Genomic DNA, 72,089 nt, shown 5'->3' on the forward strand with positions numbered 1-72,089 from the left:
GTTAGTTTATAATTGTTTGTGGTATTATTTTATTTAGATTAGATTAAGATAAGATTAGATATTGTTTTATTAGTTTATTGTTAGTTTATAGTTTATTGTGGTATTATTTTATTTAGATTAAGATAAGATTTAGATAATTAATGTTATAGTTAATCAATTAATTAATAGTTAATAGTTACAGTTTAAGTTTATTTATTAGTCATTATGATTATGATTATTTTATTATTATTATTGTTTATTATTATTATTGTTTTTTTAAATTTTGATATTATTAGTTTATTATTGTTTAGATAGATATTATTAGTTTATATGTATGTAAATAATAATATCTAATTAGTTTATATGATGATGATGATGATGATGATTGTTGTTGTATTGTTTATTAGTTTATTGTTAGTTTATAATTTATTGTGCTATTATTTTATTTAGATTAGATAGATTGAGATAGGATTTAGATATTGTTTATTAGTTTATTGTTAGTTTATAGTTTATTGTGGTATTATTTTATTTAGATTAAGATAATAGTTATAGTTAATTAATTAATTAATAGTTAATAGTTATAGTTTAAGTTTATTTATTAGTAATTATGATTATGATTATATTATTATTATTGTTATTTTTTATTTAGATATTATTAGTTTTCTTTCTTATTTTGGCTGGAGGTTCGGTAATCTCCCGACGAACCTCCATTTTTCTCCCAAGCCTATTCTTGTTCACAGACCTCCATTTGAATTCAAATTGTATGCATGCATGGTTGAGGGGTTGAGGTGGCTTTAATGCTCCACGTTTTCACCTCCTTCCTCTCTCATGATGATTAATCTTCATACATATTGATCGAGATAATCTAGATGATCGAGATGTAGGTGGAGAAAGAGCTTCGTGCATCGCTTGGAGGAGGTTTCGGCACGCTATAGCTTGAGAAGATGTATTTGTCTCTCTCTCTCTGTGGCGTGTCGAGGAGGGGCATGGCTCTCTCTCTCTCTCTCTCTCTCTCAGCACCTCTGCGGGCCGTGGCGTGTCGAGGGGGGCACCTCTCTCTCTCTCTCTCTCTGTCTCTCTCTCTCTCTCTCTCTCTCTCTCTCTCTCTCTCTCTCTCTCTCTCTCTCTCTCTCTCTCTCTCTCTCTCTCTCTCTCTCTCACTCACCCGACACCTCTACGACATGGCCTGGCATCTCTCTCTCCTTGCATAGCGCGGCGCAGTGTGGCACCTCTCCGGTATGGCGTGGCACCTTCGCTCTCTCCTCGATGCCTTCGAAATCCCCCTGGGCCAAGTTTATTGTTAGTTTATAGTTTATTGTGGTATTATTTTATTTAGATTAAGATAATAGTTATAGTTAATTAATTAATTAATAGTTAATAGTTATAGTTTAAGTTTATTTATTATTAATTATGATTATGATTATTATTATTATTTAGATATTATTAGTTTTCTTTCTTATTTTGGCTAGAGGTTCGGTTATCTCCCGAACCTATATTTTTCTCCCAAGCCTATTCTTTTTCCCAGACCTCCATTTGAATTCAAATTGCATGCATGCATGGTTGAGGGGTTGAGATGGCTTTAATGCCCCACATCTTCACATCCTCCCTCTCTCATGATGATTAATCTTCATACATATTGATTGAGATAATCCAGATGATTGAGATGCAAGTGGAGAAAGAGCTTCGTGCATTGCTTAGAGGAGGTTGTGGCTTCGTGCATCGCTTGGAGGAGGTTTCGGCACGCTACAGCTTGAGAAGGTGTTACTCTCTCTCTCTCTCTCTCTCTCTCTCTCTCTCTCTCTCTCTCTCTCTGTGGCGTGTCGAGGAGGGGCGTGGCTCTCTCTCTCTCAGCACCTCTGCGGGCCGTGGCGTGTCGAGGGGGGCACCTCTCTCTCTCTCTCTCTCTCTCTCACCCGGCACCTCTGCGACATGGCGTGGCGTCTCTCTCTCATGGCATAGTGTGGCGCGGTGTGGCACCTCTCCGATATGGCGTGGCACCTTTGCTCTCTCCTCGATGCCTTCGAAATCACCCCCGGCCAAGTTGCAAGAGCATAGGCGTGGTTGTTGCCCCACCCCCCGCCAAGTTGCAATAGCCCAGACGTGGTTGCTACCCTCCCCGCCAAGTTGCAAGAGCCCAGGCGTGGTCGCTGCCCCCCCATCAAGCTGCTCTCTCTCTCTCTCTCTCTCTCTCTCTCTCTCTCTCTCTCTCTCGGACAAGCGGGCATATGGGCAGGCATGGGCCATGCGTGTGTGCAGGCGTGTGGGCAGGCACATGGGCAAGGCATCTGGGAAGTCATTTGGGCGCGCGGGCTCCCTCTCTCTCTCTCTCGCGGGCAAGCCAACGGGCAGCCACCAGTGGGCACTCTCTCTCCCTCTCTCTCTCTCTCTCACGGCGGTAGATGCTCTCTCTCTCTCTCAGTTATTAATTAGTTAATTAGTTAATAAATAGTTAATAGTTAATTAATGTTATAGTTAATTAATTAATAGTTAATAGTTATAGTTTAAGTTTATTTTATTATAATGATTATGATTATTTTATTATTATCATTGTTATTATTTTTATTTAGATATTTTAATTATTAGTATATTATTGTTTAGATAGATAATATTAGTTTATAACTATCTAAATAATAATATCTAATTAGTTTATATAATGATGATGATGATGATGATTGCTATTGATTTATTTATTATTTTATTGTTAGTTTATAATTGATTGTGGTATTATTTTATTTAGATTAGATTAAGATAAGATTAGATATTGTTTTATTAATTTATTGTTAGTTTATAGTTTATTGTGGTATTATTTTATTTAGATTAAGATAATATTTAGATAATTAATGTTATAGTTAATTAATTAATTAATAGTTAATAGTTATAATTTAAGTTTATTTATTAGTAATTATGATTATGATTATTTTATTATTATTATTTTTTGTTATTATTGTTGTTTTTTATTTAGATATTTTCAGTTTATTATTGTTTAGATAGATATTATTAGTATATATCTTTCTAAATAATAGTATCTAATTAGTTTATATAATGATGATGATGATGATGATGATGATTGCTGGTGTATGGTTTATTAGTTTATTGTTAGTTTATAATTTATTGTGGTATTATCTTATTTAGAATAGATAGATTAAGATAAGATTTAGATATTGTTTTATTAGTTTATTAGTTTATTGTTAGTTTATAGTTTATTGTGGTATTATTTTATTTAGATTAAGATAATAGTTATAGTTAATTAATTAATTAATAGGTAGTAGTTATAGTTTAAGTTAATTATTAGTAATTATGATTATGATTATATTATTATTATTATTATTTATTGTTATTATTGTTGTTTTTTATTTAAATATTATTAGTTTTCTTTCTTATTTTGGCTAGAGGTTCGGTTATCTCCTAAACCTCCATTTTTCTCCCAAGCCTATTCTTTTTCCCAAACCTCCATTTGAATTCAAATTGCATGCATGGATGGTTGAGCAGTTGAGGTGGCTTTAATGCCCCACATCTTGACATCCTCCCTCTCTCATGATGATTAATCTTCATACATATTGATCGAGATAATCCAGATGATCGAGATGCAGGTGGAGAAAGAGCTTCATGCATTGGTCGGAGGAGGTTTCGGCATGCTATAGCTTGAGAAGGTGCAACTCTCTCTCTCTCTCTCTCTCTCTCTCTCTCTCTCTCTCTCTCTCTCTCTCTCTCTCTCTCTCAGCACCTCTATGGGCCGTGGCGTGTCGAAGAGGGGGGCATCTCTCTCTCTTTCTCTCTCTCCCGGCACCTTTGCGGCATGGCGTGGCGTCTCTCTCTCCTGGCATGGCGCGGCGCGGCGTGGCACCTCTGCGGTGTGGTGTGGCACCTCTGCTCTCTTCTCTCGACGTCCCTCTCTCTCCTTGATGCCTTCGAAATCCCCCCTGCTAAGTTGCAAGAGCCCATGTGTGGTTGCTAACCCCCCTGCTAGGCTGCTCTCTCTCTCTCTCTCTCGCAGGCAGGCCAGCGGGCAGCCACCAGTAGGCACTCTCTCTCCCTCTCTCTCTCTCTCACAGAATTATTTATTAGTTCATGTTTGCAAGTGTTAAGCCAGGTATTGTTATTCCAATGTTAAGTGATCTTTGTCAATTGTTGGATCTGTTCATGTTTACATTGTGAGCTATTAAAATTTTAGGTGCAAGAAAGAGAGGAAAGACTATCATGGCCCTTGTACTATCATCGGGACGAAGAGTGGCAATGGGAACTTGCTTCATCTGAGCATGTTGTGTTGGAGAATGGAAATTTTCCCGGTGATTCCTCAAAGAAAAGAAAGCTTCATTTTGGTTAGGCCCCATGGAAAGTTTCAACATTTTTGTAGCATTTGGATGTAGATGTAAATGTGTAATCAAGAAGTGGTACTTTGTGGTTTGTTGATACTTGGACTTATGGTACAAAGTTTTCGGCTTTGGAGAAAGATTTGGTTTTGGGCTTTGCTTCACCTATCTGTATTTGATGCTTGGATATGCTTACACTTTGTGGTTCATTTCAGCGTAGCAATGTTATTTCTGATTGTAACATCGAATGATCATGTAGAGCTACTTCTAGCTATTGCGCATAGCAAGTATGGATGCAACTGCAATATTGGTACATGGTCATTACATGTATATATATAAGTCTATGTACTCCTAGATGCGTGTTTGGCCTTTTGTACATGCGTGTAAGAGAGAGAGAGAGAGAGAGAGAGAGAGAGAGAGAGAGAGAGAGGGGGAGGGAGGGAGGGAGAGCGTGAGTGAATGAGTGTGAATAGAGGAGGGGAGAGGTGTAAAAGGGGTGAGAGAGAGAGTAGAGGAGAGGGGTAAAATAGGGGAGGGAGTGAGAGGTGACAAGGGGGGAGGGAGGAAGAGATAGAGGTTGTGGAGGGAGAATAAAGATAACAAGGGAGGAGGGAGGGAATGAGGATGATAGATGTGAGAAAGAGAGATGGGTAACAAATGGAGGGGGGGTGAAGATAGGTAGGGAGCGGGATAGAGAGAATATGGTAAGGAAGCATATAGTTTCTTGCACTCAAGGATACAAAATATGCATTTTGTATGGTTTGGTGCAATGTTATTTCCAATTGCAACATCCAAGGATCATATAGAGCTACTTCTAGGTATCATGCAAAGTACGTATGGGTAAAGTTTACGAGTTTGGTGTGTAAAAGGTGTTGTATACATATGTGAGTCTCTATACACCTAGATGCAAATGCATATCTATCCTTTTATGCATGTGTACATGAGAGAGAGAGAGAGAGAGAGAGAGAGAGAGAGAGAGAGAGAGAGAGAGAGAGAGAGAGAGAGAGAGAGAGAGAGAGAGAGAGAGAGAGAGAGTGTGTGTGTGTGTGTGTGAAAATATAGGGAGAGACGTAAAAATTGTGTGGAAGAGGGGTCACAAACAAAGGAGAGGCATAGACTAGGGGAGGGAGGAGTACATTGTGGATATACTTAGCGTTTCCAAGTGCATATGGGTGAAGATGAACATGATAAGAGGTTTTGACGATCTCACACTAATAGAGTACCAAGAGAGTGGGAGATGTATGAATCTAAGGATCTTGATTGTTTTGTGACCCTGTATCAAGCTATGACAAAGCCTACCGAGTGGTTTGCGGATGTTAGGCCAGGTATTGTTGTTTCAATGTTAAGTAGTCTTTGTTGGTTGTTAGATGTGCTTACATTAACGTTGTGGGCTTCTAAAATTTTAGGTGCAAGAAAGAGAGGAAATACTATTATGTCCCCTGTACCATCAACAAGACGAAGAGTGGCGATCGGACTTGCTTCACCTAGCCATGCTATATTGAAGAGTGAAAAATTTCCCAGTTATTTCTCAAAGAAAAGAAAGCTTCGTTTTGGTTAGACCCTATGGGAACTGTAAATTTTTTTGTAACATTTGGATGTAGATGCATAGGCACAATCAAAGAGTGACACTTTGTGGTTTGTTGATACTTGAAATTGTGGTGCAAGGTTATTGGTGCAGTCTCTAGAAGAAACTTTGGTTTTGGGCTTTGCATCACCTATGTGGGTTATTAATACTGAGAGTTTGGTGCATGGTCATTGCATGTATATATGAGTCTATGTACTCCTTGATGCAAATGCATATTTGGCCTTTTATACATGAGAGAGAGAGAGAGAGAGAGAGAGAGAGAGAGAGAGAGAGAGAGAGAGAGAGAGAGAGAGAGAGAGAGAGAGAGAGAGAGAGAGAGAGAGAGAGAGAGAGAGAGAGAGAGAGAGAGAGAGAGAGATTGAGTGAGTGAGTTTGGATACAGAGGGGGGAGGTGTAAATTGCATGAGAGATAGAGGGGTTGTGAGTAGAGGAGAGTAAAGCATGTGATGTTTTTGTGATAGCATTACCCATTTTATTCTTCTTTAAATTCTCATTAGGGACATGCATGATGACCTTCAGGCCCTTCTTGATCATTCTATCCACAGGTAGATGATAATGCACATCATGAGGAAAAGGTAGGTATATCATGATACTTGGGCAAAGAATAGTTGTGCAATAATGCGACTCGTGACTCCTAAGAGACCTGCTTGGGTGGAACCATATGCCTTTCGCTCACCCCACCTGTGAACTTTCACATTTTTCCACTTCTCAAAGATCTTATGAATAGCACCTAAAGCAATGGCTATGTATGTTGATCTAGGATATATCTATAATCTCGCTAGTAGGACTATAGGACTCTATAGGTCAAGCAGATTGCCATGGCTCATTGGATGTTCTCCTCATAGTGGATACCCTTGTCGGGGAGGATAGGGGGCTTGCAAATGTGCTTTGTAGCGATGCGATAACAAGATAAAAGGGATCATTCTCCCATTCTACACTCATTCCAACAAAAGTAGTAAGGGTACACCTTTACCTAACCTGTTTGGAGGAGGATTTATATTGGATATGCTAATCGAGTGGTAGAAGCAAAAGGCTTCCTCCTCTCACTGCCATTTCTCCTGCTCTACTTCTCTTTCAATTAGCAAGTAGGCCAAATGGTCGATGGTTTTTTTAATTGTTGATCTAGAACTCTCTTGTATATTATTTACTATACACTTTTCTCTCAGAGATAGCACTTCCTCAAGTACAAAAGACTCCTCCCTAGGAAGTGAATGTATCTTTTTTAATGTATGATATTAATCTTATTGAATTGAATATGTTTTTAACCATGCCTAAGCAAATTGAAACATATATCTTAAATTATGAATTAGATGAGTAACACTCACAAGTTTTTTAAGCTAATCAAATTTGGCTATTAGCTTGACATAGATGTCACATTGATGAAAAGTACCTTGCAAAATATAAAACCAACAAAAATCTAAGATGTAGTGCCCTTCACATTTCATTAATATTTTTGGTCAAGTGTGAATTATTACTTTGTAAAAGCACTATCGTAATACAAATGAATACATAAACATGCTATACAAGCAACATGTCAATTTGTTGGTAGTAGTCTCTTCATTGTTTTATAATTGTGGGGAAAGCTAACATTCCCCCATCTTTTAGGAAGATACATACCTTTCTTTGCTTTTCTTTACTTGTATTTGCCATTGATTATGACAAAAAGAAAGAAAGTAGATTCTAACTTTATATGAAAATTTGTATTGATCAAGATTGCAGTTGCATATGCTAAAGTAGCCTTCTAATGATGAGATACAATTGAATGAGCAAAGCACATTAATTCCAAGTATAAATATAGTAGCAAAGTAGTTATACTAATACACTAAGTAATTGCAACACAATACACTAAACTGATTAACTAAGTACACTAACTATTAAAACACAATACGCTAACAAATTAGTTGCACTAATGCGCTAAGTAACTATCAATGCAACACTAACACACCAAACTACTAACTAATTTATTTAATTGATTAATTACTTACACCAAACTAACTAATTACTAATTACTTAATTTAATTCATTTATTAAATGTGATATTAACACACTAGAGTACTTACTAATTAGTTTAACTAATTAATTAGTTACACCAAACTAGCTATTTGCTTTTACCAAACATATCACACTTCTATGAGTTTCAAGGACTTTTCGCAACATATCCATTAAAAAAAAAATCCATGATGTAGTCCCCAATCCTACAAAATTTATTGATGCATGATCCTACAAAATTTATTGATGTATGCATGAATCAATTGTATCTTCTTCTTTTGAAGATCACCTCCCATAATATTATAAATGTTAAGATCTAGCTTGTCATAATTGGGAACACTCAAATATATATCAAAGCCCTCATAATCATATTTCTTTCCAATAAAGACAAAAAGTGAGATAATCTTAGGGACATACTTAAAGGGTGTATCATCTCTTGTGCTTGCTATCCTAAAGAAGATTTGATGCTTCCAAGTTTCATGTTTCAAGGCCCATTACATAACAATACACCAAATTAACTAATTACTTGCTGCACCAAACTAGCCAATTACTTACATTGAACTAACTAATCACTAATTACTTAGTTAAAGCAGTTTGTTTAATTATTTTAATTAAATGCCACACCTAGCAAGTTGCCTTCAAAGACAATGCACACACTAATGCTAATAACACCACAATGCCACAACATGCTCAACACCTAGACACCAAAAATTGTTGCCACACGAACACTAGTAATGCCAAAACTACCAAGACACTAACAAAGCCAATGCCATTAGCACCACCAAATGCTGCTTACGGGACAATGCCACAACATGCTTAATGCGAAGACACCAAAGCCTAAGGTGCTAGATCTATCAACATTGCTAGCACGTGGGAGTGAAGAGAAGGAGTCCATGATGCTTTGAGATGAAAGTAGGTGATTGAGATGATGAGTTAGCTAAGAGTCTCACTGAGTCACAAGCCTTTGTCATCACGTGACTAGCCATTGAGTCATCAAGTGATTAAGTCCATTAGGTCATCAAGTTGTTTGTTTGCTAAGTAAATGTCAAGACTACTCGCTTATCTTTGCCTCCTCCTCATTGACTCGAACAATCCTCCTTGTCTTAACTCTCCTCCCCATCGTGCTTCTTGTGCATCTTGTTCTCCAAATTTGTTTTGTTTCTCATTCTTGTTTGCTTTTAGCATCTCATTCTAGCATTTACTTTTTTCACGGTGATGATGCAATTTTGATTTGGGGTGTATTCATGATAGAATCTATGAAACCTTGCAAGGAACTTTGAGCTTGATTGCTCCAATATCAATAATGTTCTAGATAAGGTTATCAGTGTGGACAATCTTCACTACTAATGTAATAGGGATAAAAGGCCATATGGATCCCATTAAGATATACATGCAGGACAAAGTTGCACAGAAATCATGGAAACCAAGACTTAATCACCAATGTTATGAAGTAGCAACAAGAACTGCTCAAGATGGTAGAATTATCAAAATTTATAGACCATATAATTGGGATGTACAATTTGTTCACTATGATGGGGAACCCCTTCCTTTATAATGTCCCTGACCACCTTGATCATGCACAAATTGTGGATGATTCGCCTATAAAGCTGCATATTGTAGAGTCCCACACTCCCTACCCCTAGTTTTATATATCAACAACTTAACCATGGCTAAAATTATGGTAGGAAGTCCCTACTTGCTAGTGCTACTAGTCCTCCAAAGGTTGTGTAATACTCCAAGATGCATAGAACCTTTGTGCTAATTTTGAAGCACCCAGCCAATGATGCCCCTATCCACTTGTTTCCCCTTTTTTTCAACTTTCAAAATTTTCAAACAAAGAATAACCAAAAAAGAAAAATTTTAAAAGTCCATCATTAGTTGCACACGTAAAAAGGTCTCTGACTAATACACTTAGGCAAGAGACAATATAGTCGGAATATGAGTCATGACATTTATAGCTAGACAATCTACCATTCTAACCTAATGTAGAAGACTTGACAAGTCATAGATGTCACCTTCATTCTATAGATATAATCAACAACAATTGCAACCATGACATTGAGCTATGATCGGGAAGCAAATCTAATCTATTGACTACATCCTTTATACACATTAGGATTTTAAGAGTTAATACACTCCATGCAACTACTTGTAAGTACAAGCATGCAAGAACTAGAAGGCTAATCATTAGAAAATTTTGTAATGCATGGGCTTGGGGAGTATCCTAAGAACAAGGATTAGCGTGCACATCTCAATACAATGTATTAATCATTAAAGATACTAATGTATTAGATAATCAAACCTATCCAATGATTGAATGGAATGCTGATAACCCCAATAGTGTAATCATTTTTCACTGATTAGCAACGCCAAAAGCCTCACATCAATCTCGACAAATTTCTTAACAACATAGACAAAGGTGGAACGCATTTTCTTAGCGGAAGTTCAATCATACGAAAGTACACAAAATAATTCAAGTTGTACAAACGAGAATCTGCAGATCATGTACAAGTGGGAACCTAAAAATTGCTCGATTTGGAATCCACCATTAACTGCTATTGCTGAAATTGCAATCCACTATTGATTACTAGCTTTTGCCCTCTAAAGAGATTTCACCTAAGGATTAATGTTTCACTTTTTGAATGCCCTTCTCTATGCTATTTAGGCCTCTAGCTCTTAGTTATTTCAAAAGGGATGTGCAATCCCCCCCTTAATGCTTCCAAGTCTTCTAGCTCAAGTAATGCCATTAGGGTGTATGCAAATATAATTTAGAAAATATGTTTAGGATTTTCTTATTTGCCCTTTCCTTCCTCTTTGTTTTTGTCTTCCTTTATTGTTAATATTTGTCATTAAGTTAAGCACACTTGTGTTGGTGCTTCTCCATGTTGCTACTTGATTGCTTCTTGGTCTTCATTCTTTTTGTTGATCCTTGATTTTATTGAAACATTTGGCCCTCCTTTGTCTTCTGCTTTGTTCTTTGCATTGGTTATCCATGCTTTGGATTCATCTTTTATGATGTACACGATTTCTTTTTAATTGTCGATGATTATGAGATGGATATGTAAGGATGAATTTCCTTGGCTTGATGCTTTCATGGAGTACATAACTTGATAGGGCATACACAATTTGAGATTTCATTGGATTTTGCCTCTATAATTTCTTATTATACATCACTATTGAAATACATTGACTCTTATGGCCATGCATATCATGATAGAATGGATTTGTCACTTATCTTAGTTTATGGCTTCAAATATATTTACTCATTTGAAGAGACATATGTGCATTGAGAATTTGACACAATATAGGATTTGGCTTCTTATCAAATTCTTATTGTATTTTTCTCTCAATTAATAATTTACTTTGATGTGTCTTACCAAATGAATACATAGGGCACTGGTGGAATTAGTATCATAGCTTTTAAAGGTGTTGGTGGTAGCACGTGCATAACAGAGCTTCAACTTGACCAAGTTGTGGAATCTTGGCTATTGTAGCAGAATCAAGGAACATGAACGAACTTGGCAAGGTAGCTAAAAAGGTCTATATGCTATTGGATTCTAAGTGATACCAATGACATGGGCATATGGACTTTGATAGCATGAAAATTAAAGACTTTTCTTCTCCTTCCACTTCTTCTTCTAGAGGCCTTTCCAGTTCATAAGGCTGCTTTGCTATATTTTCCCTCTCAACTACAGCAGGGTAGACATGTTAGTGTGAACACTACCACTTCCCCAAGATTTGTGGGTTTTTATGGGGTTTGCAAAATATGGCTACTCTTGATTATGAAGAGAGAGACCCTAAAAGGGGGATCTTAGAGAAGAGACAATGATGTGCCACATGGGCATTGCAAGATATTAGAAAAATGCCATCACCAATAATTCCCTACTTACATAAAGGAGTGTTGAATACTTCATGCTTGCCAAACATATCAAAAAGTTCACTAGGACATTGAAAGACACCATCAAAGCTCACATATTTGTCAAAGGCATAAGACCTTTGATCATTTTCTATAGTTATTTGCACAATATTGTGAATTGCAAAGATCAATTCATCTTCTTGATGGCTGTGGCTGCTATCACAAAGTTGTATATGATCATAAGCCAATTTGAATACAATAAGTAGACCATGCCTATGACATTTGAATATCCGATTTCTATGCTTAGCAACACTTTTTTAGTAGATTGAATCTCCAAATGTTTAACCTTTGCTATGAACATAAGGCCCACCAACAAAGAGACAATGCGAGAAAGACATAAAATTACATTTGTTGCCTTTTTTTTCTAGTAACCACACCTTGAATCTACCCCCATTTTCAAAGCTATGTGCAATATATTTCTTTTATGTTGCTAAGAGAAGGAGATAGCAAGCACGATAAAGAAGAAGTTAATGATAGATCTAACCAAGAGTAGTGGTAGTAGAAAGCCATAAAAAGGGTTTTTGCATTTGCCTATTATTATTATTATTATTATTCTTCTTCTTCTCCTCCTCCTCCTCCAATGCCTCCAATGCCTCCTTAGCTCAACCTTTATGTGTGTTAAGTATGCCACATGCTTAACATGAAATGACAAGGCATCCTAAATTCTTTGATGAAGGGGAAGTACAAGGAGAAATGAGAATAGACTAGAGGAAGAGAGAATATGTGAGAAAGAAATGAGATAATTGAGATGTTGGATTAAGAGAAAATAAGACTTATGGATATAGTGAAGTAAATAAGCCTATGAAACAATCATATCTTTTGAGCTAGCCCAACCAGCTTTGATACGATGATGAAAACAAACATGGATCTAGGGTAGCTCAAAATATTTGACTAACTTCATGATATATGAGACATAAGAGAAGGAAGAGACAATGGTGTATAAAGAATAAATCAAATCTTTTACCTCCTCCTATTCATATAGTGAGCCTTGTGAAGGCAAGCTACAAGATTTAGCTTAAGGCTAATCGTAATATATGATTAGGTAGAAGGAATCTTTGTGGGGTCCATTGCACATGGCTCTTTCCTTTGATTAAGATATTCCTTTGGTTCTATTTGTCTTGGCATCTTCCTCTATGTTTCACCCATCCATCCACTTGCATTAAGGGATTCCTTTGTCTCCATTTTTCTTAGTAGATTCCTTTGTGTTGACTCATCCATCCACTTGTTTTATTCATATATCTCATTTTGCTTATGGAATAGTACATGTGCCTCTAGGTTCAATACTCTCACAATCTATCCTATATCTCTATCTTACCAACCCAATAGAGACTCTTCCTATCAATACTCTAACAATATATTTTTGAGCACTTACAAGGCTCCTAGATCTTGCTCCACATGCAGCTAGTAGATCTTAGCAATCCAATACAGACTCTTCCTTTTAAAGAAACACCCTCACTTGGTATTTCCAGCCTTACTTAATCAAGGATGATCACTCTAAGGGTTGAGATCAATGCTTCAAGGATGTCAAAACCCTAAGGGCCAATCATAACATACCCTCCTAGTGATCCCCTTATGCATCTTATTGAAAAACAATATGATGAGGAGGAATACACAAGTCCTTACATTGCTCATGACAAAGAGGGTAATGCTAGTGCTTGTGGACAATTGCTCAATTCCAATCATGTTTTGCTTATACGATGCAGGAATGGTATGAACTACCCAATAAAAATTGTTGAATGTCGAAACTCCAATCAACCAAGGCACATATCAAATAACTATCCAAAGAAGCAATAATCTACAAAAGTTTAGGTTGACCCAAAATGCAATAAGTATGTCATTTCTCATGAGTATCAAGATTGTCCTAAGTGCCAAGCATCCAATAGTGCCCCATTGGATCTACGAGACCCACCATTGTGATTGAAAGGTGAGAAGGATCGAAGCTTGCACGCGAGCTATGGCGGGAGAGCAAGAGCAAGAAAGAGAGAGACAAGAAATGGGAACTCCAACAGTCACAATGTGTGACCGGGCCTTCCTTTATTCAAATTGTCACTAAAAGAATAAAGAATAAAGTGATGTGACGGGCGCCCGCCACCTGCAGTGTGCAGTGGTGGGTACTGTCAGTGTAGTAATACATGGGGCGGCACGGCGGAGGCGCCTTTACCCCCAACAACCTCCCACTTAAAGGTTGAATCTGCCCTAGTGAGAGAGAAAAGAAAAAAGAAAAGACAGTACAAATGTACATAGGTACAAGGGATGAGGAAAGGTGACATCTCATCCAACGCCCATCAACCTCCTGAGGAAGGCAAAGTGCTCAGTAGTGAGGCTCTTCGTGAGTAGATCTGCAGGATTCTCGTCAGTGGAGATCTTGACAAGGTCAACAGACTTGTCCTCCACGACACCACGTATGAAGTGATACCTCACCTCAATGTGTTTCGTCTTCGCACGGAAGACCGGATTCTTAGCCAACTGAATGGCACTCATAGAATCCGAATGCAGTGTAGGTATAGCATCAATCCCAAGGTCAGCAACTAGACGGCCTAACCATATGGCCTCCTTGCAAGCCTCAGTGGCTGCAACATACTCGGCCTCAGTGGTAGACAAAGCCGTACACTTCTAAACCCTGGACATCCAAGAGACAGCCCCTCCAGCATAGGTGAATACATAGCCAAAAGTGGACTTCCTACTATTTGCATGTCCTGCATAATCGGAGTCAGTGTACCCCATGACCCCTGTATCCTGGCTGCCATAGCAAATACACATATCTACTGTGCCCTTCAGGTACCTCATGATACCCTTCACGGCATCCCAATGTTTGCTACCAGGTGTAGCCATATAGCGTGCCACAATACCAACTGCATGCGCAATATCTGAACAAGTGGTTATCATGGCATACATCAAACTGCCCACGGCTGAAGCATAAGGGATCTTGGCCATCTCGGCCCTCTGCTCATCTGTCTGCGGACAATCGGCCTATGATACCTTCACATAAGAAGGTAATGGATAGCCAATAGGCTTTACGTCCTGTATGCGGAAGCGCTCAAGGACTTTATGAATGTACTCCCGCTGTAGAGATACAAAAGCCCCTGATGCCTATCGCGCTTAATGCGCATCCCAAGTATATGTGAGGCCTGTCCCAAATCCTTCATCTCAAAGCTCTTCTTCAGCTGAGATTTAAGAGCATCTAGCTCATCATGAGCTTTCCCTACTATCAGCATATCATCAACATAGAGTACCAAGATAAGCAAACTGCCATCACGGGCTTTCTTCGTGTAAAGACACGGATCCATAGCACTCCTGCTGTAGCCCTGTGACTGCATAAAGGCATCAAACTTATGATACCATTCCCTAGGTGCCTTCTTCAAGCCATACAAGCTCTTCTTCAACTTGCACACTAGGTGCTCCCTGCCAGGTTCTGCAAAGCCCTTAGGCTGATCCATATAGATCTCATCATGCAAGTCCCCATGTAGAAAAGCCGTCTTGACATCCATCTGATATAGATCTAAGTCAAGCTGTGCAACCAAAGCCAAGACTAAGTGCAGGGTGGTCATCTTAACCACGGGAGAGAAGACCTCATCAAAGTCCACACCATATTCCTGCTTAAAACCCTTTGCTACCAATCTAGCATTGTATGCCGGCTTGGGGTGTCCAGGGGTACTTTTCAGCTTGTACACCCACTTGCATGGCAAAGCCTTCTTGCCCTTAGGCAAGGCAACCAAATCCCAAGTCTCATTCTTATGCAGGGAGTCTATCTCAGACTGCATAGCCCTCTCCCAGGAGTGACTATCACCCCTGCGCATAGCCTCATCATAAGTGAAAGGCTCTCCTGCATCTGTAACCAAAACATAATGTATAGAGGGCTGAAATCTGTCAGGTGGATGTCTGTCTCTAGCAGACAGTCTCACCGCAGGCTCTGCTGCCTGTCTAATTGCCTGTCCAACACCCTGGCCCTGTGGAGGAACTGCTGCAGGCTGTACTACTAGCTGTGCTGGAGCTCTAGGCTCCTCATGAAAGATCACTCTGTGGATCTCAACCACCTTCTCAGGCTGCCTGGCCCTGTGGAGGAACTGCTGCAGGCTGTACTACTGGCTGTGTTGGAGCTCTAGGCTCCTCCTGAAAGATCACTCTGTGGATCTCAACCACCTTCTCAGGCTGCCTGTGGATCTTGTCTTCATGGAAGACGACATCATGGCTGCGTACTATTTTCCGCGCCTGTGGATCCCATAGGCGATAGCCCATCTCTCCTGACTCACCATAGCCAAGGAATATGCATTTAATACTCTTTGGATCCAATTTACTCCTCTTGTCCTTGGGCACATGGTAGAATGCCTCACATCCAAAGACACGGAGATGCGCATAAGAGGGTGGCTTACCAGCCCAAACTTCCTTTGCAACCTGGAAATCCAATCCATTGGAAGGCGATCGGTTTATGACATGCACTGCCGTACTAACTGCCTCAGCCCAAAAACTCTGGGGTAGGCCTGCATGGCTAAGCATAGAGCACACACGCTCCTGAATAGTCTTGTTCATGCGCTCAGCCAAACCATTCTGGGGTGGGGTGTAAGGGGCGGTCAACTGACGCTTAATACCCCTGTCATCACAAAACTGCTCAAAAGCATGCGAGACATATTCTCCCCCATTATCTGTCCTAAGGCATTTCAGCCTATACCCAGTCTGGTTCTCAACAAGAGCAAGCCATCTCTGAAAAACTGCTAAGACATCGGACTTCTGCTTTATGGGATAAGCTCACACTTTCCTAGAAAAATCATCAATGAAGGTAACGAAGTACTTCGCGCCACCCATAGACATGCAAGGCATAGGTCCACAAACATCGGAATGCACCAATGCCAAGGGCTCACTCATGCGTGGCCTACCCGATTTCTTATGCGTAGACCTATTCTGCTTACCATAAAGACAATGATCACACGAGTCAAAACATGCATAATCCAAAGGCGGAAGATACTGCAAACTAGATAACATTTTCATTCCCTTTAAAGACATATGCCCCAAACGGGCATGCCAAAGTGATACATGTGGGATAGAGCCCACTGCCAAAACATGGTCAACTGAGGACCCAGATACAACAAGAGGATAGAGGCTGCCAGCCTTGGCGCCTCTAGCAAGCACAAGTCTGCCTTTGGTGATCTTCCAGGCAGAATCCCCAAAACAGACATGAAACCCTGCATCATCCAACTGTCCTGCAGACATAAGACTGGGCGTAAGCGCAGGTATATGATATACATCCCTTAGCAAAAAGGAACTACCAGTGGAAAACTGCAACTGAATATCTCCACAGCCCACAATATCAAGAGACCTGTCATCTCCAAGTCTGACTGATCCAGATACAGTACGGTAAGAGTGAAACCACTCACGGTAAGGCGTCACATGGAAGGACGCACGTGAATCCAATAACCAGCACTGTGCATACATACTAGGTGTCCCAGTCAAGTGTGAAGCATCAAAAGAACTAGCTGCGAGTATAAACTCATCACCACCATCGGACTCCTCAGTCTGCGTGACATTAATTTCCTCAATCTTGACGCTGGACTTCGCAGGTACTATGCTGCGATCAGAGGACTTCTCCTGCACTTTATCTTTCCCCTTATCCTTGCGCTTCTCATTGCACAACTCATGACACTGTGGTCTAATATGGCCCTTTTTCCCACAATGATGACAAGTGACATTTGCATTGCGCCCACGCAACTTACTACACAACTTGCTACAAGATTTAGACCCGACCCTTCTGCGAGTCACGACCACAGTTATTACCACGATCATTCCTGTCATTCCTGCCTCTAACCGTCAAAGCATGACTACCACGAGAGGCATCCAAGTTTTTGCGATTCACCTCTTCCTGAAGAAGAGCACTCTCAACATCTGCCAATTTTAGAGTAGCACTAGAGGCACATAGGGCATTGCGGAATACATCCCATAACTCATTCAGAGTCCCAAGAAAGAAAAGAGGAGTTACTTCCTCTCCAAAGGTGATATCCTGCGAAGTCAGGTTCTTCAGTATAGCATGGAACTGGCTCAAGTGAGCAGACATAGTCGCATTATCCTTCATGTGCAGATCCATAAGGTGCTTCAACCAGTACATCTGACTTGCGACTTTTCTTATCATAAAGATTCTTGATCTTATTCCATAGATCCCATGTACTCAGTGCTTCCTCAAATACATTATAATGTACCTGTTCAGTGAGAGACAATACAATCGTGGACTTGCATAGCTCATCAAGTTCAAGCCAGTCGTCATTGTCCATAGTTTCAGGCTGCTCCCCACTCAACCGAAGTGGCTTAATTTGAGATTTCTGCACCAAGACCTGCCAAATTTGACTCTTCCAGTAAGAGTAGTTGGTACCATCCAACTTTGTAATGTTAAAGATGGCACTATCATGCGAAGATGACGCCATTATGCAGGCTGGAAATGCCCAAACAGTCCAAAAACTGCTTGCTGTTTTACTGCAGAAACTGCCCAAAAATGACCAAAACGGGGTCCAAAGGGCGAGCAAAGTATGCCAAAAGTTGTTGCCCACTTAGTACTAGGTGCGGTACACCAAATTAGGATATTTCAGCATGAAAAGTACACCTCAGTCCACCAATAACTGCTTGCTGTAATAAATTGCAGGTATGTAATCTAGAGAGCAAACTGTCCCAAAATAGGATCCAATGTCAAGCAAACAATGCTAGGTCCAAAGCCGGCATGAAACGGACATAAGCAAGGCCAATGACAGTGAAAAGAACATGAGCTCAACACCGAAGCATGTCAAAATAACATCTGCCAGTGAAAGGCACACCCCCAGACACTCTAGGTAAAGTGTTCTTGTAACTGCCAAAACCTGACACAAATAGGTGTCTGCTCAAAGAGAAAGATCCAAATATGAGACTCAGCTCATAAGCATCCTGTGAACCAAGAGTACATCAATGCATATCCATAAAGATCAGAGTATGATCCCAAAGTCTCAATGCGTATGTAGCTGCTCAAGACATAAACTGCTCCAATAGCATGCAACTGTCAAAGGTCAAGCAAGCATGTAAAATGCTCCCACTGGCACAAAAGGCGTACAAAGCAAGCTCAGAAGCTCAAATAACCCAAGAGAAAGCACCAGTGATAAGTGACCCTGTCAATGCATCAAGCGCATCCAAGAGAGCATGACATACATGAAGCACCGTTCGTATTAACCATGAAGCAATACATAAGCCCAAATAAGCTCTCGGTCAACTCAATGACATCCAAATAGCAACCAAGATCAGTGATCAAGTAAGCCGGGAATGCTCAAATACATCCAAATCCAAGCTCCAAATGTCGGTATGGCATACACGAACCAAATAGCATATGTCACGAACCAAAGCATGTAATGCAAAAGCCTAATTGTCAAGCAGAGACATGAGGCATAGGCGGTCCATGAGCATGCCAAGTCGGTCCAAATGCCAGTGAAGATGGAGCTAATGCGAAGCTCAAAAGCATCCCATAATCTCATACATATGCTCCAAGCCGTCCCCAAATGTCAGAGACATCATGCCAAAGCTCAAAGCATACATCCAGTATCGGTAGGTAAGTGCCAAAGCCTGTAAAGTACCTTCAGTCCACTGTTATTCCAGCATGTATTTATTGTTCTAAACAGTAGATTTCAGCCCCAAATTCAAGCCAAAATCATGGTCAAACCAAATGCATACATCCCCAATACATCCGGGTAGGAAGTAGACCGCATACGGGCATCAAATAAGGTAACCGGAGTAGAGTATAAGCATCAAATGCCAATGCCAAGTGTGGCTGCCCTGTTTTCAGCACTGTATAACAGTAAATAACAGTCCCAAATCAGCCAATATTTCAGGCCAAAATCATGGCATAATCATGTGCATACATTCCCAAGGCACTAGGCATCATGTAGACCGCATACGGGCATCAAATAGCACAACCGGAATGGAGTATAAGCAACAAATGCTAATGCCAATGGTGCTGCCCTATTTTCAGCCTGTTATGACAGTTTATGACAGTCCCAAATCTGAAGAAATCAGCCCCGAATGATCAAGACCAATGCCCAAAGCTTGAATGACATCAAACATGAAGTCTATAGCCCTCTTGATCAAGGTAGAGAGCAAGAAGCAATGGCCAAGTGTGGAGCTGAAGTAGATGAGTGCTCACAGCCTGGAAAAAAATGATGCAATCTGCCCTGTTGGTGCTGAACTTGCTGCTGCTCCACATGGGCTGAAAAGGGGGTAATGGGGGGCTCAAGAAGGGCCTATGACAAGCCTCTTTGAGCCTTGATAGGTGTAAGGCACAATATGAGGGGAATAAGCTTCAAGGGTTTGAAGCCATGGCTGCCCTTGCTATTTGCAACCTATAGACTGAAATAAAACCCTAAAAGAATGATCAAATACCTCAGTATCAATGCCTTAAAGGTGCCTCAATAGGCTGGGAAGGTGCTCGGGAAGCCGGGGAGTGACGGGAGCTTGGGGAGATCGGATATGGCTGTCGGGATGGAGACCCAATGCGTGAAGCGAGTCGATGCGAAGGTTGGGAAGCACCGAGTTGAGCTCGAGCAAGAGAATGCCAAGCTCTGATACTAGTTGAAAGGTGAGAAGGATCGAAGCTTGCACGCGAGCTATGGCGGGAGAGCAAGAGCAAGAAAGAGAGAGACAAGAAATGGGAACTCCAACAGTCACAATGTGTGACCGGGCCTTCCTTTATTCAAACTGTCACTAAAAGAATAAAGAATAAAGTGATGTGACGGGCGCTCGCCACCTGCAGCGTGCAGTGGCGGGTACTGTCAGTGTAGTAATACACGGGGCGGCACGGCGGAGGCGCCTTTACCCCCAACAGTGATAAGAAAGATCAACACTACAAACATTGAAATTAACCACAACAATGTAAAAATCATCCGAAAAGAACATGAGAAGGAAGGAAGTTTCCAACTCACAAAGAGTTGAGGAAGAAATTGTTAAGGAAGTAGGAGACTTTGGCAAAGGAAAGGGAAGGGCTATAGTAGAGCAGACACTGCTCGGTCCAGGGGATCTTCAGATGTTCAAGACCACCTTATATACCATACAAGCCAAGATCAATTTGTTGGAAAGGGATAAACATCATGAAGATATTACAATGACTTGTGGCACAGAAAAGCAACAACTTGTTGAGGCTTCAACTACTTCAAAAGAATGTGTAAGGATATCAATAGATTTAGGTGGTCTTGTCCATTAGAGCTCATATGTGAGGAGCTAAAACTGGACAAAGAGTGAGCAATCCAATACAAAGATATGAAAATTCAAGAAAAGTTGGAAATGCAAAAAAAGTATGAGGAAGAGAGAACGGCTCACCAGGTTGGCATAACACTGTCCCAATAGCAATTTTAGAGTCACTGATATGTACATGGAATGATAAGGTCCTATTTGGGGCTCATAAGGTGGGGGCAGTCATAGGAGCCATTTTTAATGCTTTGTAGAAGTTGGCATTCCTCATCCAAGCCCAAGTAATTTTCAGCTTGTGGAGTGGTTGCACAATGGTAGGTTAGTTTAACAAAGCACTGATAATGATTGGTATGGCCAAGGAAGCATTGCACCCCCTTTGGGTTGGTGGGTGGAAAGAGATTCATGATAACCTTGCTTTTACCAATGTTAGTTGCAATCCTATTTTTTGACACGATATGGCCCAATATTATAAAAACAATATAAGCAAATACCCCTATTCATTGGCAAAGATAGTCTTTGGTCTATCATCTGAGTGGACTTGTACCTCATTATATCTTGAAAACCCATCTAGGAAGTTGTAGGTTTCCTTCCTTGCTAGTTTGATCATATGATCAATGTATCCTAGTGGGTAGTGATCTCTCTTAGTTCTTGTAATTAATGCATACACAAAATTTTCCTTTCTTCGTGAGTACTATTGCAATCGGTGATACCTAGACTGTATGCTCGATTTCATAGATGAATTCCACTTTTAGTAACTCCTAACATGATGGGCATATTGAAGATTCATCAGACAGGGTCGTTTCTTGACATGCTTGGTATCATCCTTTAGAGGAATCGTGTGGGTGAGAACTTGTGGTGGAACTGTACTCTTAAGGTCAAAATAGCTTCAAGAGAAAATGTATCGATATTCCTTTAGCAAGTTAAGCAATTGTTCCTCATCCTCTGCCACTAAGATGCTTGGCAATGCTAATAGGCTAAGGGGATTCTTCCAATGCTATAATGTGTACTTCTTTGACCTTTGTTGGTCACTCAATTGGATGTGCTTTCGCGCTTCATGCCCAATAAGATGGCTGTGATTGCTTATTGTAAACTTCATGAATCTTGGTAGGAGGTCTTGTGAATTCTTTTGACTTAAAGTTTTTGACTTATGCTTGTGATATATGTGCCTTAAGTGTTTTCATCTTAGGTGGACCAACAGTTTGGTCTTAGATTTGGCAAATTTGGTTGGCTAGGGAATTTCTAGGCCAGAGTCACCACTTCCATTTGAGTCAAAGTTAGAATTCGTTGTGGTGGTATTCTCCAAGAATTTGATTAAGTTGTTGTGAATTGTGAATACTTCAGGATTCAAACAACAATCCTCGAGCTATTATCCCATTTGTCTGTAATCCAAGACTGTAAGGTATTTGAGCCACTCGAACTCTAAGATTAGTCTTATGATACTCGCATCAATGACCAAGCTCTCCATCTAAGAGGTTTGGGATTCATACACATTTTCTCAATGGTATGACCATCTGTGTCATAATTGACCAAATTAGGGTTCAAATCTTCATCATCTTAAATTGACTGGTTATCCTCAGAGTCACTTACTTCCTCTACTTCCACACCTTGCTCCTTCATTAGTGAGGCAAAAAGGCTATTATGAAAATCGAACAAGGTTCATGCAAGTTGGTCCATTGCCACACCAAGTAGGGCTATTGAACAATTCATCAAAGTTAGTCAAATTAGTGTTGCTCAATTACAAAAGCATGGCCAGTAGCTAATGATCTTGCATAATACAAGTCTCTCCATTGGGGTAGGATATCTCTAAAAGATTATGGTTGCTAAGCCAGGGACCATAATAAAGAATGGCACTGAGATTGTTTCCTTATGGGGATGTAACATGAGAATTGAAGTGTCTCATGCATCTCTCTAACTTAACTACTCATAGACTGATTGATATTCTAGCTCATTTGGTGAGGCAAAAAGACTATTATGAAAATCAAACAAGGCTTCATGCAAGTTGGTCCATTGCCAGCAGTAGTAGGTAGGGCTATTGAACAATTCATCAAAGATAGTCAAATTAGTGTTGATGACTTCGATGGACATGGATCCATTGCCTTTTTGTGATCCATACAACTTCAACACCACTTTGTTGGGTCCTTTACCTAGGGTTAGGGTTCCTTTTTGAACCAATCTATCTTTGCTCTTGCTTCAAAAAGCCAAGGTCTTCCTAGCAATAGAGGTTATGAGGTCCCATAGGAATTTGGTTTTGACCACCAGATATATCAGCCAATAGTCTCTTCCTGCGAGGGTTGTCTTTACATATGGGAGAATGCCCAAATGCTTGATTCTACTTTGGTTTGCCAATCTGATAAGCCACTGTGTAGACTGCATTCCTTCCAAGCCTAGATCCTTCATTGTCACATCTATCATTATATTTACTAATGAGCCTCCATCAATCAATGCATTTGCTACTATAAAGCATCCTTCAATCCACATGCCAATCTCTAGGGTCCCCAGATCTAGGAAGGCGTTAGCCACATCCACTTCCTTCACAGGCACTGGGGCTTTATTAGAATTGGTTGTTGCTGCAGAGCGAGAAATCCTTAAGCCTCTTTTTCTTGTCAATATGCTTTTGAATTTCTTTCGACAACTAGGAGACAACATCAACAACGATTGGAATGTTATTGACCAAGTCATATTCTTTGATAGGATCCATAGGCTTTTCCAATCGGCTGGGAAGGCCTCTACATTTCAAAAACTCTTTCCTTTTGTAGCTTGGGAGAAGCTTCAAATATTTAACATCTCTTACATGGGAGAGTAAATAGGAGCTAAGAACTCCAAAATATCTAGCTATAAACCCACTGTAACTAGGCATGTAGCCATTTTTTCTTCTCCAACAAAAGTATCTTCTCCACTCCTCTATTGAAAAGTTTAGATGAAATAGCTTTTAAAGCCATCATTGATAAACTTGGAGAGGTTGAGAATTTGATGTGATAAATCACAATAGTTGATTATTCAAGCTTCTAATATAGTGGCCAAGGCCTTGACTCTAAACCCACTGTAAGTAGACATGTAGCCATTCTTCCTTCTCCACCAAAAGTATCTTCTCCACTCCTCTATTGAAAAGTTTAGATGAAATAGCTTTTAAATCCATCATTGATAAACTTGGAGAGGTTGAGAATCTGATGTGATAAATCACAATAGTTTGATTATTCAAGCTTCTAATATAGTGGCCAAGGCCTTGACTTTTCCCAAGCTTCAATGGCCTAGAGCCATTGGCTCTTCCATGAAAGTTATTAGGGTCTTCAATTTCAATCTACATAAAAAATAGAAAATTTTTCCTTTGTCAATAGATGAAAATCTTAAAGTCACGTATTCATTAAGCACAACAAAGCTATAGTGCTAAGCCTATGAAGATCTTGGAAACATCTTTTATACCTTTGGGTTTTCATCATCTTCAAGAATGCTCTTGTCATAAAGATTTATTGAGTTCTTTAGCTTCTCCTCTGATGGGGGCTTCTATTGAGAGTGGAAAAAGACTAAATTTTTGACTGATTTTTTTTGTTGTTTTTGAGGCCTGAATGGTTGATTTTTGATGGATTTTGAGTGATGATTAGTTGTTTTGGAAATGTTTGAAAGTGTTTTGGATGATATTTATTATGTTTTGGAAGCTCATGATGATTCTTAGTGGAAATATGAAGCTCTGTGATGTTTTGGTAGGTTCTGTTGAGGTTCTGATTGGTTCTAATACCTTTTGTTTAGCTTCTATTTTGTTCTGATTTTTTTCTGTATGAAGCATGGATTGATGATTGATGAAGGTTGAAAACTTTTGAAAGCTTATTGGATAGTTTTTTATAGTTTGGAATGGTTTTAATATGAGTTATGAGGATCTGCTGTTCTCTGTTGACCTTCTGTAACCCTCTGATGAGCTTCTATAGAGCCTCTATCTCTGTTATCTTTCTGTTCTGTTGTTCTGTTCTGTAGATCTTTTGTAAGTGTTATGTGGAATGAGGTTATGACTTTGGAAAAGTTTTCTAACTTTTGGAAAATATGAATCTAAGTTCAAAAGAGCTAAAACAAATGGAAGAAGCAGCTGCTGAAGATTGCAGAGAAGACTGGAGTGATAGTGATAGTAGTGAGCTATGAAGAGGCACTGTAGTGGCTCTAGTGCCCTTTCATACCTCCCATGCCTCTTGGGAGGTGCATCCACGACCTAAGAAGGATTATTGAGAGTGATTATTGAGTATTGTAGAAAAGAGATGATGTACTATGTAGACACACACACACACACACACACACACACACACACACACACACACACACACACACACACACACATAGAGAGAGAGAGAGAGAGAGAGAGAGAGAGAGAGAGAGAGAGAGAGAGAGAGAGAGAGAGCCAATTCTCTAAAAAACAATGTATCTATCTATGAGAGATTGAGAGAGAGAACTATGAAGACGAATCATATGTGATTAGTTCCATTCAAAAATGGTGTATTCTTTTGTGTTTCTTGTTCTATTGATGGATTCTGTGAAGATGTTGAAGATTATAGTTGATTCTATCAAATCCGTGGGAGATATCTACTATGATGCTGCATGAAGATTTGTTCTTTTATTTGTTGTGGCTCTCTAAAGGATAACATAAAAGCTTGCTGATGTTACAATATAGATTTTCTCGTAGTAGAAACTCCTTTTCCTTGGTGTTCCTCTTGGGGTTCCAGCTTCAGTGTTTCTTCATATCCTGTGCTCTCAATACCAAGTCTTTTTTGAACCTCTAAGAACTCTTCTTTTATGGGCAACCCCTTCTTTTCATATTCCTTAATCTAATTAATACATGTATACAAGATTTTTCTGAACCTCTAAGAACTCTTCTTCTATGGATAGCCTTCTTTTTATATTCCACAATTTGATTAATATATGTATGTAAGGCTATGGAGCTATCTTGGAAATTCTCCCCCCCTCAACATCCAAAACTCCTAGTGGACATGGTTCATAACTTATGAAATCCTTGTCAATTTGGCCCCATACTGCTAGGATGGCTAAGAAATAATATTCTCTTAGATAAAAAAGGATATTGAATATCATTGAGCATCTTCAATCTCTTGATTTATGCATGCAATATCTTCTCCCTTCTTCTCTTGCACTTTCTCTAAAGAAAAAAATTACATATATTGGAGATATATAGAAAAGCCTATATCTTTTTGGATCAAAATACTGTTGTTGGTCCCTATGAAAATGGTAGTTTGTTTCACACCTTCTAAATTTATCAATAAGATAATACCTAGTAATCAAAGTTGTCCTAGGAGCATTGGTTACTTGGACCGCATAATTAGAATGAACATAGTTATCAATTGTGAGAGACTTCGCATGTCTAGCATAAAATTCCATGTACTCCTCAAGCTTGTTATCTTGGTGATTTATGTTAATGATATGCTTATTGCTAGGAGTGCTCATGCAGAGTTGGATGCTTTAAAGACTCAGCTCAAGAAGAGCTTTGAGATGAAATATATGGAACTAGCCTCACGCATACTTGGTATGCATATTACACATAATCACTCTAAGAGACATCTCTACTTGTCCTAAAATGAGCATATTTATAGAGACTTGAGCACTTCCATATGTAGGATATTAAGCATATTGGCTATCATATACCTTCTCATGTGAAGCTAGCTAAGGATCTTACATAACACAAGCTTATACATTGGGGTAGGATATCCCTAAAAGATTGCGGTTGCTAAGTCAGGGACCATCATAAAGAATGTCACTGAGATTGTTTCCTTATGGGAATGTAGCATGAGAATTGAAATGTCTTGTGCATCTCTCTAACTCAAGTGCTGATAGACCGATTGATATTTTGGCTCTTTTGTAAATGTTAGTTCCAAGGTAGTGAGTGTGTGCATCCAATCTTGCTCATCCTAAGGAGAGGGAATGTATCAAGCCAATGGTTGGGAGGTTGGAGGGCCATTAGAATCTTCACGTAAGAGTGTCGAGATAAAATCCAAGTTTATTGGTGAGGTTTTCTAGGATTTCTTCTTGATGCAAACTACTTTCTTTTTATATCTTAGGAAGACTAGATGATTTCCCCAGTCTTTGATGAGACATGCATTGTGTATCCATGGTTAGCCAAGCAATAGGTCATAGTCTACACCTTTATGAAACAACTAATTTAACTTTGAATTGCACTCCAACAATATTGACCAGCCAATCTCTTAGGATGGCCACTGCTCAAACTTTAAATCCATTGGTAATGATGACCAGAATAAAGTGTACTAGTTCAATTGATGGATTTTCCCAAGCTTGGAGCACATCTTGATTAACTATGCTTACACTAGCTCCAGTGTCTATGATTCCATGGTGAATAGTATCTCTAAGGGTTTGCCCAGGAAGGACAGTGTGTTCCTCAGCTCCTTCTGGAGCCCCAAAATGAACACCAAGAAAATGAGGATTCTACTGCAATAAAACCTATATTGTATCATCAACAACCATCTTTTTCATATTTGATATGATCTCAACAAAGAAAACAACATCAGGAACAAGAAATCTTCACGTAGCTTCATAGAAATAATTCTCTCATAGCTTTAACTTTAACAAAATCCATCATACTTTTCATATTCTTCATAGAATTCATCGATAGACCACAAAAACACAAGATAATACACCACTTTGAATGGAAAGATATCACAGATGATTCATCTTCAAAGATTCCATAGCTTTCTCTCACAATCTCTCATAGATAGATAAATAGTTTGCATAGAATTGGCTATCTCTGACTCTCTCTGACTCTCTCTCTCTCTCTCTCTCTCTCTCTCTCTCTCTCTCTCTCATTAGTACATCATATCCTCACTACAATACTCAATAATCACTCATAATAACCCTTCTTTGGTCATGGATACCCCTTCTACAAGGTGTGTGTGATATGAAAGGTCACCAGAGCCACTATAGTAACTCTTCATAGCTCATCACTATTACTTTTCTCCAGTCCTCAATAGTTGCTTCTTTCACTTCCTCGAGCTCTTTTGAACTTACATTCACCTCTTTCCAAGGTTGGAAAACTTTTCCAAAGTCACACATACATTCCACAACAGAGGCATACATAATAGAACAGAACAAGAACATAGGCTCTACAAAAGCTCAACAGAGGGTTACAGAAGGTTAAGAGAAAGCATCAAAACCACATAACTCATACCAAAACCATGCCAGACTATCAAAAACCATTCAATGAGATTTAAAAAAAATCAACCTTTATCAATCATTACTCCATGCTTCATACAAAAGATAAATAGAATGAAACAGAAGCAAAACAGAAGTTATCAGAATCAATCAGAACATCAACAAAACCTATCAGAACATCATAGAGCCTCCTATCTCTATTGAAAAACATCATGAGCTTCTAAAACATAATCAACCTCATCCAAAACAATTTCAAAATATCTAAATATCATTCAAAATTAATCAATAATCAACCATTCAGGCGTCAAACACAACAAAAACCAACAAAAAAACCAAGTCATTTCAGCATTCAACATATCCCCACACTTAATAAGGGAGCATCCTCACGACCTAAGAAAAAAGGAATACAAGTTCATAAAAGAGCTCAACTTGATCTTCTTTAGTATCTTCAATAAGCCACCCAACCATGACCCCAACTTATAACTTGTATCTAATAAAGAATACAATGAAAGGAAAACCCTTTATTCGTTAACATATCTTATAAACAACAACAAATCATGACAAATTCGTAAAGGATATAAATTTTTTTGCATATTTGCTTCTTAAACTTTCCATCCACCATCACTATCATTGCAAATCTCCAAAAATATATCTCTCGAACAAATCCAATATTCAACCACCACAAACTCATCACATATAAAAATTAACACAACACAAACACAAAACAACCATCTGAATGGCACCTCCAAAAGAGAGATATATCATTATGAATCAGAAAAGATACATCCAGAGATATCAATGAAGATGATCCCTCTTGAAGGATTGATGATTACGAAAATGATCCATGGATAAAGATTCATCTACAAAAGTTTTTGGAGGATTCTAAAAAAATTGAAGGCAACACATCCTTTCTAGCAAGACAAGGTATCTGTTAGGCAGACAAAGGGTATGAAAATACAAAACATCTAGTTGTTGGGAATCAATGGTCACATTGACATTCATGCATAACTTTGGAATGGCCTTTGGATCATTATGTGAATGCCTATGTATATGTGCTAGGTACCAAGCAAAGTGAGCCGTCAATCTTACGGAAGGATTTGTAGATTGGAAATATTGTTGTGAGCAAAATGGAGATAATTCTGATATGCTTGACTAGCAATCATCCACTCCCGTGGAATTAATGGCGAATTAATTTGAGGTCTGATAAGAGAATATGCTGAGCTCCATCCTCTTCTTCTTGGAATCTTTTGATCAAACCCTTCATATCCACTAAACAACTGAGGGGGCTAAGAAATAGAAGTGGTAGGAGATGGAAGAAGAATGAGTAAAAGAGGATGAAGAGATGGGTAGGAAAAATCATAAAATGAGGAATGAGCTAAAGAGGGATTAGTTGAGAATTTAGGAAAATCGGTTAAGAAAGGTGTTAGATGATAAGCAGGGAAAGTGGATGGTGAAGGACAAGACAAAGAAGGGGAAAAAACACGTTCAATGAAAGAACAATAAGTAAAGATCAGAATTTGAGGGGCACCCCGAGGTTGAAAAAGGAGAGGTTAAATGACTATTGAGTTGAATTTATAAATGAAAAAATAAGCATTATATCGATGGACCATTTGTTGATAATAAGATAAGCTAGGAAACTGATGGACCTAAAGCAAATCGTTGATGGTAAGCATAAAAGAAAGATGAATCAAATGGATGTTGTTGGGAAAGATAAGCTAAAAGGTCCACCCTCAGTTGGTTAATGTTCTACATATGAATAGAGGCTTTGTCGTCTTTGTTTCAGGATCACAGAATTAATCATTGTATGCCATGAAGTGTTAGGGCAAGTAGTCACATTGGAGGAATAACACTGAAACATTTCATTTGTCAGCAACTCCAAATGTTTGACGTACAAGGCAGCTTGTAAGACCACATCCCCAACATACCAAGCTAGATCTTCATCGTCTGGAATCAACATTTCATCTCTCAAATCGTTATAAGATATCAACATTGTATCCAAAGTCACAGAGTCTTCAGAGACCATTCGGACTACTTTAGTCAATAAGCTAGAAGACTAGGCTCCACTCCATCCATACTTTGGAAGAGATAGATCCACCGTTGAGAGCTTAATATAGAAGGACAACTTCTAGCTGATAGTGCATAAAAAATGAGTGATCTTGAGGAACATACTCCTGGAACTGCTCAAATGAAGACCATAATAAGTCCATCCTAGACTGAAGCCTTTCCACTTTAGCCTAGAACAAAGGGCATAGTGTGGTTATCATTGGAGAACTGCCAAGTCCGCAGGGGACAAAGAAGGAATTGGATGTATAGTAGGACTTTGTGAAAAAGAACGTGACTGAACCAACTAATCATTAAGTTGCTGAATTTAGATGTTGTTCTGTTCTAGGGTGGTATTTGCGAATTTAAGCTTCTTTGTCTAGGAAGCTATCAGAGCTTGAAGCTCTTGAGATTCTTTCAACAATCTATCCCTCTCTTCAGTCACATTGACCACTTGGATTTTAGTGTCAACCAAATGAGTATGCAAACTAGAAATTTCCATTTTTTGAGCATCAATGATCTTAGTTTGCTGCTCCATTTGAGTAGAATGATTAGAAAAGCATTCATGGGCAGAAGCTAGCTCATCATTTTCTTTAGTCATCTCTTCTTTGGTCTATTGAACTTCGTTATAGTAAGAGGACTAGAGTTGCTAGATACATGCAGTCACACTGAGAGCTCAATAGAACTTTGGATGTCTTGACATAGGAAGGGAATTGCATCTCTAGCTACCAAGCATTGTACAGAAGGAATGGAAATCTTCAGAGTACCATCACGATGTGCTATGAAAAGATTCAGCGTTGTGAGGAAAGCTGGTAGTTGACTACTAGATTGAACAGGAATGGAGACTAAAGGAACTGGGGCTGATTCAGCCATTCGTTTAAGGTGTTTGCTCTGAACTACCACAGGGGGAATAGGATCAAGATCCTCAATGACAACATAAGTGTGTTCAATAGTAGGTGGAGGAGCTTTTGATGGATCAACTATCAAGGTAGGAACTTCTTTTAGAGGGATGGCATATACCAAGAAGACAGAAAAGTAGGAACCAAATGTAACATTAGTTACATTACCCCTTGTGGCTCTGACAAAGTATTGATCCATCTTTGACAAAAGGTAGGAACTCCAATCAATAGTTATGCCTTTCAATACCATTCTGGAAGCTATAAACAACTCCTTTGAATGGTAATTAGAGAGTGTCTTGGCCGGCATAAACCGTCCTGAAGAAATTGACATACTGCTTCTACACAAGATTAGAGATAATAGAGACACTGATGCCTGAAGTAGTAAGAATCTTCTTGGGGTCCAACACATCTTGTGTCTACTTTTGCATCAACTTAAGGATATCCTCATTCAAGAATAATTGTTGATGAGCAATAGGGAAAGAGTCTCCTCGATAGGGTAAAGACAAAGCTTTTAGGTGTCAGTTGGATAATTGTTCCTCTTATAGGGCCGATCTCTTACTATAAGAGGCTAGAAACTGATCACAAGTATCAGTGTCCTCTAGGATAAGTGGCCATGAGAGTGCTACGAACTTGCTAAGCCCACTTTGTTGATAAGATTTGAATCCAGTAATAAAGAATAGTCATGAGACACCAATAGAATGTACTAAACTAGAGGATGAGTAGGAGGCGCCATTTAGATGGATTACACACACACACAAACAATCACAATGAGGCGTCATTCTGATGGATTACACACACACACACACACACCCCACAACAGAGACAATCACAACGAATGTTTGCAAAATAAGAGGGTAGGAATAAGACATTTATTGGAAGAAACTAACACAGACTCGATCGACTAACTGACCATCCTAAGCAATCCACATCCTAGAAAAAATTTGTCATGATCTCTACAAACGTGCGGCCGAAAGATTCATGCAATGCAATACGATCAGACACCTCGAATCCCTATATCAAGTAGAAAAGAAAAACAATAAGCCATAGCATATCCCTGACATGCCCATATAACCAAGACAAAAAGGAAAATCTCAAAAGAACTAATCATGTCGCCATGACACTAGAAATATTAACCACCATTAACTATAAAAGATACTAGACAAGACTCAATTGTGTCATCCCCAATGAATTGCGTGTATTAAAAAGGCAACGTAGAGTGTAGGGAATTAAATATATTGAAGGCTTTATTTAATAAATTTATTAATAATTGGTGACATTTTATTAGGTTATAAAACTTTAAAAGAAAACAATAGTTCCTTCTTATCCTTTAGTTAAAAATTATTAAGTGTGAAACGATGCTTCTTTATCGTAATCCCGACTTCGAATCTCAACTGAGGTCTCTAAATAATGCAAATTCATTGACTAAAAATTAAGTGTGTATTTAGCACTTTTTATTTAGTGCGTGCACTTGTGATGACAGGTTCATTTTTTAATAAACTTAGATGTTCCTATAACGCACGAAGTGCATGCTAGGTGAACGATGAGTTCATTTTTAATTTAAAAATATGTGTGTTTAGCATGGATATGCGTGAAAATGCGTGTGGATTAAAGTTTTTTAAAGTAATTAATCGTGGTTTTGGAAAAACAAAATTAAGAGAGATGTAATCCAATCAACAAAATCCAACCAGTTGGTTGAAAAAGCTTGCCAATAGTAATGAATTTGGATATAAATGGTGGATTTTTTTTTTTGCTTATTTGGTGAATTAATAATATGGATCAAAAGTGAAGCATAAAAGTCTAATAAATTTTTAGAAGTTTTCCAAATTTCTTTTGCTATTTTTGGAGTGGAAAAGAAATTTGCAAAGAATTTACATAAAAATGAGAGTCTTTTTTTTTCAATTAATTGTTTCCAATTAATTTTGATCATGTCAGCATATACAAGTAATCTAAAAATATAAAAATGATTTTTTGAAAATTTTTGGAATTTTTTTCTACTTGTTTCCACCATTTTCAACCATTTTAGGTAAATTCTAATGAAATTAAGGGGTTTTTAATGATTTACTAATTTATTGTGATCATTATCATCAAAGAAAAATTCTAAAACTTTTTAAAAACTTGATAAACTATTTCAAAATTTTTAATATTTTTTCATTATACTTTTGATATTTTATGAATTTTCAGGGTTTTTATAAGTTTTATTGGATTTTAAGTATTTTTCAACTTTTATTATTTACTCATTGGGTTTTGAAATTTAATATTGAATTTTTAGGAATTGGTTGGATTTTTTTAATTTTATTGTGATTTTCAACGTTTTAATGAAATTTTAATTAATTTTTACATAATTTACCAAATTTTTAATGAATTTTACAAGTTTTCTAAATTATGGAAATAAAATAATCAAAATTGGAATAACAAGGTACTCGATAATAGATACACACGAACGACAACTCCACGGCATGGATGAAACAAGACGCGTGCCCTCACACATGAACATGCAATTCCAATACGTAGAAAATGCAAGACCTGCACCAACATGCAAACGACTTGCAAGGGGTAGGGTGTTATGGGATTATGTGAGCCGACATTGTATGCTATGTGGTCTCATTAGGAAAGGTGGCCGGTAGGGGGGAAGGGTGTTGTTGGGGGAGGTGGATGTCCCATGGGAAAGGGGGACCTGCGGCGGGGGGAAAAAGGGGTTTTGGTGGGGGTATGTGTGAATGGGGTTTAGGGTAGGGGGAAGGGGGTATTATTGTGGGTGGGGGTTAATTGGGGAAAGGGTGTTTTTGCGGGGAAAACGGTTAATGGGGGAAAGGGGTTTCTGAGGGTGGGATGGGGGGTTATGGGGGTGGGAAGAAGGGGAGAGAGAAGAAGGAGGAGGAGGAGGGGTAGGAGGTGCAGGTGGGGGTGAGGAAGGAGGGAGGGGAGAGAGAAAGAGAGGAGTTGGGGGGGGGGAGAGAGAGAGAGAGAGAGAGAGAGAGAGAGAGAGAGAGAGAGAGAGAGAGAGAGAGAGAGAGAAGAGGAAAGAGGGAGAGGAGGGGTGAGGGGACGTAGGAGGGGTAGTTAGGGGGGTAGGGAAAATTTAATTTGAAAATAATAATAAATAATAAAAAAAGGAATAAAAAATATAAAAAATTTGCAATGCTGAGAACGTGGAACGGATGTAGGTAGAGGCGTAGGGATGGAGGACGATGGAAAAAATGCAACACACGCGTCAAAAGACGGAAATGAGGGCGTTTACATGCAAATCCGCACGACTTCAGGACATAAAAATAAACAAAAACTAATTTTAGAAAATTCATCGGTCAAAATGAAGTGGGAAGAAGAAGAAAAAATATATGGATTGATGTGCCGGATAGGCCTATCACATCAAAAGACCATTTCGACAAAGATAGGATCCGTTCATGTGGAAAAAACCAAAAAAACATATCCGAAATGGGGAAGAAAAATTGATACGAAAAGATCTGGCAACCGAAACACAATGAAGTGAACATGGAAAATGTCTGCAGAATAGGGTGGACAGGATAGGCAAAGTCGAATGTGACGCTAGGGATGGGAAAGCACGTTTGTATGGAAAAAATGATAAAAATACAAATAAAAACGGAGTCCAAAATTAATATGGAGAAATCCATGCATCGGAGTAGAGGTCAATGAAAAGGAAAAATGTCAGGGGAAGGGAGTGGAACAAGTTCATTTGGTCAAAACACAATTTTGAGGGCATTAGGGGGTGTTCACATGTAAAAAAAGAAAATAAAATATCATAAAAATGAATAAAATAAACTTGGCAGGCCAAAATAGGATGGAAAAAAATGAAAATTAGGCAGATGGAGAATCCAAACATGGCTATGCAATCAAAATTAAATTCAAAGGTAATTAAGGGAGGTTCACATAAAAAAAATAGTGAAAAACACACACAAAAGACCTGAATTTATAGAAAAATTAATAACGGACAAATCGTACATCGTAATGATAGGTAATAAAAATGATAAACTTCCATGGAAAGGTGTAAGCTAGGGATCTTATATCAGATTGCAGTTTTGATGCGAAAAGGATGCGTTCACATAGAAACACGTGAAATGAATATAAAATTCTTTAAAAATTAATAACTCAATATCCATGGCTTGGAAGAGGGAGCTGTAAAAAGGAAAAGTAGCCAAGTCAAAGGGACAAATAGGTCTATTAGGTTGGATGGGGGTGTCGATGAACCGAGGATAAGTTCTCATGGAAACACATCAAAACAAGGGAAATGAAAAAGGAACGGCCATAGGAAGGGGGTAAAGAAGGATGGGTGGGTGGGGAAGGGACACCATCAGAGTGAAATCAGGACATGGCATCCATGCATGATCAGATTGTGGTATTTACATGAGGGTATGCAACATGGACGTGTAGGGATGCATCCCCACACTTAAAACCTTACCGGGAAGGGTGAACTAAGCAACAAGGACCTAAGACCACATATCCGACCAACTACGGACGTCCCCACACTTAAACATGACCATCACAAGAAACAGAAGGTGTAGGGTTAGAAAAACTTGGCCCATGTTATCAAGAATCAAAGTTGATTGTCAATGTCACGTGTTGTGTCGCCATCAGCCTGGCAGGAGGTACCAAAAGTGTCTTCACATCACACGCTCAACATGGTTGGGACTATGTAGTAGCACCCAGGGAGGCACTTGTGGTGATGGAATCATGGGAAATCATCGATGGTAAAGGATATTGTACTCAGCTCACATTCACTCAAATGGAATGTCATGAAGGTAAATACAACATTAATATTTGCACCTTGGATTAATTCCAGCCTTTGTAAATTTAGCCCTAGCCTATGTGTACATGTGTGAACAGCCCTTAAGTTTGGAAGAGGATTAGAATAAAAGGGACTAGAGGCCAAAGGCAAGACATCTTTTTTTCATTCAATAATCTTGGCTTTACCATTTTCTTGGAGTTAGCTTCTTCTAGCCTATGAAGCACTCAGCCATGGCCGTCATGTATTCTTGAATTCCCAACCATTAATACATGATGAGGATGTCTTGGTGCAATAGATTTGTTAATTCTTTGTTGTAGCTTAGTTAATTTTCAATTTCAGTTAGATTTCATTCCATGGTTGATTGCTTTCATTACATTGGTATCAGAGCAGTAGCTTAGATCCTTGCAAAAGTCATTTTCAAGTACTAGATTCAGTTTCCTAGGCTAGAGAGAGCAAACCACAGTTAGGAATTTGAGTGACAGGACTTGACAGGACATGAAGACTTCAAACCGGAGTTACATGTGAAGGTCTGCTACAAATAGGGATGAAGATGGTGATTCTTGGCATTACCAATGGAAGAAATGGAAGGCTCCAGCCAAAATAGCAGGACGTGATCAAGTTTTGAGCAAAAATTGGGGTAAGTGGACAAACTAATGGTTACAGGACTTAGAGGAAGGAAAAGTTAGAGTTACTTTTCATGAAACAAGGGTTTCTTCTCTTTTCCTTCAAGCTGTCCACAAGAATCCATGGCCAAGACAACATCAAATCTTCTCCTTCTCACTTCTATCATGAGAATGTATTGGATGACCTTCTTCCCTGCTTCAAGAGCTTCAAGTGGAGTAGCTAATTAAGCTACCTAGCATCATCGTGGATTTCTGGTACATGAGTATGTACTCACGCTGTTTGCGCCGCTTGCATATACTCCTTTACTACGTGGAAAAATTTCAGAGAAATGATGTCTCTTAAGCATTGCTAATGATCTTCAAACCCTGGGCAAGAGATCTCTCACAAGTTTCTTCAAGATTCTTACTAGTTTGGAGTTTTCCTCTTCTTCAAAACCCTAGCTATGGCAGTTTGGAACAGCATCAAATATTCCTGAAATTTTTAAAGCAAATCATGGGGCTTTTGTGGGCAAAGCATCTCTGAAGCTTCCTCAACCATTTTCCCTCAAGAATCCATCAACATTGGACTGACATTGAAGGAGATTGAAGCCAATGGAGGTCTAGGTGTTCAATGGACAGCATGAAGCTTTCATGCCATTAAATTTTGGCATTCCCTCTCAAATTTCGGGATCTCTTGGACACATTGAAGCCCTCTCTATTACCTATTGCAACCTACTTCAAGTAGAGAAGGTAATCGGTCTTCATCAACCCTCATTTGGAGCATTCATGGAGTCATGGAGCTTTCATGGGATTAATGAAGCTGAAGCTTATCAAGGAAGGGATTATTCTTGAAGATTGAAGATCTATTGGACTGATTTTAGAAGGATTATCAAGCTCAACTCACCTATGTCAAGCATTATGGATTGAAGGTCATTCCATCAACAATGCTCTTCTCCAATCAATTAAATGAGGTACTCTAATCACTCTTAATTTCTCTTTACATCCAATTGCTGATCTCATTTTCAATTGTTGAAGAGAAATAAGAGGATTAATGAAGCTTTCATTCATAGCCTAATGCATTACTTGAAGCCTATAGGTTATGTCAGTCATTGTCTTTACTAAACCTCTTCAATTGACTGAAAATGGCCATCTCTAAATGTCTCAAACTCTTCCATAAATGAATGAGCATTACCCATCTACTTTCATTCACTGAAATCAGAAATTTCTTGAGCTTCATTACTCAATCTTTATTGCCTAACCCTGACATGAAATTGATTGCCTATTTTGCCTCTTGATCATAAGAAAATCATTACCCAATTGGTAAGTGAGAAAAGCTTTGTAAGCAGTGAGTCACTGCTGAGGTAAATACCTCTCCATTTCTCATTTACATTTCAGCCTTTTCAATTCCAATCTTGCATATCATGAAAAGGGTAAATGAAAGGCAATTGTATTTCCTTCCTATTCCATGCATATCATACTGATTTTTAGAGCTAGAATGCACTTGTCCACGAGGAAAAGTGGATGCCGGGTGAGTCGGTAGGACAAAAGAGAGGTGACCCTCCCCTACCGACGAGGACCCTGAAGGGGAGCACAGCCCGGCCCGAGAGGGAACTTTGCAAACCCCTCGGGTCTCGGATCCCACGTATTTTCAAGTTTAGGTGCAGGTACAAATCTCAAAGGCACTTGAAATCAGCCTACAGCATGAGTTATGGGCAGTGAGTTCTTGAGATATTGGCAAATGTATGGTATGACAAATGTATGAAGACATATGGCTACAGTAAAATGTATGCATCCTATGGTAAAGACACTATGGTTCAGCATTAAAGTTTGGAACAGAGTATGTATACATACCCTCATTAAAGATTGCAGTCTACATTGAGTTAGACAATCATTTTACTGGTTACAAAGGTCATTTTCAGTATGGGCAGACGTATGAGACTCTCCTACAGGGTTATGAAGTTGGTACATGCTTGGTATTGATGGTACAAGCCATTAATTGACTAGAACAGGGTATTCACTGCCTGCAGGAATTTTCAGACAGCAACAGAAAATCCCTTATAGAAATTTCTGTACTCATCCATTTTCTGCACTTGGTAGATCGTTGGATAGAGGGCTCTTCAAGCTTTGAACAGAGCCAAAGATCTCGTAATTTGGAGCTCTAGAAGTAAAGATAATCAAGTTTTTCTAATGCAGGAAATTCAGGACAGAAATCAACCCATGGCTAGAAATAAGAAGAGAGACCCTGTTTTGGATACTATCAATGAAGAATTGAAGGAATATCAACAGGAAAGGGATGAACATCAACAGGAAAGGGGTGAACATGACACTTCTCAAGATGCCATTTACCGAATGCATTATGAGAACGATGAGGTCGATGCAAGTTCCACCCACTCCCCTACCAATCAACCCATAGAGACGTCTCATATCTCAATGAATTCAAACAGTTTTCAACAATTGTCAAATGACATAAAGGATATGAAATCTGGTTTCGAGGGTATGAGGTTGGGTATTGACAAGCTTGTAGCACTTCTTGGTGAGAAAATGTTGCCTACAGCTGGTCTTAATATCCCACATCCTCATAGGGTTGAAGAACCACCTAAACCACCTACTCCTAAGGTGGTAGGTCAATTTGAAGTTGGAGAGTCATCTAAAGCTAAGGATTTTGTTCATCCCACTTCACTTCAGCCACAATTCCATCAACAAAAGGGTCACTTTCAGCCACATGGGTAGGATCTTCAAGAAAGGTGCAAACAAACTCAAAGCATGATGAAGACATCCATGGGTGCAACTCTTTCTACAAGCAATTTTACCCTCAAGCAAATGTTGGTGGCTATGAGCAAGGGCATGTTAATTTAGCCCCAAACTCTTATGGGCAGCCACATGGAGATGTGAATTCAGCCCCAAATGCTTTTGGACAGCCACAACATAATTTCTCTACTCAAGTGCAGCCCAATAGGCCAAGTCCCATGTTAAATCATGGTTGGAATCAGCAAAATAATGGGCAGCAACCACCTTTCAACTCACCTATGCATGGACAACCTCCCAATGTGAGCAACACATACTTTCAGCCTCAAGGACATTGTTTCCAGCCACAAAGTCATGGTATACATTATGGACAGCAAACTCCTTATGCGCAAGGGCATGGAAATAATGAATATCCTAGGCAAGGACCTTTTGGCAATTCTTTTGGACCACAACACCATAGTGGGCAGCAGCACCCTAATGGGCAACCTCCTCAATACGAGAGAGAGTACAAGGAGAAAATAATTATCTCAAACTTTAAGGGAGAGAACCCTTCACCCACGGAGTTGGAGGAGTGGTTTGACAAGTTAGAGATGTATTTTTCCCTTTACCCAAGGCCTGAGAATGCCAAAGTAAAATTTGCAGCCCTTCATCTAGAAGGCTATGCTCACACTTGGTGGAGATATATGGCGAGGATGGGACATGACTTCTTGTCTTGGGATGCATTGAAAAATGCTATGATTGAAGTCTTTGTTTCTCCTATTGAAAAAGAGCAGTTAGAGAAAAAGTGGTATGCACTTGAGCAAGGTGGTCTCTCGGTTAGAGAGTACTCAAATCAGTTTTTGAACCTCTCGATGTATGTTCATGGGGTTTTCGATAATGCCAAGTTGAATAAATACATATTTGGTTTGGAACCTATTCTTTCTTCTGAAGTTGGAGCCATGAATGCTACATCCCTACAAGCTGCCATTCAATTGGCTAAACGTTATGGGCAGAAATACAAGGGTTTTCAGCCAAAAATAGGGCATTCTTTTCAGCCTATGCAGTTCCCAAGGACATCAGGCCATTATGGGCATGCTAAAACTGATTTTCAGCATATTGGGAAGCCATCAAATACTTTCAGCAATACCTACAGCAAGATACCCACTTTTCCTACTGTGTTTGGGTCAAAACAAAGCAGTAATTTTAGACCTAATGATGAAAATAGATTTGATGGAAAGAGGACTGATATAAATGCCAAAACTTCAGCCCCTACTCAAGGCAAACATGTATCGAATGACAAGCTCAAAGATATGTATGCTAAAGGTCTATGCTACAAATGTGGAGAGAAATGGTCACCCGATCATAAGTCCAAATGCAAGGCCAAAAATATGAAGATTAGCATGATCATCGAGGATGATTCCGATGTTGAATCTATTGAAGGAAGCTTGGCTCAGCTTGATGTCACAACAACTCAAGAAGAGGCGCATGAAAATGAAGAGAATGGCCATGATGAGTTCTATGATCCGATGGATGGGTTTCCTTTCGACCCGGGTGGTCAATATTTGGATGATTCATGGACTGATTTACATCCATCGCTATGTGCCATATCAAGTGATGCATGGAGTGGTTCAAGAGGGGATAATACCCTACGCCTTAAAGGTCAAATCAAGGGAAGGACCGCTCATATACTCATAGATACGGGAAGTACACATAGCTTCATTAATGCTAAGTCACTCAATGGGCTGAAATTGAATACGCATGAAATGCCTACATCACTCAAAATCCAAGTGGCAAATGGAAATTTTGAGATGAGCAATCAATGCTGTCCAAATGTACCTATCACCCTTTCCCCATTGTGCACTACATCAGTGAGCCTAATTGCATTAGAAATGGGTCCCATTGATATAATACTTGGCTGCAACTGGCTGAAATCTTTGGGCAGATTTACCATGGATCTCAACAACATGGAAATGGAGTTTAAATGGTGTGGACAACAAGTAACACTACATGGAGCTGAAAAGAAAAAAATGGAGATGATCAGCCCCAAGAAAGTTAAGAAATAGATAAATGCAAAGGCATGTATGTTCACCATTCTTCTTTCCAAGATTGAAGAGGATCAGCCCTCTTCTCCTACCAATAATATGGACCCATGTCTTTGTAAATTGCTAAAAGAATATGATGATATTTTTCAGCCACCTACCTCTCTTCCTCCCAAAAGAGAAGTAGATCATCCCATTGACTTGCTGCCCAATACAAAGCCCATCAACAAACCACCATATCGCCTCTCCAAACTGGAAAGAGAAGAGGTAGAACGCCAAGTCAAAGAGCTTTTGGAAATGGGTCTCATTAAGGCAAGCCAATCACCTTTTGCTTCTCCAGTCCTTCTTGTGAAGAAGAAAGATGGCTCATTTCGAATGTGCATTGATTACCGCGATCTCAACAAGGTCACTATCAAGAATAGGTATCCAATACCTAGAATAGATGATCTCTTAGATGAATTGAAGGATGCCAAGGTGTTCTCCAAAATTGACTTGAGATCGGGATATCATCAAATACGCATGAAGAAAGGGGATGAATTCAAAACAGCCTTTAGGACGGAGAGGGGTCTTTATCAGTTTATGGTTATGCCTTTTGGGTTATCAAATGCTCCAGCCACATTCCAGTCTCTCATGAATAAGATTCTTCAGCCATTGCTCTTTAAAACAGTTTTGGTATTCTTTGATGACATTTTGATCTATAGCAAGAATAACGAAGACCATTTGCAGCATGTAAAAGAGGTCTTTGACATATTGAGGATACACAAACTATTTGCCAAGGCCACTAAATGCTCTTTTATGACAAAGGAAGTGGAGTACTTGGGTCATATAGTGGGAGAAGATGGAATCAAGGTGGATCCTAAGAAGGTTCAGTGCGTCAAAGAATGGCCTACACCAACCAATGCCACTTCATTAAGAGGTTTCCTTGGTTTTTCATCCTTTTACCGGCGGTTTATGAAGAACTATGCTCATGTTGCAGCTCCTCTTACCGATCCGCTGAAAAAGGAGGCCTTCTTTTGGGATGAGATCGCTGACAAGAGCTTTAATGAGCTGAAAGAATTGCTTGTTTCAGCACCCATACTAGTTTGCCCTGACTTCTCCAAGACTTTTACCATTTATGCAGATGCCAATGGTAGAGGTTTGGGAGCAGTTTTGGTACAAGAGCATGGTGTCATTGCATTTGAGAGCAGAAAATTTGATGACAAAGAGAGAGAGATGCATGTTTATGAGCAGGAGATGCTTGCTATCTTACATGCAATCAAGAAATGGCACCACTACCTCTATGGGACACACTTCAAAGTCAAAAGCGATCATAGGGTCTTGAGATATTTTCTCTCGTAGCCCAATCTTTCTCCCAAGCAAAAGAGATGGTTGGCCACTTTGCAATCATATGATTTTGAAATATCATACATGGCTGGCAAGGATAATGTGGTGGCTGATGCGTTATCAAGAATGTGGGCATGCAGTCTATCTACTGTGTCTACCATTTATAAGGATTGGATTGAAGACATTCAAGAGGAATATGTGCTTGATGAGCATGCTGCCCATATTTTACAGAAATTACAGCAAGGGTGTGATGCTGAATTTCCTAATTTTAAAGTGCATAATGGCCTCTTATGGTTCAAGGATAAAGTGTACTTGATTCCCAGCAGTAAATTCAAGCTGAAGGTGCTTCAAGAGATGCATTCATCGCCAATGGCTGGTCACTTGGGCCTTTTCAAGACGTTTGATAGAGTTCATCAAAGCTTTTATTGGAAAGGTCTATGGAAAGATGTTAAAGAGTATGTATCTCAGTGTTTGGAGTGTCAGCAAAATAAGGGTTCTACTCTATTACCAATCGGCTTAATTCAGCCTTTACCCATACCTACGGGCAAATGGACAGATATTTCCATGGATTTCATAACGGGATTGCCTACTACCAGTCATGGATGGAACAGTATCTATGTGGTAGTTGATAGATTGACCAAATCAGCCCACTTTATCCCAACTAAGGTCCAATATTCAGCAAGGCAAGTCGACGAGCAATTTATGGAAGGTGTGTTCAAACTACATGGTATGCCTATGAGAATAGTATCAGACCGAGATTCGAAGTTTATGGGCAACTTCTGGAAAAGTCTATTCTCCTCTATGGGTACTTTCCTCACTCCTAGCACGGCCTATCACCCTCAGACTGATGGGCAAACGGAGAGAGTCAATCATTGGGTGGAAGTGTACCTTAGGCATTATTGTCATAACACACAAGCTTCATGGGATCGTTGGATCCACCTTGCTGAATTTTGCTATAATAACACGCATCACATGAGCATTGGGATGTCTCCGTTTGAAGCTCTTTATGGGTATAAAGTCCAACTTCCATCAGTTTTATTCCATGAAGACATCAACCCACAAGCAAAGGAAGAGTTGGAAAGAATGGAGTTGCTCATGAGGCAATGCAAGGACAGCATAAGGAAAGCACAAGACGTAATGAAGGTCTATGCTGATGAGAAAAGAAGACATTTAGACTTCAAGGTTGGAGATTGGGTATTTCTCAAAGTGCCCAAGACGCATTATGCTTCATTAAAGGGTGGGAACAACAAGCTTGCTCATAGGTTTTATGGGCCATACTTGATTTTGGACAAAATTGGAGAGCTTGCTTATAAATTTCAGCTACCATCTTCCACTAGAATACATGATGTATTCCATATTTCACAGCTGAAGAAGTATGTTGGGCCTGATGTACAAGTATTGGAAGAGTTACCACCATTGGATGAGGCAGGACTGATCATATATGAACCTGAAAGCATTATTGGAAAGAGAGAGAAAGTTCTCAGAAATCATACTCTCATTGAGTATCTCGTTAAGTGGAAGAATTTGCCCATTGAAGAGTCTTTTTGGCAACCATCCACTTATGCCAATAACTTTCCTTGGTTATTACAGGATAATATATGATGCAGTATGCAGTGACTGTGCAGAGACAGCTTGTTGTATGAAATTTCTGCAGATAATAAAACTGTCTTGACTTCATCAAAATTTGATTCTGATGTTATGGGGTGATGCTTGGGAGTGTATACTTCGTTTCTACACCTCATACGCCTTATTTGGACCAATATATCAAAAGTTATGGCAGTTTTAGTGAATCAGCCCTGTTTGGACAGCAGCCAGTTTTCTCACAGTTTGGCATGCAAAAATGTCTTCTTTTCATGGACAGTGCTTTCTTATCATTGGGAAGATGAATGGGCATGATTACTATCATCCTTGACTTGGATTTAGTCCATTACTTCTTGGTTTTGAGGACAAAACCATCTTCAGGACGGGATGGTTTGTCATGAAGGAAAATACAACATTAATATTTGCACCTTGGATTAATTCCAGCCTTTGTAAATTTAGCCCTAGCCTATGTGTACATGTGTGAACAGCCCTTAAGTTTGGAAGAGGATTAGAATAAAAGGGACTAGAGGCCAAAGGCAAGACATCTTTTTTTCATTCAATAATCTTGGCTTTACCATTTTCTTGGAGTTAGCTTCTTCTAGCCTATGAAGCACTCAGCCATGGCCGTCATGTATTCTTGAATTCCCAACCATTAATACATGATGAGGATGTCTTGGTGCAATAGATTTGTTAATTCTTTGTTGTAGCTTAGTTAATTTTCAATTTCAGTTAGATTTCATTCCATGGTTGATTGCTTTCATTACATGGAATGAAAGAATAGTCACTCATCTCACAACGGACATCACTCAATGGAATAATGATGGAAACCCAATCTCACATCCGGTTTAGAAATCAACGAGGAAGATGGTTTAGAGGGAGTATGCAAGTGTGCATAGTTGATGGTGCATTAGTGCATCCCTTCCCCACCCCCCTCCCTCCCCCCCCCAGTCTAGCATATGTGCAAGTAGAAAGGCTAGGGAGCCTTGTAGTGCAGTGTACAAAATAGGGTGATGTGTCCTAGGGTGATGGCAAAAACCCATCACGTGTGTGCGTAGGTAAATGAGAACGTACCTGATGCCAAGTGTCGAAACATCCCTCAATCCGCACCTCTCAATAATTATTTGAGAAAACATTAGTCACGCTCAGTCCCCCCTCTGTCTTATGCTCTATTGATAGATATAGGAGGGCAGCTTGTTTTCGAAACCCATTGATGTTATCCTCACTACCATGTGTGTAGAGGGTGTATGCTTTGTGCGCAATTGATGGTGCAATTGTGCATCATCATGCCATGTGTCGGCATACGATGTAAGAAAGAAGGCCCTTTAAGGGAGCCTTATAATACCGTGCATAGGAACAATTTTGTGGTTTGTGCATTGAGAGGCCCATCCTATGCATGCAATGCTCCATTCACACATCTCACCTCTCAATTGGATATAAAGGGCAAGGACTGGTCACTCACCCCACCCTATGTCTCACACTCTATTGATGAATACAGATGACAACCTATACTCACATCCCCATTCGATTATGATGAAAGCTCACAGTACTTGAAGTTTGTTGATGAGGATCAGCTTTGTCTGGTTGATGTTGTCAACGTGGATTGGTTGATGAAGAGACATACCCAAGGAGGTAGCCAATAAGTTTGGTGCTTGGATTGCATGTTGGAAACTTGGTCTATTGTAGGAATTAGAAGCACTGATGAGGTTACAGGATTCAATGTACCAAGGAAGGCAGCTCGAAAACTTCTTCTGCAACAAGAGTTCTACTAGAGATTCGACCTGTCTTGGACTGTGGGGTGTTACCACCTTTTCCATAGCCACCTTCCCATCCAAGGGTGTGTGCCACCTTTTCTCGGAACAAGGCTTGTTATGACAGGGAATTGCTTCCTTTTCTTCCATAATAGTTTTATTTTTATTTTTATTTTTTTTATTTTTCTTTTTTCTTTCTTTCGCCCTATTCTCGAGGGTGTTTCCACCTTTTCTCGAAGAATAGGTTGGCATGACAAGGACCGAAGTCCTTTCCTCCCATGGTCGATATATTTTTATTTTTTATTTTTTATTTTTTATTTTTTATTGTATTTAAAGAGTAGAATGGCAGGAACACCATGTATCAAAACCATCCTCTCCATCTCTGCTGCATCAGACAGAAAGGAAGATAAGGAGGAGGGGAAGGTGGCTGCGAGGGGGCTATCAAAATGAAACCACATCATCAAGATCAGCAAGAGGGTTATTAGAAGCATTAGGTAAAGGCATATCAACCATCGTACAAGGAATGAGGAAGCTATCAGCGGTGATTGTCAAGATCCCTAGGAGGGTAATACTTCTTGAGGCGATAGGCATTGATTAGAAAGGGATCATTCGAATCATCAACTGTTTGAACTTGGACGAGCCATTAGGATTGACAACAAGTATCTTGTAAGGGCCCATCTAGCATTGTTGAAGCTTGCCAAATCGCAAATCATAGGCTAAAACTAAGTTGCCTTTCTTGAACTCCTTTTAGTAAGGGCCATCCTACAAGTCTCATCGAGACACTCTAAGTGCAAGAGTTGGCATTGTAGGGACTCATCATCTCCCAAGCGTTCTTTTATGGCCACGCGTAGAGAGGGTAGCTTGAGTTCAACATGAAAGACGGCTTTTGTTCCATACACTAGTAGGAAAGGGGTCTGTCCTGTAGCCACCTTATGGGAGGTTCTGTATGCCCAGAGGGCCTTTGAAAGTCGATTATCCCAATCATGATGATGTGCAGATATCGTTCTTGTCAGAATCAAATAGAGGATACGATTGGTCACTTCGACTTGACTATTGGCTATGGGGTAATAGGGTGTGGACTTACGATTATGGATCTTATACAATTATGTCAATTCTTCCATGGTCTTGTTGAGGAAGTGAGTAACTCGGTCACTTATGAGCTCTAGGGGATTGCCAAAATGGGTGATGATGTTCTCGTATAGGAGCATGGCTATGCTGCTACCATGATCCTATTTCAAAGCTTTAGCTTCATGCCACTTGGGTACATAGTTTATACAGACCAAGATGTATCTATTCTGCTTCCTTCTGGTTGGTGGATCAATGGGGCCCACAAAATCAATTCCCCACTTCACGAATGGCTTTAGGGGAAGAATAGGTTGTAGGAGCATGGCACTAGATTTGGTAGGCTTTCCCATTCATTGACAAGCATCACACCGTTTGTAGTAATCATAGGCATCCTTGTGGAGGGTTGGCCTGCAATATCCTACAAGTAAGGCCTTTTTGGTTGTCGCTTCTCCCACGAAGTATCCACCACAGGGCTCGTCATGGCATGCTTTAAGAACAATTCCAATCTCTTCTCCTGCAATACACCTTTGCAAGACTTCGTCCTTGTCTTTTTTGTACGGAGCACCACTTAATAAGGTGTAGGGGGCTAATTCCAACGGAAGCTTCTTCTTCTCATGACTCAAGATACCAGGGGGATACTATTGGGTTGCTAGGAGGTTGGCTATGTCTGCGTACCATGGGATAACTGTTTCGACTAGAAACAAGAAAGCATCAGGAAGATCTAGATCATCCTGCTCTTTTTCATCTCATCGCTTTGAGAGATTCACGAATGACAGATGATCAGCCAAGACATGAGAGTGACTGGGTTTGGTAATCACTTGAAAGTTGAACACTTGAAATAGAAGGATCCATCTCAACATTCTTCCCTTCATATCGGCCTTGTTCATTATGAAGGATAGGGCTTCATGGTCCATGTAGAATTTGAAGTGCGTCGACAGTAGATAATGTCAGAATTTCTCCAAGGAAAACACCATTGCTAGACACTCAAGCTCCGTCATTGTGTAGTTTTGCTCTCAGTTGGTTACTTTTCGGCTTGCATAATAGATAGATTGATATAACTTAGAGGGGCCCTTTTGGCATAAGATTGCACCTAGGCCTTCAACTGATACATAAAAGTGCAAAATTGTCTAAGGTTGGTTGGGGTTGTTAAGGTGGCAATCTTCTCAATCTTGGCAGGGTCTATTGCTATCCCTTGTGTAGAGGAAATATGGCCTAGAAAAACTCCTGATGAGATGCCAAAGACACATTTGTTAGGGTTGAGAAAAATCCCATACTCTCGACATTTGTCAAGACACTACTCTAGGTGTCCCCAATGCTCACGGATTGGGCTATAGACACAGAGATCATTGAGATACACCTCAATGAAATCATGTAGATGATTCTCGAAGGTAGCCATAATCACTTGTTGGAAAGTAGCAGGATCGTTATAGAGCCCAAATGACATCACTCTATAAGCATAGGTTCCCCATTCTATTGTGAAGGTTGTTTTGGATTGGTCCTCTACGATTTGGACTTGATTGTATTCACTGAATCCATCCAAGAGGGAATAGAGCTCATGGCCTACCCCTATGTTTAATAGTTGGTATGTGAAAGGGATAGGGAAATGATCCTTCTTGGTCTTGGAATTTACCTTTCGGAAGTCCACGCATATTCACAGCTTTCCATTCTTCTTGGGTACTACCACAATGGGCAAAACCCATTCACTGTTAGCCACTGGATAGATAAACTCACCTTCAAGGAGCTTCAATAATTCAGTCTTCACTAGGGTAGAGTAATTTGGATTCATATGCCTTTGCCTTTGTCTCACAGGTTTGGCATTAGGCTCTAGGTTGATGTGGTGTTGGCACATTGTGGGATCAATCCCCTTTAAATCTTTATACGACCATGCAAACATGTCTAAGTTCTCCTTTAGTAGGTCTTGCACGACTAGTAGTTCTTCTTCTAGAAGATTTAGACCCACCTTCAGGTAACGTTCAGTACCTTCTGCATCCACGAACATCACAATTGCTTTTTACCTTCCACTTTGCAGATGAATGTCCCACAGTCAGTTCGAATCCTTCAAGGGAATGGTCTCCTCTGCTGATAATTCACTAGAACTATTGTCCTCTTTTAATGGAGGCTTAGCTCACTCTTTGGGAGGATGAAATGGTATCATTGTGGTTTCGAGTTTGGGTTGGGGATGAGTTACTTCTTGGCTTGAGGATTCATCTTTTGAGCATGCATCCAAGAATGTCACATAACAACCTTCTGTGTTTAGTTTAAACTACCGAAATAGGGGTTGTTGGCAAGGTGCATTGTCATCATCTTCTCTTAGAAAGGGTAACTTTGGGCGACAAGAGCCACTGCTGAAGGAAAGATTATTTTTCTAATCCATTTCTTATAGAGGCTCTGCTTATGACGTGACTCATTAATCTGCCCAAAGGGTACCATAATCATTTTGTTAAATAGAAAGGGATCTTTTGCTTCTGCGGCTTCAGGAACTTCTTCCTCATCTTTGCCTTCTATGAGTAGGATAGACTCTTCTAGTTCGCTTTCATAATCTTCATCTGCATTATCACTTTCGTTCTCTTTAGATTTTGTTTTTGCCTATGTAGGGGCTCTGTAAGAGAAGAACAAGCTCTCTGTTATGTCTTCTGCTTCTGCTTCTACCTTTATCTCTACTTCTGCTCCTGTCTCTGTCTCTAGCTCTATCTTTGCAACTGCCATCATGTAGCAGGGAGAATAGTACATCCATGCTTCAATCTCGTTGTCAGAGGTGATTTCAGAAGTCAATTTGGGTTGAGGAAAGAGGTATTCTCCCATGGACAAAGACTTTGCTTCCTTCGGTAGTTGGCTTACAATGCTCACTGTTAGAGACACCAAGAAAATGAGGATTCTAGTGCAAGAAAAGCTATCTTGTATAATCAAAAATCATCTTTTTCATATTTAATATGATCTCAACAAAGAAAACTACACTAGGAACAATAAATCTTCACACATCTTCATAGAAATAATTCTCCCATGTCTTTAACTTTAATAAAATCCATCATACTCTTCATATCACCACTTTGAATGGAAAGATATCACATATGATTCATCTTCAAAGATTCCATAGCTTTCTCTCAAAATCTCTCATAGATAGATACATTGTTTGCATAGAATTGACTATCTCCGACTCTCTCTCTCTCTCTCTCTCTCTCTCTCTCTCAATAGTACATCATATCCTCAATATAATACTCAATAATCACTCATAATAACCCTTCTTTGGTCATGGATGCCCCTTTTAAAAGGTGTGTCTGATATGAAAGGTCACCAGAGCCACTACAGTAGTAACTCTTCATAGCTCATCACTGTCACTTCACTCCAGTCTTCTCTTGAGTCTTCAACATTTGCTTCTTTCACTTCCTTGAGCTCTTTTGAACTTACATTCACCTCTTTCCAAGGCTAGAAAACTTTCCCAAAGTCACACATACATTCCACAGAATACTTGCAGAGGCATATATAATAGAATAGAACAGGAACAGAGGCTCTACAGAAGCTTAACAGAAAGAATCATAACCACATAACTCATACTAAAACCATGCCAAACTATCAAAAACCATTCAATAAGCTTTCAAACAACATCAACCTTCATCAATCATCACTCCATGCTCCATATAGAAGATAAACAGAACAAAACAAAAGTTATCGGAATCAATGAGAACATCAACATAACCTATTAGAACATCATATAGCCTCATATCTCTATTGAAAAACATCATGAGCTTCCAAAACATAATCAATCTCATCCAAAACACATTCAAACACTTCCAAAATAACTAAATATAATTCAAAATCCATTAAAAAAAACCATTTAGGCCTCAAAAACAACAAAAACCAATAAAAAAACCAAGTCATTTTAGCATTCAACACCTTAACATGTTTAACCCTAAAGCACATACTAATATTAGGTTGTCAAATATGGTGGGATCTACTAGGTCCATACCTTCTACCCAATACTTACATCTTTGTTAAATCAATGGGCTACCTTTAAGTAGAATTTTGAATGGAATGGTAACTTTAGTTGATGAAAAAAGCTATAACAATGCTTGATTTGATAGTCTTGTAGACATAATGTGACTTGCTTATATCATGAACAAGAGAAGTCTCTTTTTCTAAAGGTTGTGATTCATGTAAGGGTCAAATTGTGATTTCATCTAGATATTGGGCCTTCTCTTACAAAGGTGTGTGGGATAGGCTTAGAAGGCTCAAAATCTCACCTATTAGTGCTACTTGTAACTCATATTGAGCCACCTTTACCCATTCTTTGACCTTGTCAATCACATGTAGCTGCTAAATTGGGTTAGAATATTCATTATCCTTGGTGATGGTTTCTTTAGTAGTTTGTGGTGCTATTGTAGTACTCTCAACACCAGAGGTGGGAGTTGTTTTGGGTCATAATGTGAGTCCTTTACTCTTAAGCTTGAGTTTGGCTCTCTTTCTTCTTTTCTTGGCACTCTTTTTGCCAATAACTAATCCATTCATTATGTACAATGTTGACTCCTCAAATTTTTCTTTGTGTGGGAGTGATGGCATGCATTGGAATGGGAATAGTTTCTTTGTGTTGATCATTTTCACTGTGCATTGGCTCAAAGGAATAGATGGGCTATCACCTTATTACTATTTGCCTTACATTGTGGACAATCAGAGTACATATGGGCGATTCTTATTTTATGGCAACATTTTCAACATCGTCAACCTTAGACTTCCCTTTTTAGGGGGGCACGTCAAGGAAACATGGTCTGACTACTCGTAGTTAAGCTATGGGATCCCAATTTGTAGGCATACCACACCTATAGCCTCGTCCCAATGGCATAATGGATATAGGATATTAATCCATGAGGATCAAATATCCTTCTCATCATGTAATAGACAAAAGGATTCATGGGTTCCTCTTCTTCCATTGGTTCTTCGATGAAACAAACTAGGGCATTGCTAGGTGGGTGCATGCAAATTGATATGGGACATTTAGGAATTCCTAAGGGATTAATCTCACTGGGTTGTGCAACTGCTAGTGGAGCAACACTACTAGTTGTGGAGTAAGTGGAGGCTATATTGTTGGTAGGCAAAGTTAGGAGAAGGGATCCTACATGGGCTTTGCAAAATGCTACTTCATGGCTTGTCCACAATTTGTGCAAGATCAAGGTGGGAAATCGAAGGTACGTGGTCCCTGTTGTTGTGAATGCATTGCACATTTTGAAGTTAAGGTCTTGAAATTTGAGTGACTCAGCCATCCTAAATAGTTATTGTACTTCTTTCTAACATCAATCAAGTCTTAGGTCTCCTTGGACTCTATGCGGCCCTCTCCTATAGGTCCTATAGGCATATCCTAACAGGATCTATGTGGCCTTTTATCTTTGTTGCATTCATAGTGGAGGTTGTCCATATGGATAGCCTTGTCCAAATCATAGTTGATATTAACGTGGTCAAGCTCAGAGTAACTAGCTAATGGTTTTATAGATTCTTTCATTGTGAATGCTTTAATGAAAGCTTTTGTGATTACCTTAGTGGTGGGTCTCTCTGTAGTAGGAATCCACTTATATAGACTCTAGAATTCAGAGATGTAATCTCTCATGCTCTTTGACTGCTCAATGTTAATGAGTCAAACAATGAGGTTATCCCTCTTCTCTCCTAAGCAAAGTTCAAAGGCTTGTGCTTGCTTGGCATCATCAAGAAGATTATTAGCCTCATAGACTTGCTCGAATTGCTCAATAAAGCTATCAGGGTCATCCCCAATGTGATAATTATCTAGCTCTTTTGCCATTGAGGGAATTTGCAACTACTATCTAGTGCCTAGTGTATTTCATATTCATGTTTCTGTGATGTGGATCCCTACTTGCATCATATCTGAGTGGTCAAATGGGTTTCATTGCATAAGATCCAAGAGAGAATCCTATGACCCTAACCTATTGCTCCTGCATCTAATAGCATTATGATTCTACCGATACTCTCCATCTTAGTTTGCATGGTCATGAGTTGTTATCTAATGTAATTGTTAAGGTCCAACAGTTGGTTGGATTGTTTGTGCCTTGGCCTTGCAATTCTTGAAGTTTCATTTTCATAGCCTCAAGGGTCAAAGAGGAGACATTGAAATTTGTAGCTTGTTGTTGGAAGTTGTTAACTAAATCCGAAGAAGCATCTCCTAAGCCCCCAGAGCTCTCCATCGTGTTGGAGTTTCCCCCATGGTTTCTTTTTTTCCTCAATGGACTAAGTGGATGAATTGATTGATTAGATCATGAATAGGGGTATTTTTTAGGTCCGCATTTTTGCTAGGACTTGGGATTCTACTAGACGCGAGCATTAGGAGATCTCATCTCTATTGTACATGTGCTTACAATGTGGATTATTTCAAGTCCCACTCTGGTTTCTATTCTATCCTTTGCTTTTAGGTCTCTTGCCTTGATTGAATATCAAACAAGCACTATTTATTATGATACGGCTAGTGCATGTGAATTGTGCACAAACATGCTTTCTTCTTTCCAAGCAACATGTGACTTCAAAGGACAACAACTTTACAGCATTTATTGTATAATTAGTATTGAATAGTGACCCTATCTTTTCCTTAGTATCATATGATTTGGTTTTCTAAAGCACGCTCATTTTTACTCCTTGGGTTCACTTGCACTGGTCGTGTAGATGGGGGCTTATGTGTGCATAATGTGTACATGCAACATCCTAATAAGAAATGTGTGTTATGGATGTGTGCAATGTGACTACACAAGGGTGGACTATGTTATGTGATGCACAAAATTCCATGGATGAATTTAGTGTATGGTGGGTGCATTGGGATAGAGTAGGAATGCTTGGTTTTATGATGGGATATGGGTAAACTAATGTGGCCTAAGTGTCTCCTATTACACACGGGTATGGATGCAACTAGAAAGGCTTAAATCACAAGTCTCCTATGCACGTGTGTGAGTTTGTGTGCGTTATGAATGCACAAGTATGCTTACTAAATGATTATGTGCACTTATGTGTGTGTGCTTATGTGCATGTGCTAAGATCGCTATGTGGTCCCTAGGGAGAGCTAAAGAGGAAATGTGAATTCTAGGATGGAGGGGATGAGAGATGGCCTTAATGCCTGTGTACATTGTGGGTTTTTGTGGTTGTGCACAACTAAATGTGATCCACCTCTACGTGCTCTAGTTAGTGCATGTGAGGTATGTGTACAAAGGGTCATAGTGTGAGCTTCAGTGCACAAGTGCACTTGAGCATTACACTAGTGGCTACATGCACTAGATGTTGTGGTACCAAGTGTATGAGTATATGTGTGCACTGATAAGTGCACCAACATGTTGGTGTACAGTTGGGTTGAGTTGGTGTAAATGGGGTTCCTTGCATAGGTAGTGCACTACATGTGTGCCTTGATGCAATGAGATGGATGTTATGGTGTGCTAGGTGCACTTGTGATGGCTGTGCACCTGTTTCAAAATCTGGCTCGAAAATCCCAATTTTTCTCATATCTCAGGCATTCGGAACCCTACGAGTCTAACTTGGGGTTTTGGCATGCTCTGGACATAATGGCAATGTCAGATATGCAAAATTCTAATCACATAATTTTCTACAGTAGATCTGAGTTGATTTATAGCAAAAAAATGTCATGCTCTTAGCTTATGTGATGCTCTTGAGGCTTGGTATTTGATGCCCATATTCTTTGGGGATATTTGCTCAATGTTTTGAGATGCTTTAGGACTTGGTTTGAGCTTTCGTAGCTCGATTTATGCAGGGATTTATTGTTGTACATTATTTGGGCAACAAGGTTTTATCAGGGATGGCTTATGCATAATGCTCTTTGTTGACATTCGGGTGTCTTGTTGGATGTATTGATGCTTGGTCATCATGGTTTATTCTTAGATATGGTAATTGAGACATATTGAGCCTTGATTTGGATGCAGACACTTCGTTTTGGTTGGGATTTATGCTACCTTGGTTGATAGGCTATTTTACCTCCAGTTTGGTTATGCCTATGGTCTACGAGTGCTCTCGACTACTCGGGATGATATGTTGATGTATTTGGATGATGCCACTTTGATGTTTATGTTCCTAGATGCTTCTTGAGCAAAGAGTAGAGCTCAATTATTCATTGACTGTCATTTTCTTTGCAGTTGGCATTTCACTTGACAAGGTTTATGCCCCGTGCTACCCATTATGGGACTGATGTCTGATGTGGATGCTTTTGGGTTTGGCTGCAGTATGGCAGATGTTTGGGCTTCAATCGACTTGCATTTGAGAATTTTGTGGAGTAGTTTGCATTTGGTCGGCTTATCACTTATGCAGGTTGGATGCTATTTGGCCCTTAATGCACCGATTATGGATCTTGGATTTACTTGGATGTAGATATATGTTTGAGCAATGCTTGCTCCATTGTCTTGGTAGTTGGTTATTGAGCTTTCATTGCTCATCAAAGCTTGGTTCTTTGCGGGGGTTTACTCCTTGATCAATTGACTTCTTGACAGTGCTTGGGTTTAGCAGTTATGGCTTTGTTGCTTCTATGTTGCCTAGCTTCTATGCTAGTTGGGTTGCTTTTGCCCATACAGATTAGAGAGCAATTGCTCTTGATACTTACCCAGCTATGCTTTTTGTCTACTATCATGTACTTTACAGAGCCACTTATTTGGATGTTGTTGTACAAATACTTGGGCTTTTCATGGAGCTTGACTCTTGCAGGATTTTTTGCCTCTTATTGGTCTTGGCTTAACTTGGCTTTTCCTAGATGGCATTATGTACTGCAGAGCTATGCTTATGCATATGGTTATGGGCTGATTTCATGGCTGAATACTGTATGCTCTTATGTTAGATTTCTTATACTTTACCTTATTGTGGTTGGTTATGGCATCTCCATCTTACAGTGGGGTGGTAATCTTAATGCCACTTCAAATGGATTGTTGTTCTCTGCCATTGAGGAGAAGGATATTAGGGCCATTGCATAGGTTTTCCACCACTTGTTCACCTACAATTAAGCTAGCACCCATGTGCAAGGAGAATACCCAAGTGCTTCATGGAAGTTATCTTACCAAATAGAATACTTAATGAATATTTGAATAAGGTTTGGTTGGATTAGGTTTGTGAGTCTCCCGCCAAGTTACATGAGTCTCTTCCCAAAACTCCTTACATGGGAAGCTGACCATTGTTGAGCCCAAGCTATGCATGATCATTTATGGTGGTGCACTCAATCAAGTCATCACCACAACCTTACGATTCTCAGAATCTTTATAGGCGGCTCCCATAGTAGCAAGGGTGGGTCCAAAGAAAGACAAAAGACCAAAAGAAGAATAGGAGCCAAGTACTAAGAAGCCCCTTAAGAAAATGAGCTAGTCGAGGAGTAAGAAAGGAAAATTTGAAAAGAAGCCCCACATGGCCATCCAGGATTCTTTGAAGGAAGCTCTACTAAAGGGAAAGGAGGAACTTGATGATAAAGAGCTAATATCACTGGAATTTCTTGAGATCAAACTCATTGACCTTGATGATGAAGAGCTAATATCACAGACATATCTTAACATCAAACTCATTGCCAACAGGAAGCACAAAATTGATGCTCTCATTAACGAAGGTGCACATTTTAGCATCCTAACCTATGATTCATGGACTAAAACTTTAAGAAAAGAGGTCCTACTTGGAAGAACCTTTAAGTATGTGACCAAATATGATGTCAACCACGCAACACAATGGATGCACTTGAACTTGCCAAGTGTTAAGATAATCTCAACTTTCAATAAATGAAATCTTGCCTACTCTCAAGGAAAAGGCAAGGAAGTGGCCTTAGAGTCAATCAAGAACCCTAGTGAGGATAGTAAGAAAGTACTTAAGGAACTACTCAAGACACAAGAAAAGAAATGGAAGCCACTTAGTAACACTATCATAAAACAAGGAAAAAGGGAGACAAGGCTACCGAGGCCATTCCAACAAGGTCCACAATTTCCACAACTACATGTCAAAAGGCTACACAAAAAAGAAATAAGAGACTAAGTCCTTACCACTTTAAACATTGATGGAGAGTTCATTTGAAGTTGTGTCGGGTTCCTAAAGCCATGTTGCATGCTCAAGACTATTATGCAAGAGATCATTGGATATGGTTTCCCAAACCAACCACACAACCACTTCCAATGATTGCCCAAACTCCATCCAATTCAAGGAAGAAGAGAGCTAGACCTAAACACAAATCTAAACCAAGAGACCTAAACACACATCTTTTTAGCTTTTATATTTACCTCAAACAAGCTTGCCAAATTTTCCATGCAATTGTGGGGGTTTCAAATTTCTACAAATAGCCTATCATGCTATGTGTGATACTCACAAACAAATAATATATTAATTTAATATTTATTTTTAGAAATATTAGTTTTATATGTGCTTAATTTATGTGAAGGAGCATCATCTTAAGAGGCCAATCAAGAAAGATGGTTGCTATGTATTAAACTAAATCATGCTAGGAATAATTAGCAAACTAAACAAAACCCTAGAGAGAAGCGGATGGCTAGATTTTCAAGATAAGCCTTGCCAAAGGTAGGGTGATCTCATTCCAACAAGAGGCTTTCATCACAATTTAAGTGTTAAATGGGCAATCTAGGAAGAGTTGAACATTGACTATCCTAGCATGTCATCAATAAAACACAACCAATGCTGTTTTAGGGGGCCAAAACTGAGACTTTAACCTATGGGTAGAGAGGTTGATGTAGATCACTCCCCCCTCATTTTCCACTCTCTTTGAACCAAGTGCGACAATGGTTCACTTCAATCTGAGGGATGATATTAATGATTTCACCTTAGAGCCAACACTAGATGGCAATTAGGAGACTTTCAACATAGAGTTAGGTTCCCATTTTAGGTTGATCCTTGTGGGATTAGTTTAGAGCTTCCCCTATAGGGTAGACTCAAGTAGCTCAAGATCTGTCAGAGAGAGAACTAGGGAGAGAGAAAGAGGAGAGAGAAAGATTGCAGAGGAGAGAGAAAGATTGTAGGAAGAGAGAGAAATAGAGTGACGAGGAGAGAGAAAGACTAGAATTGGAGAGAGAAAGACAGGAAAGATGAAGAAGCCATGGAAGCTTGGAGCAAGAAGGGAGAGAAAGATTGTAAATGTATTGATATGTCCAAAAGATGTGAAAAATTACAACTTCTCTCCTTATATACCAGTGTCAGTGTGACATGGCATATTATTAGCATTCTAAGTATTCCCAGCTTCTTACAATCCATCCCTTCCCAAAAGTTTTTGTCCCCAAAAACAAAACTAGAAAGAGCTAAAGAAAAGATGGATGGAACATAGTACTACTCTGTTTTTACAGCTTTACAAATAGGGAATGAGTGAAGAATTATCATTACAAGGGCTGAATTTGAAGTACGGAAAGTGGACCCTGCTATATACATGATTTGAAGAACTTTAGAAGCCATTGGAGCCATAGAATCTTCAACAAATAGTTCCAGAAGAAAGTAGACAGCTTGCTGAAATAACAGTCCCTGCTTGACCAAATCTGCCATAACTTTTGATAGAAGTGTCCAAATGAGATGTACCACATATCAAAACGAAGCTCTTGAAGAGTACTTTAAGCTCATGTAGATAGCTCAATTCTGAAAATGAAGTACGGCAAAAACTGTTCTAAAACAGTGTGCTGTCCTGAACCAGTCTGCACCAATACTAGCTCCATAAGCAATAGACTTCAGCCACCAATGTATCCTTCAAGTATGGATACTCATCCAATATTGAATCAGGTCTCCAAGAAGCCTCTTCAGAGGGTAAACCTCTCCATTTAATCAAATATTCCACAACAGAACGTGATCGAAGCTTCTTTTCACGCTGACCTATAACAGCCTCTGGGATGTACTGAACGATACCATCTTCATCAATAGGTGGCAGCTCATCAACTAAATCCACTGGATCACCATAATAGGGCTTGAGCTGACTAACATGGAAGACATTATGAATTTTTGTAGAAGAGGGAAGCTCTAGTCAGTATGCCAAATCTCCAATCCGCTTAAGGATCTTGTAAGGGCCATAGAATCTATGGGCAAGCTTATTACTGGATCCATCTTTCAATGTAGAATACTTGGATTTGGGCACCTTCAACAAAACCAGCTCTCCTTCCTGGAACTCTAAAGGCCTCCTCTTCTCATCAGCATACATCTTCATCTGATCTTGAGCCTTCCTTAGATTCACCTTGCATTGCTGAAGAAGGGTCTGCATTCTATCCAACTCTTCCTTCCCATGAGGGTTGATCTTTTCATTAAAAATGACTGTGGGTAGGGGCACCTTGTAACCATACAAAGCCTCAAAGGGTGAAACTCCTATGCTCGCATGAGTGGAATTATTATAAGCAAACTCAGCCAGGTGTAACCAAGAATCCCATGAGGTTTGGACATCATAGCAAAAATGGTGAAGATAAGTCTCCAACCATTTATTAACTCTCTCTGTCTGTCCATCAGTTTGGGGATGATAAGCCGTAGATGGAGCCAACTTGGTACCCATAGATGTAAATACCGCTTGCCAAAAGTTACTCATAAACTTTGAGTCCCTATCATGGACAATCACCTGCGGTAATCCATGCAATCTGAAAATATGCTCCATAAACTGGTTGGCCACCTGAGAAGCAGTAAACTGAATTTTTGTTGGAATAAAATGAGCTGCTTTGGTGAGTCTGTCAACCACCACATAAATACTATTCCACCCCTTCTTGGTAGTAGGTAAGCCAGTGATAAAGTCCATAGTAATATGAGTCCATTTACCCGTAGGAATAGGCAATGGCTGCAATAAACCCCTTGGCTTATGGGTGCTATCCTTATTTTGCTGACAAGGCATACACTTCATAACGAAGTCCTTGACATCTTTCCACAGTCCTTTCCAATAAAAGCTCTTGTTGATCCTGTCATAAGTCTTGAAAACTCCCAAGTGTCCAGCTAAAGGCGAAGAATGCATCTCCTCCATAATTTTCTGCTTGAAAGAAGAAGTAGAGGGAATAACAATCTTGCCCTTCCACCAAATAAGACCATTTTTAAGCTGGTAATGTGAGTTTTCTTCCATAAGACCTTGCTGTAATTTCTGAAAGATTTGGCTGAATTCTTCATCTAAGAGATATGCCTCTTGTAGCTCTTCAATCCAATCACTATGTAATTCCGTCATGGCTGATACTTTGCAGGTCCACATACGAGAGAGAGAATCAGCCACTATGTTATCTTTGCCCCTTGTATGAGTGATGTCAAAGTCATAATTTTGTAATGTTGCTACCCATCGTCGTTGCTTTGGAGTAAGATTTGACTGAGTAAGGAAATACTTGAGTACGCGATGATCACTATGCACTCTGAATCGGCTGCCATATAAGTAATGGTGCCATTTCTTGATTGCATGCAGAATAGCCAACATTTCCTGATCATAAACATTCATGGCCATCTCCTTATCAGTAAGCTTACAGCTTTCAAATGCAATTACTCCATGCTCCTGAAGCAAAACAGCCCCAATGCCACGGCCACTAGCATCACATTGTATAGTAAACTCTTTAGAGAAATCCGGGCATACAAGAATAGGAGCGGAGGTAAGTAATTCCTTTAACTGGTTGAAGCTGCTATCTGCAAGAGAATCCCAAAAGAAAGCCTCTTTCTTCAACCTGTCAGTTAAAGGGGCTGCAATTGCCGCATAATGCTTTATAAATCTGCGATAGAATGAAGATAGACCAAGAAATCCTCTAAGAGAGGTAGTAGTAGTAGGCGTTGGCCAATCTTTTATGCATTGCACCTTCTTGGGATCAGCTTGTATTCCTTTTTCATTGACTATATGTCCCAAGTATTCCACTTCAGTCTGCATGAAAGAACACTTCTTCTCCTTAGCAAAAAGCCTATGATGTCTCAACACATCAAAAACCTTCCTCATATGCGACAAATGATCCTGAAAAGTCTTGCTGTAGATCAAAATGTCGTCGAAGAATACCAAGACAAACTGAAAGAGGAAAGGTTGTAGAATCTTATTCATCAGGCTTTGAAAGGTAGCTGGAGCGTTTGTAAGGCCGAATGGCATCACCAAGAAATGGTAGAGCCCACGATCAGTCCTAAAAGCAGTCTTGACCTCATCACCCTCTCTCATGCGAATCTGATGATACCCTGATCTCAAATCAATCTTCGTGAAAAATCGAGCCCCCTTAAGCTCATCAAGCAAATCATCTATCCTGGGTATAGGATACCCGTTCTTCATTGTTATCTTGTTAAGATCCCTGTAGTCAATGCACATTCTGAAAGATCCATCTTTCTTTTTGACTAACAGGACTGGGGATGCATACGGTGAAGAACTTGGTTCAATGAATCCCATTTCAAGAAGCTCTTTGATTTGCTTGGCTACTTCCTCTCGTTCACATTTTGATAGTCTGTAAGGTGGCTTATTGATCGTCTTTGAGTTGGGTTCCAAATCAATGGGGTGATCCACCGCTCTCTTAGGAGGCAATGAAGTAGGTACTTCAAATAAATCTCTGTACTCCTCAAGAAGAGCTGTCAAGGCTGGATGGTTTGCTGAATTATTAGGCTGATCCTGTGTTTCTTTGTTCAAATGCAATACAAATATCTATGAGCGCTTCTTGTACTCTTTCTTGAGTTGTTGAATGGTGATAAGCTGAAAATTAGATTTACTAGGGATCCCCTGTAAACGAATCAGCTGTCCATTGGAGAAAAACTCCATATATAACTATGAGAAATCCATAGTAATCCTGCCTAAGGTCATCAACCAGTCACAACCAAGTACAATATCTATGGGCCCCATTTCCAAAGTGATCAGGTTTACTTTGACTTCAAAATTTTCAGCCATCTGCAAAGAAACCTGTGGACAAATCTGTGTGCTGATTTCCTCTTCACCATTAGCCACTTGTACTCTAATGGGCTGCTGTAAGTCGGTGGGAACACAATTCAACTTGTACAAAATGGATTTATTGACAAAACTGTGAGTATTGCCACTATCTATCAGGATGAACACTGGCTTTCCACATATGCTTCCCTTCATACGAAGTGTATTAGGGTTCTTAGATCCCGTCCAAGCATCCATAGAGATAGAACAATTAGTGGCAGCAGGCAACTCATTACAAAATCCACCAGGATCAAATGGAATATCACCGCTTGGATCAAAAGGAAAAGAGTCAGATGGATCATAGAAGTACTCCTGTCCACCATCATCCTCGAAATCTTCATTTTCAGCATTGATTGGGACTGCATTAACTTCATCTATGTCATTTTCAAGGTCCTCCAGAACTAGCATACTCTGAACTAGTATACACACTTTGAAGCATGGTCAGGAGTATAATTTTCTCCACACTTGAAGCATAAGCCTTTGTCCTTTCTTTCCTTGTAAAGATCCATGGGAATATTTCTGGAATTTGTATTGGCTGAAGTAGACTTAGGCTTATTGTCACCTTGCTTAAATTCAACCTTTGGACTGTTTGCTGTCCTGAAATTGCCTTGAAGCCTAGAAGCATTAAATGGGGGATAAGTTGGTATTCGTAAGCTCCCACTAGGCATATGATTGCTGCCATAATTGTTACCAACTTGCCCTTGCTTTAAAACAGTCCTTGGCTGTCCATAACTTGGCTGAAATGAAGACTCTTTCCTATACTTCCTTCCAAAGCGCTCTGCAAGCTCAATAGCCTTGAAAAGTGAAGTAGGATTTTGCGCCATAACATCAGCTGACAAGGATGGTTCTAAACCATACATGAACTTATGTAACTTGGCCTCATCACTGATGTTTTCCACATACATGGTCAAGTTGAGGAATTGGTTTGTATTTTCTCTTACACTTAGGCCCCTTTGTTCCAAAGCATACCATCTTCGTTCTAACTTCTCTTTTTCAAGAGGTGAAACAAAGACTTCAGCCATAAGTGCCTTGAAAGCTTCCCAATTCTCAATAAGTACATTCTCTTTCTTGATATACCTCTACCAAGTGTGAGCAAATCCTTCTAAGTGCAAGGAGGCAAAGTGTATCTTCATAACATCAGTTTTAGGAAATATGTCAAAATAAGACTCCATCTTAGAGGTCCATTCCTCTAATTCTGATGGTGAAGATGACTGGCCATTGAATTTGGATAATACAATTTTGTCCTTGAATTCTCTATCATGGAAGGGTTGCTGTCCCAAAACTGGCTGATCAGAATTTCCAAGTACAGAACCCCCAAAATGAGATTGAAATCTTCCAACAGGTGGCTGAGAATTACCCTGTAATCTTCCTGTTGGTAAAGCACCCCTAGAATGCTGAGTATGCAGTCCAAAAGCTTGAGTATTGGCGCCGTTCAAACTGCCCAAATAGTCATCATGCCTTTGTGAAGCTTCTCCCACTTCATATTGACTATTGGGTATGCCTCTTCTTCCTATGATTCCATCTCCATGACCATTTTGGTTGGATGGCTGAAGTGGAACTGAAGGATCAGTATTTGAACAGGCCTTTTCATTAGCTTCTTTTGATGCCACTTGTAATTGTAAAAGTTTAGAGATTTGTGCCATGATTAGGTTGTTGGACATTACCAATCTATCAATGGAAGCCTTGGTCTGATCAGTAGATTGAACCATCTGATCCATTCTTGATAGCATGGCCTCATGTCGCTCTCTATGCCTTAGTTCATGGGCACACAAAGTATCATTGAGCATACTAATTTCTCCTTGTTGAGGCTCTTCAAGGTTCTCTTGAAATGTGCTTTCCATCATAGAATCCCTGATTTGCTGTGCATAGTCCTCCTGGACCTTATTTTTGCCTTTATGCCCTGCCATACTAGTGCAGTCCTGCAGTACCCCCTGTCAGTAAAATGGCTATAACTTTGGCTAGAAAACTCCGATTGCAAATTTTTTTTGTGTGAATCGAAGCTTACAATGCCCTCTTCGAGATGAGCTATAGCACGCTATAACAGGTTTAGGACAGAAAATTCTGTAACTGAATTTCAGAGTCTGAACTGTCCAGTCCTGCACCCTGTTTAGACCTGTAAGTGCCCTGTTTTGACCCTGTAATGCAAGAAAGTAACCTCCAATGGCTACCAAACCCTGCAAAGGGGTATATAGGACCTGTGGGTACCCTGTAGTAGCTGCATCTGTACTTCAGTATCAAAGGATGTACCTGTATCCACCTGTAAATACCCTGTGGGTAACCTGAAAATGCCCTGTTTTACCCTGTTTTACTCCAGTAGGTACTTGAGTCATTGGAAAGTCTTCAATCTTCAATTCTCCACTCGCTGTACCTGTGTGAGGGATAAAACGGCAGGACGGGCTCCCTACACGGGCTCCGAATCACCGGGAGGTGGGCAAAGTTCCCCCTGGGTCGGTTGGTTGCACCCCTTCGGGATCTTCGATAGTGAGGGAGGGTCACCTCTCTTTTGTCCCACTATCTCCCCCGGCATCCACCTTTTTCCTCGGTGGGAATATCAACATGGCAGAGGCTAGTGTACTAAGCAATCAGCATGATATGCATTTGAAAAATATTCATTCAGCCTTTCATGAGATGCAATTGATTGAGATAAAAGAACTTAAGATGGAAGAAGGGTTTTACCTATGCAATTCAGTGACTCACTGATTGCTAGTACTTACCCTTTACAATTTTCCAATTTAGGCAAAAGAGAATCAACCAATCAATTGGATTAGAGTAAGCAAAGAAATCAATCAATGTATTCAGTCCATAGGATTCAAATGTTATGCTGAAATCTCAGATTAAGGCCATTCATTCACTGATTGAAGCTAATATGCATTAGGCAAGCATTGCATTCATGAATAGATGAATTCAAGCAAAGGTTGGCTGAGAATTTGATGAAAATGTTCAATTCTTTAATCTCTCAGTCAAATGGCTTAAGCTCAGCAATTGGATTAATGAGAGAGATTAAAAATTGAAGAGAAATACCTTGACATGGCTGAAAATAACTTGCCAAATGCTTGATAGGGCTCCCGGTTGTCCAATGTTAGCAAAATAATCCATGAAGCTTGCTTATCTGATGGTAGAGACCAATCTTGAAGCTTCAAATGCTTGAAATTGAAGCATTAAACCCGTTTCCCCCAAATTTTTGCTCCATAGAAGCTCTTGATCTTCAATCTTAAGCCATCCCGTGCTTAATCCTTGCAATTTGTTGAAGATCCTTGCTGAAATGATTCCACGGGCCAAAAGGATGAAGAATCTTCAAGAAATTGTCAAGAAATAGAAGCTTGGGCTGAAGCTTTCATGGCTGCCCATCGACTGTTCATGTAAGGTTCAAGAGATGCTGAAGAATCATGAATGGAGCTGAATCCTCCCTTGTTTGCTGAAGATTTCTCTTGCCAAGGACCAAGGAGAGTGTCAGGAGCTGGAGGTGAGGCAGGCTGAGCAAGGGCAGGGTTGGAATCAGCCCGAAAATTGCGCCGCAATTTTCGGGGCTGTTCCTGGCCTGAATGCTTGCTCAATCTTGAGCAAGTAGGTGCTCAACTTGAAGCTCATGCTGAAAGGCTTCTATTCCAGGTGATTGTTGGTCAGGAAGATCAGAGGTAAGAGAGATATGAACAGATCTTGGGGCTGAACCTCCATGGAACCTGCAGGAATTTCCAGGAAAGGGGAAAGAGAAACCCCTCTTTTCAAAGTAACCACAGTTTGTTCTCAAACTAAACCCGGTTAACCATTCTTTACCCTAGTTACCTCCATTTTTGCATAAAATTTGATGACGTCCAGCCATTTAAGCCTTTACCCGCCATATCTGACCTTGAATATCTCCAGATGTAGTCATTGCTAACTGTAGCTGTCCTGCAGCACTCCACTAGTCACTGTCTTGTACCATTTTTGTCTGAAATTGGTTTTGAAATAGGAAAATGAGAGTGAAAATGGAAGAAAATAATGGATCAAAGACTGAAGCTCTGATACCACTTGTTAGAGAGAGAACTAGGGAGAGAGAAAGAGGAGAGAGAAAGACTGCAGGAAGAGAGAGAAATAGAGTGACGAGGAGAGAGAAAGACTAGAATTGGAGAGAGAAAGACAGGAAAGATGAAGAAGCCATGGAAGCTTGGAGCAAGAAGGGAGAGAAAGATTGTAAATGTATTGATATGTCCAAAAGATGTGAAAAATTACAACTTCTCTCCTTATATACCAGTGTCAGTGTGACATGGCATATTATTAGCATTCTAAGTATTCCCAGCTTCTTACAAGATCAAGAATGTTTGGTTATTCTAATGAGTTCTTGACAATAGTAGTCTTGATTACTTCTTGATGGGCTACTAAAAATACATGTATCAACATTCAATGTAGGTAGGCGTGTTATGCTTGGTATCGAAGCAAAAAGGTTTAAGTATCGTTTGCAAGATTATAAAGATTAGATATGAATCAAATTAGCAAGCAATTCTCATGATTTATCCTATCACTAATATTTAATGAAAAATTTGCTAGTATGACAAAGCTTTGAATAATTTTATTTTTTTTCGATCTATGTTTACATAAGTTATGGGCTCCTTTGACTTTGGATATAGAGATTGTGGCTCATACATGTTCTAAATTGACTATATAATCCTTCCCCACTATATTGGGAAAGGCGATGGACATGTAATGGAGTATATTGCTTCATTAACACTGATAAACTTCCGTATATCCAAACCAACCTCAAAATATTGTAATGGATGGAAAACTTAAAGGTCCTTAAGATATTTGTTTTTGAGGAGTCTAGGGTTAGTCCAACTCTTTTTATAGGAGGACAACAAGTCTGTTTGAATTGCTACATATATAGAGGAAGTGACAAAAGTAATTCTATCTAACAAAGTTGTTGTTTTAGGCCATTCTTACCAAAATAATTATAGAAGGTTATCATGAGCTTCCCTCAAAGTATAGAATCCTAGTTGCATTTTTAGATCCCCCATCTTATAGTACTATTGATGGATTTGAATTTCATGGGTGAAGCTTATAGTAGAACCCCATCTATGATGTAATGCCTCTAGCTATTGGTAGATAAACTAAATAAAAGATGTTTCATTTCTCTTTAGCATATGCAAAAGTTATAGTTTTAAAATAAAAGTCTTAAGTTGACATATGTACAAATTTTACACAAACACATTAAACGAGTTCTTGCACATTTTCAATTCCAGGACATTCCACCTATCATTATCCTATCAAACTATAAGAGAAGAAATCCTTCTTAAGCAAACCAAACCTTTGGAATCCGCTAGGAAAGGAAAAGACATGGAAATTGATGTTGAAGTTTGGATAGAATATATGGAAGAATATTTTTGAGTTGCAAGGACAAGTGCCCTTAATTAGGCCGTGTTGGCCAAGCTAAAGCTAACAAGGGAACTATGTCTTTGGTGGAAATAGTGGTCTAGAGACATTGGAGTCTCATAAGTCGTTATCGTATGGGAACCCATTAGCACCCATGTCATCATCATCCTGAAAGCAACGTGATCATCTAAAAAATTGTGTGCCAAAGATTGTAACATGATCATTGAGCAGCAAAGCTCACAACAACAAGACAACCTTGGAAGCTTGAATGAGCAGCTCGTGCACATTAAAGAAAAGCCTTACACAAGGGTTTATAGAAAAAATGGGTAGTGAAATAGAGAGAGTGGAAGATAAAATAATGAATCCTCATGATTCTTAATCTAATTACCAGAGTGCGAGTTAGTGAAATAGAGAGAGTGGGAGATAGAACAAAAGAGAAAGGAAAGTGGATAGTTAGGTTAGGAATTGCCAAGATTGTACGTTAACTCACACTCATCGCAGCAGAGATCCTCTATCCCATTTGGATTACATCATTACTCTCTTTACTCCATTTGCGTATCTCGGAGCAATCCATCTACCATCTCTTCATCCCTGTATATCATCACCTTGGCTTTATCATATTTCCTATTGATGGAATTATGCCTCAAATCCTCCAAAGGTTCCAACATAATCTCATTGCTCAACCCACCCCCTCTAAACACAATTTTCTAACCTCTTAGATCATGTTTATAATAAAAATATGATTAAAAGAATAATTTTCTAAGCTACTAGCCAATCTAAGATTCTTATGGATACCTAGGATGCCAAGTAGGGGGACATACGTTAGGAGGAAATTTAAATGGACTTAACCTCCTCTGATAGCATCTTGGTCCACACATCTAGTCTTAAATAGCTCAGTTACTTTCTATTTAGAAAGGAATCATGAATTTAGAAAATTCAATTACTTCTTTAGTAGCATTAGATTATGGAGATCCAGTACGAAGAAATATCTCATTAAGGTTATTGGCCTCTTATTGAGGCCAAAGGCCTAGGGATTAATCCTTTAAAAAAATAGACCCTAATACCCAAAAAAAGGTATCACTCTTGCCTAGATGGGACTAACTTGATTTAAAAAAAAGGCTCAAAATTCATAACCATGACTTTAGAACTTATGTTTGTTATCTCTAAACCTATACATGCACTTATGCACAATAGCATTTTATGCTTGTATTAAAATATTGTTTGAAAAAATATTTGTGGTTTTACTAAAATTTTTTAAATATACACATTAAACCTATTATAGATTCACCATGCCTCCCCCAAAGATAGTTGTGTGGGCTTTTGAATAAGAGAGCTAGATTTTTTGCTTTGGATTGCTAGGATCGGCATATCGGATGTGAGAGGTCTCTCCATAAGGACCATCTTAGTCTAGGAAATGCCAAGGAGCTAGGGTGATTTGGTTGTAATTCCTTGGGTGTGGCTTATCCCCCTGCAAGCCCAAGTGGATCTCTCTAAAGGTCCAACATTAGCTGTGGGTAGACTTACTAACTAGTTTTGTTTTGGCCTTTGAGTGGAGTTTGGATAGGGACTTGAACGATTATTGAAATAAAAATTGAATAAATAAATATTATTTTTGGAAATATTTTATTTTTTTCCATGCTTAATTTATGTGAAAGAACATCATCTTAAGAGGATAATTAAGTAAGTTGGTTACTATCTTTCAAATTAAATCATGCTAGGAATAATTAGCAAACTAGAGAAAAACCTAGAGGGGATTGGCTAGATTCCCGATGAATCTTGCCACCAATAGAAGGGTGGTCTTGGTTCACTGAGAGATATCCATCACAATTTAAGCATTAGATAGGCAATCTAGGAAGAGCTGATGTTGACTATCCTACCATGTGGTCAATAGGATCCAACTAGTGCAATCACTTCCCCCTTGTTTCTCACTCTCTTTGAACCAAGTGTGGTAATGGTTTGATTTAGTCTAAGGGATGATAACAATATCATTACCTCAAAGTCGACACTAGATGGCGATTAAGAGACTTTTAGCATCTAAAGTTAGGTTCCCCAATCCTTGTAGGTTGAGGTGAAGCTTTCCTTGCAAGGTAGACTCAAGTAGATTGAGACCACAAATGTCCAATATGTGCTATCAATGCTTAATTTTGGTAGGCATGTTATACCTTAGCAAAGGATGCCTAATGCTCTTGGGTGCATAGTGATTGTTGCTCCACTATACATGGGTGGTATAGAGTGATTGCTCCTTTCCTACATCCTCACAGAGCATGAATAATGCTCTCCCTCACATGCCTTTGAAATAACCTTTGCCAATGTAGGCTATTTGGGGGTAAGGGAGAGCATAAAGCCTTCTTTGTCAAGGTGTGGGGAGGTGTTCCTTATTTCTTATCAAGGGTGTAGGGGATGTGTTCCTTAAATCAAATTGCATATGGGTAGTGCTAACCAAACTAGTCATGGAGAGTATACACTAAGGGAAGGGAAATCTTCTAACCAAACTCTAGCATTACAAATATATATTTTAGGTCTCTTAAGATGCAAGTTCCCCAAGGCACATCAAACTCAACTAGTGAGAAGAGCTTTCAATTAGTTAGTGGGACCCAAAATTGATACATGATAAATAACTTGTGTAGAGGACTTTCTAATGATTGGGAATTTGTGGAAGAGAAGTAACTTAGACAAGAGTAGTAACATGAAAGATTGAATCTTTTAGCAAGGCACAAAGGCTTATTGATCTAACAAGGGCTAAGACGACTTACATTTTTTAAGCCAAATCAAACTTAATGTTTGATTATCCAAAGTCATAAGCTATAATGGTATCTTTCTAAGGGGATCTCTTCCTTGAAGTAACCTTTATTTATCCTTTATCAATTTGATAAAAAATCTCATAGACCAAGAAGAATCTAGTAGGATGTTAGACCTTGGAGACAAACTACTAGAGGACCTCAAAGGGAAACTCAATGAGTGGTTTGATGCAATATTGTGCTCACAAAAAGAACAATGCCTAAGGTAATAATTAAGATCACGAACATTAATAGAGTGAGAAATGAGCTCCTTCAAATCATTGTCGAATGGAACACTCAATACCAAAAGACCAAGAAGAAGCTAGAGAAGGAAATAGAGAATGTAAGGAATGTGATCACCATGATTGGAGTAACTAGCAAATACATGGATATTATTAGTTGCAATGTGCTTGCCTATCAGCTTTCTAGGCACGTTTTTAGTAGTGAGTCTAGGCGATGCCGCCTGACACTCCTATGGAATGTCATGGGGTTTGTTGCCTAGGATTTCCCAAGTCCATAGCGCAATGAAACGTTTGTGGCCAAACCCACTAGGATCGACCTAAAACTTGAGTCCCTAGTGGTCAAGGTCTCTTGACAACATTCTAGGGCTGAGTCCTGGACATCCCGCTTTACACAGAGATACCCAAGCCGAAGCAGTCCCATGCCGCACTTGGTTCAAAGAGAATGGGAAACGAGAGGGATGTGCCACTCAACCTCTCTGCCCCGAGGGTATAGTCCCATTCCGGACACCTAAAACGGAATGAATTGGGTCCTAACCTAACAATACCTAAAGGTCAGACGTTGGTAAAACCTTATGAGAAGCCTTCTAATTCTCTGGGGCCACCCTATTGTAGGACAAACCCGTTAGGGTTCTACCCACCCACTTCCCTTGATAGCTTTAGTTTTTTAATTAGGTCCTATCACATTTATGTGTGACATTCAAAATCTACTTCTTTAATTGGGCCTTTTAGGGAATAGGGTTCGTTCGCGTAATTTACAGCACCAACATGAAAAAAAACAAGTAGTCCTTTTGACAAACAAGTTCCTTAGCTTATCTTCAAGTTAATCTTTGTCTCTTGCCCATACAGGAGAATTATGTATCCCTTCTATCCAATAGAAGTCCCTAGTCCAAATCACATGGCACCATAATTTGCATCCAATATCTTGAATAGGATCTTCCAACGCTCTAGACGTTAGGCTCACGGTAGTCTACAACTCCGTTTTGAACTTGGCAAGGGGTGTCCAGAGCTCCATTGACCCCAAGTGACCTAGGATTGAGACACACTTTCCATGGTTGGCCTTTTCACCACTCGACCTTCGGCCCATGAATCGAGTAGTGCCCTCTCGGATTGAAACGTGGCGTGACATTGGAGATGATCCACCTGCACAAAATATGATTCCTTAATTAATCCAATTAAGAATCAAGCATAATCAAGGAAATCGGCCTAATATCATCTTCCAAGAGAACATTCCTTTATTCCCATGGCAACTTGTCATCACAGACCCCTGCCATGCATTTACCATCAAACACAAGCCCTTGGAATAATCATCCATATCACATTCCAACAATTAGTTTACTACAAAAACATGTAGGGTGTTGTTCGATGATCAACCAACAACCGATTGTATCTTTTTCCAAACAATGTAATAAATGTCACGATATCATTTCCATCGCATGCCCGCTCTCCCTCTTGGGATCAAAGAGCGATTCTATGTAAAATTTACCTAACACTCCTTTCTTCGGCTAAGGCATATGTTAGGGTCTCCAACATTGAACATGACATAAGTTTTATTATTCACTTTCATTGATCAATAGCCCAGCCTTCTTCTCAACAAGTACAAAAGCGTTGCTCTTAGGGTTTCCTAATCTCTAGAGTTCTTGCCTTTGAGGCCTAGGGATGTTACTGCATGTAGCCCAATTCTTGAATAGGATTGACAAGCATAGTCACTATCGGACGGATCTCAAGGTTTCGTAGTTTTAATCCTAATGATTATATTTAGATACAAGGGTTTGTACGAACCTCAATGCATCATATGAGTAAATCTACGCTTGGTCATGTATGGGTACGGAAAGAATTTCCTAAAATCCCCTACGAGTTCATTAGTTATTGAAAAATAATTCAGGTTACTTGTTGAAAAGAAATGCGCATGCAAGTGACATATCCTATGTCTCAATGAATAGCGAAGATGGTAATTAATACCTGAATATTCATATATGAATTGTCCATACCCAGTGGTGTATTCATATTCGTAGAAAGCCTTGGCCAGT

This window comes from Lygodium microphyllum, chromosome 2 (genome assembly GCF_053477565.2).
Source record: "Lygodium microphyllum isolate KBCC chromosome 2, Lygodium_microphyllum_v1.1.10, whole genome shotgun sequence".
Lineage (NCBI taxonomy): Eukaryota > Viridiplantae > Streptophyta > Polypodiopsida > Schizaeales > Lygodiaceae > Lygodium > Lygodium microphyllum.